Raw genomic sequence first — 60,948 nt, 5'->3', positions numbered from 1 at the left:
AAATATAATTTAAATATTTTATGAAATTATTAAATATTTAAAATATAAATTATTAATACAAATAATTTTTTATTTAGATTATTAATTAAAATATATAAAATTAAACGGATTCGAGTATTTTCTATTCGGATTTGGGATAAATTCAGATAGTTGAGAATAAATATTAGTCAGGTTCAGATTTGAATAAGATAATTTTTACGGGTATCCTATCTGTTGGCATTCTAATATTGCAAGAGCCGTTTTAGAGAGTAACTTTTATTTTATGTCAACATCTTATATATAACGACAATTCAATAAAAAAAATAACATACAAACAAAATATAGTTATTAATTTTTTTTTAAAAAAACTATTTTAATAAAAAGATAAAAGCGGATAATTATAATTTTGTAGGACTCACTTTTATCTACATGTCTTATTCTCATTGGATTTTGTCTACTTTACAGGGGGAAAATATTTTAATTATGTAAGAGATTTTATAGAATTTTTGGCAAAAATTCTAAGATTTCATTATAATCTTAAGAGTTATTGTCTTATTATTCCAAGTTTATTTTCTTGTTAATATTGCTAATAAAGGTTATAAACGATCATATGAGATCTTCAATTCCTTACTTCAAGTTTGACATTTGGGGCAGTCAGGATCTTTCTGGTCATCGGAGTTGTGAGTTGATATTGTGTTTGATTTTAGCCGTGATTTTTAGAATGATCTCCGACCATTTCTATCTCAAATCAAATGTGTTGATCTCTTTATTCCATTACCGTGACATTAAGAAAAGAAAATAGTTAATTAATTAATTAAATATAAAAATTTGGATGAAATAGAACATTTTATTTAAAAAATAAAATTAAAAGGACGCAATTGTTTAAATGAAAAATAGGATAAGAAAATTAACCGTAAATTTAGACATATGAGTCATTTTGTTAATAAAATAAAAATAAAATCGAGGATTAAATCATTTCTCATAACAAAAACGATTTGTATGGAGGATTTATAAAAATTATGTTGGATGTAGTAACTCATTACAGTCGCAACATCATTATAACGAATCACTTTTTATTACAAAATTTTAATATATTTCATCAACTTTTTTTCATTTTATTATTGTAATTAATTGATTCAATTTTTGTAAGGTACCATTTTAAGAGAAATTTTCATATGCTAGGATTCGGTCCACAATAAATTTAAAATAAAAATTATATTATGAAATTCACTTATTAAATATATAAGTTTCACATGTTTATATTTTGAATATATAATAAACTTGATACAAGTAAGAAAAATCTTTGAAGAATATTATCCTGTTAAAGTTTCCTTTCTTATTTCATTTTTACAATAATACTATTGTTTAATTTGGAAGCAAAAATCTAACACAAATGAATTCTTTTATTTACTAAGGTTTCGTTTGTTTTATAAAAAATATTTTTTGTATTTTTTAACGTTTGAGACATTAAAAAAAATTAGTCAATGAAAAATATTTTCTTAAACACAGAAAAAACTAAGTGATTTTTAAGGAAATGAGTTCTTTTTTTCAAAACAAGAAGTCGTTTTTAATTTTTTAGATTTTAATGATTTTGTTAAAATATGAGAACACTTATACATACATCAAATAAATATACACTATTAATTTAATATTATAACTAAACAATAAAATATATAAAAATATTTTTTTAGAAAATATGTTCTATGAAAATATTTTTTATATATAAGTTATTTTCTGTGAAACAAACAGAGTATAAGTTTAAATTTTTTTTAATGAAAAAATTTTTTTTCATTAAAGTGAATCAATAAAATTGTGTTAAAAAGCTATATTTTTTTACCTACAATATTCTTTCCTTATTTTTTTTATTTACATTCAAAATATTTTTGGATTAACTCTCATGTTCATAAACTTAATAAAAGAATTCAAATTTTTTTTAAAATTATTTTAAAAGAAAAAGAAATGAAGTCAAGCATAATCCTTATTTAAAAAATAGAATTGTATAATAATTTAATTTAATTAATTTTTTTTTATTAATTATCATATTTGAAAACTAATTACTAAAAGAATTTAATTCTTTTTAAATTAAAAAAATATATTTTTTATAAAAAAATATTTTAAAAGAAATAAAAATCATATTAAAAATAATATAATTATGTGAAAATTAAAATTAATTTTTTTTCTTATAAATAATTTTTTCTAAATAAAATCAATATGATAATATGATTATGTGAAAATTAAATTAATTTTTTTATAAATATATTTTTTTCAAATGGAGCTTAAATATTCTTCAAACAGAATTAATCTCATTAGGTAACATTCTCTCAGTTTTTTTTTAAGCTGATTTATGAAAGTGTTCATTAAAATAACAAAAAATTCAAATATAACTTATTTATATATAAAATCTACTTTTTGACTTAATTAATAAAATATGATGCTTATTTTATAAAGTGAAAATTTAATTATTTTTTTTTTAAAATAAGGTGCAAAGCCCTAGAAGAGACTAACGATTATAAGAAATTTCTACCCTATCATGAACAAGTTATGGAATCGGTTGATTTTTTCTATGTGTTATCAGAATTTATATTAAATTATAAATTTGAATTGCTCATAAAATTATATGATTAAGTTTATATTGAGTTAAAATATTAATTAATTGTTAAGTGATAATCATGTTATTATACTCAAAGGAAGAGTATTGAAAATTCTAATTAATATTTTTAACACCATTTATTAATTTAATAATTTTTTTATAAATTTTTTTTATTATATCCATTAAAAAAGGTAAATAAGTCAAAAAATCAATTTCGGTCTTGATTTTGATTTTGATTTGATATGGTCCAAATTTAATAGTCTATTTTTTTTTAAATGAAAAAAGGTGATACGGTTTAAAACTATCTGTTTCGTTTACGATTCGAGTTAAATATGAATTTGAATGATTTAGATTAGATAAATTGATTTGATTTTGATTTTGAACCAGCCTTGGACAAAGTCTAGATTCAATCAAAAGTATAGGAGTTAATAGACAAAAATGTGTCAAGTAAAAGGGGCATTAAGTGATTTTGGATTTGATTTGATCGCTCTTTAATACTAGATAAAGAAAAATAAGGTAAAATATTTAATTTTATCTTATTTAGAGGAAAGTATAATAAATGAGGATTTAATAATTTTATATTATTTAAATAAAATATATGAAAATTTAAAATTAAATATAAAAATTACCTAAATACTTTTATTTTGTAAAGAAATATTTTAATAGTTAAATAAAAATAAATCTAAAATTTTTAAAATATATTAAAGATAATATAAATAATAAAAAATTTAAAATTTTTAAATCTCTAAACTTAATCACTTTAGTGGCTGCAAAGTAAGGTATCTTCAAAATTTTTCTCTCAATCAGAATGTAAATAGAGCTAAAATATAGGCACTAATTCATGTATTTAAAAAATAAAAAGATTAAATAATTAATTTTATTAAAATAGGGATCAAATAATAACTTTACTTCATATAATTTATGCTTTGTGGAGACTCAATGATAAAAAAAAAAAAAAAGTTTGAGGGCAAAAAAATGAGTTTTTCCTGCTAATACAGAAAACCATAATTTATTACTTCCAGGAATAGAAGCTTGTCTGGAGAAAGATTGGATAAGAAGCTTCTTTCTTATCTAATGATTCGCTCAGGTACTTCCATTTCGTTGTAACCCAGAAACAATTACCTCTGTGATCAAGTGAATTTCTGTCTCTTACTTGGCCTCGCTTGAAGCTCCAAATGGAGATTAGATTGTGGTTATTCTCTGTGTTCCTGTTTATGGGTACTGCAATTTCATGGGTGGAATCCAAGTACTTGGTTTATAATACTTCACAAGGCATAGTTCCTGATAAGCTCAATGTTCACTTGGTTGCTCACACGCACGATGATGTTGGGTGGCTGAAGACTGTTGATCAGTATTATGTTGGCTCCAACAATTCAATCCAAGTAATCCCTTCTCTCTTTCTGTACATATATGTCCACGTTTAGGTATATATATTATTGTATATGGAGTTATGGATGTATGGAAATGAAGAGTCTTTTTTGATGGTTTTCAATGTGTAGGGTGCTTGTGTGAGAAATGTATTGGATTCTCTTATTCCTGCACTGTTGGCTGACAAGAATCGCAAATTCATTTATGTTGAGATGGTAAGTATTTTTCCCATTTTTCTAATTTTATTTAACTGTGGTTGGTTGCTGAGAAAACAATGGAAAAAGGAGGGGAAGAAACAAATTTGAATATTCTGACAGCTATGTTCAACAATTGGAAAATTAAGAATGTGAAATTGTTTGGATTATATTTATGGATCTCTAAAATCTCAGAAATGATTAGTCTATTCATGCATTGCCTGGCAACCAGGTGGAACTGTGGAGCATTAGGCTTTTGTAGACTGGAAGGACTCTGAAAGTAGTGGTCTAGAGGGTGGCAAGCAGGGCCACTGCCCCTCTTAGCCAAAACAAATTTTAAAGAGCTTGTGTGGGTTCATTCAGCCTTCCATCAAAATAACTAATCATAATTGCTTATACTTTTATATATACCCTATAAACTCAAGATTTCAAGACTCAAAACTCAACTTTCTTTTATATCTATTATTTAATACTATTCTCTATATTTTTTCTTTCTTCACCTTTTCATTCTATTTCATAACTAAAATTGATAATTTCATTTGTAAGATTTTTATTGACTTTGATATTTAGTATAGATGGAAGAAAAATTTGATAAAAATTTTTATTAACTTTTAATGACTTAAGTGGTTACTTTATAATTTAAATGGTGAACTAATAAAATTTTAAGTTAAAATCATGAGTGAAAAAAAAATAAAATTATTGATTTGTATTTTATGAAAAGAGATTTTTAAAATTTGGAAGATATTTTTTAACTTCGATTGAAAGTAATAGCAATTTTTTAAGAAGAGAAAAAAAATTATAAGATTTTCGCCCCCGATGTTAATTTCTGTTTCTGTTACTGTCTAGAACAATAATTGAATAGGTAGTTAAAATGGGATATTCAGTGGAAACCCTTTCTCTGTCACACCAAATTACCAATGATCCTTGTTTTACTGCCGCATTTAACCTGTTAGTTTCATACTCACCGTAGTACAGTGTCTTGAAATTGCAAGGTTCATGATATATTAAATGTCTATTTCTTCATTGCTTTGGGAAGGTCTCAAAGCATAAGCATTTCAAATTTTGGTGTCGTTACTCAATCAGTCATCTGCTGCGTAAGGACTGTGGAACCCCATAGTATAAGCATGAGATGTAGATTGCCAACTAGCACTCTATGGGGTGACATGTTATTCAGCCCTTGTAATCTCTAGATTTTTATCATATATGTGACTGTATTTCTTCCTTGATTACATAGGCATTTTTCCAACGGTGGTGGAGAGATCAGAGTGAGGCTATGCAGCAAATTGTCAAGCAACTTGTGAGCTCGGGTCAGCTAGAATTCATGTAGAACACCTATTGAACCCTGTAACAATATTCATATTTACAGCGTTGATTTCTGATTGTTACAATTGTTGCTCTCTCTCTCTCTCTCTCTCTCTCTCTCATTCTTTCAGAAATGGGGGTATGTGCATGCACGATGAGGCAGTGACTCATTATATTGACATGATTGATCAGACAACTCTTGGGCATCAATTTATCAAAAAGGAATTTGGTGTGACTCCAAGAATTGGTTGGCAGATAGACCCATTTGGCCATTCTGCAGTGCAGGCATACTTGTTGGGAACTGAAGTGCGTTTTCCTAACTTTAACTTCAACCACATCTACAAAGTTTAAGATTGTTTCACTATTTTCACCAGCTACAGTAGTGGACAACAGAATGATGTAATTAATCTGTTATAGGTTGGATTTGATTCTCTTTTCTTTGGCCGGATAGATTACCAAGACAGGGCTAAGCGTAAAAATGAGAAGAGTCTTGAAGTTGTCTGGCAGGGTTCTGACAGTCTTGGTTCATCTGCACAGGTGAACAGTATTAATTGTCTTAGCTTAAGCAGCCGTGCTAGGGGAATTATTATCCTTGCTAAGTTTGAATTTTTGTATTACATTGTGGAATATTTTTCTCTTCTGTTTCTTTATTGTGGTTGTATTGTTGTGGAGACAAATCTTTCATGTCACTCTTAGCTTCTTCATCGCTGTAGATTTTTGCCGGTGCATTCCCTGAAAACTATGAGCCTCCTCCTGGTGGTTTCTACTTTGAAGTCAATGATCCATCCCCTATTGTTCAAGTAAAGCACAGGAAAAAGTTGATACTTACTATGAGTCTCTCAAATGTTCATTAATATGCAACACTAATATTGTTCTTTTCCTTGCAAGGATGACATGAATTTGTTTGATTACAATGTCCCAGACCGGGTCAATGACTTTGTTGCTGCTGCAATTTCACAGGTAATCTTTTCGTGTAAGAACATTTCCTAGCTGCTTAATCTGAATATTTTCATTTCATGGTGTTTATATAATTCGTATTGTTGCTAAAACAATAATGATCTATACTACTATATTTCTGCTTAGTACGGCCCATAATTCTAAAATCAACTCAACTCAACTAAGCCTTTATTCCAAAAATTTGGGGATAATTCTAAAATCAAATGTTTGAATATTCTGTTTGTTATGTAGATAATGAAACTTTGTAGCATTTCTGTCATATACATTCAGGGTGAAGATCTTTTAGATGCTAGATTTGAGTTTGACCTAGTAGGGTATCGTACGGTGTGTGTCTGCCAAAGACCATCATGCCTATTTATGTGGCTTATCCTGAGACATTTCATCACTTGTTTTGTATATGTAAATTTTCGCTAAGTTGTATTTGTTCAAAATAGCAATGCAAGGAAGTTTTATCCATTTACAAAGGCCTTTCATAAGTTAAAGCTAACAGCATTCAATCCATTCTCAGGCTAATATAACTCGAACAAATCATATCATGTGGACCATGGGAACAGATTTTAAGTATCAGTATGCAGAGACTTGGTTTCGAGAGATGGACAAACTGATCCATTATGTTAACATGGTAAGCATTTTATTAAATCTTCTTGGTTGGTTGTTTAGTTGATTATATAAGTCATTATTATCATTATATAACACCTTTTGTCTTGTGTCCTCAAAATTGTGATCATTTGATAGTCAGTTAAATGAATGCCACTTGGATTATTGTTCTCATCTGTGCTATGTGACAAAATGAAATTAGCTCATTTCAACTAGTGAGCACTCAAATATTGATAATGATGGATGGCAGTTACATATGTCACTGGTGTTGGAATCTATTAAAAGGAACATGTCTCATCTCTTTGCGGTTGAACCTTATTGATTAAAAGTTGCAAATCATAACAGTTAGGGATTAGGTCAGCATCAATGAGTATGTAATATGAATTACATTGTTATCATGATGGATTAATCTCTAGAGATGGTGATAGCTCCTTGGAATTCTTGTATTATAATTTTCTCAATAAAAAAAAAAAAAAACATTCTAGCGATATAAATAATATATTTTTGCACTCATTTATGGTCTCACAATCCAATTCTGTCTCATCTTATTGTCTGAACTCTATTAGTACCAAATGGTCTGGTTTGACTACTTTCTAGGATGGACGGGTCAATGCTCTCTATTCTACCCCATCCATATATACTGATGCAAAACATGCTACAAATGAATCCTGGCCAGCAAAGACTGATGACTTCTTCCCGTGAGTTGAACATCTAATGTCATTATAATCTGTTTGTGAGTTACTTCCTCATTTTGAACAACTCTGAGAATTTGAAGCATTTATACCTCTAGGTATGCAGATCGTGCAAATGCTTACTGGACAGGATACTTTACAAGTAGACCAGCCTTGAAACGCTATGTTAGGATGATGAGTGGCTATTACTTGGTATCCATGCAATCCTTTTAATTTGTCTGAAGAAATATTCCATCATGATCCAATAAGAACTTCTCAGGCTGTGATCTTATACTTCTTTTTTAAATAGGCTGCAAGGCAACTAGAGTTTTTAAGTGGGAGAAGTAATACAGGGCCAAACACAGACTCATTGGCAGATGCTTTGGCAATTGCTCAACATCATGATGCAGTTGCTGGTACAGAAAAGCAACATGTGGCTAATGATTATGCTAAACGATTGTCAATAGGCTATTCAGAGGTGAATATTTGGTTTGAATACTTGTGTTGCTTCGTTTTGTTTTAAATGTTAATTGCTTATTTCATCATCTTCTGCAGGCTGAAAAATTAGTTGCATCTTCACTTGCTTGCTTGGCTGAGTCAACATCACATAATGGATGTCAGAGTCCAGCTACAAAATTTCAACAGGCAAAAATTATAAATCTGTGCTTGAATATCCTACATTTCCAGTGATTTCTAATAAGAATGATTAATTCTGCATACCTTATCATCATATGCTTCCTTTCCTATTTTTTCTTTCTTATTTATATATGGTACATTGGAAAAATATTTTATTTAACAATTATATCAATATTTTATGATTGAACTTAATGTGGTTACTGTGATAATAAATGAAATAGGTCAATCATTGACTTGAAAGTTGAAACTTTTGAAATGTGGACATTATAACTTTCTTCACCATAGCATTTTAAAGTCATATTTGCCATGAGAAGGGTTCTAACTTCTAATAATTTAAATATTGAACTTAGTATTACGCATTAATTGCATGGCAATTTTATTTTTCTTTGACATGGAAATTCAAGCTAAACTGGAGTTTCACATGTCAGTTTTCTTTCCCCACTTTCTTTCCTCCAGTGCCCTCTGCTGAATATAAGCTACTGTCCTGCATCAGAAATTAATCAGTCTCATGGGAAAAACTTGGTAAGAATAATATAGCATGCCAAGTATTGTTCTCCTTTACTCCATCGTAATTGACTTGGAGTTTCTCATTCCATGTTGAAAATTTTCATTTATGCATCTTCTCATATATAGGTGGTTGTGGTTTACAATTCTCTGGGATGGAAGAGAGATGATGTAATTCAAATTCCAGTGAGTACTTCATTTTGGCCATTGTGCTTAATATCTTGAACTTCAATTTGTATGCATGATAAGTCTGAACTGAGGCAATACATTTTTATGGAATATGTAAGAAGAGATGATTCTCCTTAATATCAATTAATCTGTACATGGGTATATATATACAATTGATTCCTATAATTGTGTTCTACTAATTAGGAAGAAATTCTAAATAGGAATACAAAATACAGAATATATAGAGAAATAATATAGTGATTGACTTTCCATAATACTCCCCCTCAAGTTAGAGCATAGATGTTAATTATGCCTAGCTTGTTACAAATGTAGTCAATCCTAGCTACATTCAGAGATTTTGTGAAAATATCTCCTAACTGCTCTCCAGTTTTGATATGTCCTGTTGAGATGATCTGTTGTTGAATCTTTTTACGAATAAAGTGATAATCAATCTCAATATGTTTGGTCCACTCATGAAACACCGGATTAGAAGCAATATGGAGAGTAGCTTGATTATCACACCATAATTTCACAGGCAGAGAGGTCTTAAAACCTGTCTCATTTAGTAATTGAAGTATCCACATTACCTCACATATTGATTGTGCCATGGCTCTGTATTCCGATTCAGCACTAGATCGAGAAACTACACTCTGCTTCTTCCTTCTCCAAGACACCAAATTTCCTCCAACAAAAACGCAATATCTAGTAGTTGACCTCCTGTCAACCTTAGATCCAGCCCAGTCGGCATCTGAAAAACATTCAACATTCAAATGCCCATGATTACCATATAACAAACTTCTTTCTAAAGCGCCCTTCAGATAACACAAGATTTATCCCAAGGCTTCCCAATGAGTAATAGTTGGGGAAGACATAAACTGACTTATCACACTAACGGCATAAGCAATGTCAGGACGAGTGACTATAAGATAGTTCAATTTTCCTACTAATCTCTTGTATCTCTCTGGATCTTCAAACAACTCACTATCCCCTGCTAACAGTTGTAAATTTGGAGTCATTGGTGCACTGCAAGGCTTAGCACCTAATTTTCCTGTCTCTGTCAATAGATCGATGACATATTTTCTTTGAGATAAGAAAATACCCTTCTTACTTCTCATAACTTCAATACTCAAGAAATACTTTAACAATCCTAAGTCTTTGGTCTGAAACTGGGTTTGGAAGAAGGTTTTAAGAGATGAAATACCTACAGAGTCACTCCCAGTAATGACAATGTCATCCACATAGACTACCAGGAGAATTAGACTAGCCTCAGATTGCCTATAAAATACTAAGTGATCACACTTACTCTTTTGCATATCAAATTCCTGTACTGCTTCATTGAATCTCTCAAACCAGGCCCTAGGACTTTGTTTCAAGCCATAAAGAGATTTCCGAAGCCTACAAACTTTACCCTACTCCCCCTGAGCAACAAACCTAGGTGGTTGCTCCATATACGCCTCCTCCTGAAGATCACCATGAAGGAAAGCATTCTTGATATCCAATTGGTGCAGGGGCCAATCATATGTAGCTGCTAAAGAGATAAACAGGCGAATAGAAGTAAGTTCAGCTACAGGAGAAAAAGTGTCAGAGTAACCAACCCCATATGTCTGAGCATATCCTTTTGCCACAAGGCGTGCTTTTAACCTAGCCACAGAACCATCAGGATTTACCTTTATTGTAAATACTTATTTGCAACCAATAGCTTTCTTACCAGTGGGCAAAGACAATAGTTCCCATGTACCATTAGTATCTAAAGCGTCCATTTCCTCTTTCATAGCACCACACCAGCCAAGATGAGACAGTGCCTCACCAACAGTATTGGGGATAGAAACAGAGTCTAAAGAAGTAACAAAACAACGAGAACAAGAAGACAATTGATTATAAGAAACAAAAGAAGAGATAGGATAAGTGCATGAATGCTTACCTTTACGAAGAGCAATGGGTAAGTCTATATCAGAATCATGATCAGTATGAGGTACAGGATCTCCCAACGAAGTAGCTGGTGGAGGATCTGAGTTAGGAATCTCTAATCTCCTGGAATAAACATGAACAACGGGTGGTCGAGTAGGTCTAGAGATAGAAGGAACAGGTTGTGGGAGAGGACTAGACATTGGTTGGACAGTATATATTAAGAGATCATCCTTCTCCCCCTGACTCTCATACACAGATGATTGAGGAAAGAATGGAGTGAACTCAAAAAATGTGATATCTGCAGAAACACGATAATGATTAAGAGTAGGAGAGAAACAGCAGTATCCTTTTTGGAGCCCGAAGTACCCAAGGAAGACATATTTGAGAGACTTCGGATCCAATTTAGTAACCTGTGGACGAACATTACGCAAAAAACAGGTACAACAAAAAATACGAGGTTCAACAAGGAATAAAGATTTTGTAGGAAACAAAACAGTATAAGGAATATCCCCATTAAGGACAGAAGATGGCATACGATTGATCAAAAAACGTGTCGTACAAACTGCATCCGCCCAAAAGTGTTTAGGAACTTTCATATGAAAAAGAAGAGCACTAGTTACCTTAAGAAGATGCCGATTTTTTCTTTCAGCTAAACCATTTTGGGATGGGGTATCAACACAGGAAGACTAATGAAGAATGTCATTTTGTGTCATATAAAACTGAAATTGTGCTGAAAAATATTCTTTGGCATTGTCACTTCTTAATATGCGCACAGAAATATTAAATTGAGTTTTGATTTCATTACAAAAGGCACAAAGAGATAGAAAATAACTCAGAACGCTTTTTCATTAAATATAATCAGGTAACACGAGGGTAATTATTAACAAAAGTTACAAAATAACGAAATCCAATTTTAGAAGTAACAGAACAAGGACCCCAAACATCAGAATGAACTAACTCAAAAGGGGATGAAGCCCATTTATTGACTCTAGACATAGAAGGCAAACGATGATGTTTTGCAAATTGACACGACTCACATTCTAGTACTGATAAAGACTGAAACTGAGGACACAACTTCTTCATGATAGAAGAAGAAGGATGGCCCAATCTACAATGAGCTTCAAGAGATATTAAGGTACTGGAGCAAATAAGCGACCACGGTTCATGATTTTCCAGAATGTAGAGACCACCTGACTCATGTCCTCTATCAATAATGTGCTTCGTCGTAAGATCCTGAAACAAACACTGGTTAGGAAAAAAGAAAACATAACAATTTAAGGTACGAGTAAGTTTACTAACAGAAAGTATATTAAAAGAGAATTTTGATAGACACAAAACAGATGACAAAGAAATTGACGAAGTCGGGTTCGCAGTTCCAGAACTCATGACACAAGAAGTAGAACCATCAGCTAAAGTAACAGTAGAGGAAGTGAGATTAGACTGAAAAGCAGATAGAAGACTAGAATTACCTGTCATGTGATCTGTCGCACCAGAATCGATAACCCATTTGGATGAGGAAGACACAAGGCATGTAGTGGATTTACCTGACTCAATGATCTCAGTGACAGGGGAACTGGTAGGCTTTAGAGATGCCTGATACTGGAAAAATTGTGCAAAATTCTCTGCAGATACAAAAATAGTTTTATCAGAGGAAGATACTGTAAAATCCTTTGCTGCCATATTTGCCATCTGTGATCGCCGATTTTTCCTCTGAAGTTGCGGACAATTATATTTTGTATGGCCAGGCTTATGGCAATAATAACAAATGACTCCTCTTGAGTCCTGATTAGAACTAACCTCCCCATTACGCTGATTACCTCTGTTGCTTGTAATTCCTCCTCTACTTCCTCTTCTATTACCCTGTTGTCCATTTGGATTATGGCTAATAAGAGCACTACTAGCAGGCTGTGAAGATTGAGTAATCTCTGTACGAAGGACCCGTGTGAATGTTTCATGCAAAGAGGAAATCTCAGAATTGTAGAGAATCTAAGATTTAGCAGTCTCTTATTCTGAAGGAAGGCCTGCAAGAAAGCTCATAACAGCCAGTTGCTCCCGTTGGGCCTGCTGAACTTTCACATCAGAACTAAAAGGCAACAATACATTAAGTTCCTCATATACCCATTTAAAATCCATAAAATAAGCCGTGAGAGACTTATCATCTTTCTTAGCACGGTAGAATGCCTTACAAACATCATAAATAAGGGAGATATTCCCTTTACCAGAATACAGAAAATTTAAGTAATCCATCAATTCCTTAACAAATTCACAGTGATTAATTAAACTAATTACTTCACTGTGAATCGAGTTCCGAAGCTGCAAAAATAACCGAGCATTCTCCCTTACCCAAGTTTGCCGTGTATCATCAGTAGGTGGTTCTTTAGTAAGGTGATCATCCTTATCAATGCTACGCAAATAGACCCTAACAGCCTTACTCCACTCCATGTAATTTGAACCATTAAGTTTGTGTTCCGTGATCTTAGTCATCACCGGAATCACATTAGAAATAACATTTTTATTATCTTCCATTTGTTGAGACAAAGAAAACTAACCGCAATGCTAATCCAAAGTCTTACGGCCGCAAAATAACCCAAAATCACAAATCAAGCAAATACCGAAATAGGATCTGAGAGCCAAACCTCAGATGTCTTTTAATGGTGTACTGGATCAGGCAACAGCACACAGTGGTGGAATGAGGGGGTTGAGGCAATGCCGGCAATGCTGATCGGAGTCGAAACGTCCTGCAGACGCGCCTCCACACGGCGGCGAGTGAAGAAATGGCGAGAACCTGAGTTGGGCGCGTGAGCCTCACTCGCTTGGATTCCGTTGACCGGATCAGAGGGGACGGCCGGTCGGCGGCCAAGGTCTCTCCTGAGCTGGGTGGTGAGAACAAATAGTCACCCTAGATAAATGACCTAGGGTAACAGTGGGTTTCAGTCCAGAAACAGACGGGAAAAAAAAAAATTTCAGATTTAGATTCCTTAATGAACCTGCTCTAATACCATGTAAGAAGAGATGATTCTCCTTAATATCAATTAATCTGTACATGGGTATATATATACAATTGATTCCTATAATTGTGTTCTATTAATTAGGAAGAAATCCTAAATAAGAAATCCTAAATAGAAATACAGAATATAGAATATACAGAGAAATAATATAGTGATTGACTTTCCATAACAGAATACATTTTTTTCATTGGCACATTACATTTAGCTGGGCATATGCAGATTTGCTTGTGGTTTGTGTTTCCTTTATCAGCTTACAAGATACTAATTTGCTGTAGGTTATCAATGATGAAGTTACAGTGCATGATTCTGAGGGAAGAGAAATTGAATCACAACTTCTTCCTCTAGCAGATGTTTATGTGGCCCTAAGGAACTCCTACGTTCAGGCATACATGGGTAAACCACCAATGGATACACCGAAGTATTGGCTTGCATTTACGGTCTCTGTTCCACCTTTTGGCTTCAGCACTTACACAATCTCAGGTTCCAAAAGTGCAGGTTCGTTAATATAGTTAATATCTTTTGGAACTAATCTTGCCAATAGAACAATCTTGGAGTCCAATTCTCTTAGTTTTCGATTTTCACTTGTCATTTCAATGGTTTCTTTTTCAATTACAGGCGCTTATTCAACCAAATCATCCACATACACATTTCAAACAAGAGATCAATCTACTATAGAAGTTGGTCAAGGAAATTTGAAGCTTACTTTTTTGGCAGATGAAAGCAAAAAAGCTAATTATATTAATAGCAGAAGCTCAGTAAGTAATGCACTAAATGTTGCTTTTTAATCTGTGTTTTTTCTGAACCATTTTGGAGATTGTTAGTATTGTTCTTGCATCTTGTTGTAGCAGTTCTTTGATGCATTTTCTTTGTGAAGTGGTACAGAATTTTTTGTGTAGCTAATACACGTGTTTCTGACTTGAGAAGGTTGAGGACTTGGTTGAACAGTCATTCAGTTTTTATACTGGATATAATGGAACTGGAAATGATAAAGATCCACAGGTATGCATACTGGACAGAAGTTCCACTCGCAATTTTATCTTTTTATGGGAATTTTTGTTTTTCATCAGTTTAATATTAGCATTAGACTATCCCTTTCCAAGTTCACATCTCATATTATTTGTCTTTTTCCTCTCAAGAATGCTGGTGCATATATCTTCCGTCCAAATGGGACATTTATCATAAAGCCTGAGAAACAGGTTTGCAATGCCTTCTAAAATGTTCTCCACATGAACAAGTAATCAAATGCTTACTAGTTAGAAACTTTTGTTCAACATTCCAGATTCCTTTGATTGTCATGCGTGGGCCTATAGTAGAAGAAGTACATCAACAGATCAATCAATGGATATATCAGGTACCTTTCATATAACAAGGTTGTGTGCATGTTTGTCGTTTTTCTTCATGGATATTTTGTCTTTTTGCTCTGCTATCAGAGACATATTAATCACATTGTACATGATAAAGATTAAAGAATATTAGTTTAAAAAAGAATAAATGATGAGCTCAGTTTTCAAGTCAAACTTAAGCCTAATAGGCCACAATTAGCTATAAAATTATTAAATTCACTTCTTTTGGTAAAGTTAGGAGGATTCTGAATATATGAGCCTGCAAAAATCAATAAATCATCTGTGCTAAAAATTTTCATAGTTAACTACAAGTCATGATTGGGAAGGAGTAGGCTATTTACTTGCAAGAACTCTGTCTGCTTGTGGTTTGGTTCTTTGGTTTTACATACAAAATTCTTCCTCAGAAGGATCCAGTTTTACGTTACCCTCAAATAATATTGCTTTGTTCATGTGTGCAGATCACCAGATTATACAAGGGGAAAGAGCATGTTGAAGTTGAATTTATTGTAAGCTTGATGGGCTGCTTTAGTCTTAATTCTATTTAAGCAATTTAACTTGTTTTCTTTGCTGAAAGGAAAAATTATATTCTTAGTGGTGGAATTTTGTCTGTTAATTTGGTTTAGATATTTTATTTTTTCACTGGATCTTGTTGCGCATTCCATTTGGTGCATTTATTGTACCTACCACACTAGGTTGGGCCTGTACCCATTGATGATGGAATTGGCAAAGAAGTTGCAACACAGATTACAACTACCATGGCTACCAACAAAACATTCTATACAGATTCCAATGGACGTGATTTTATCAAAAGAGTAAGTTGAAAATGTGCTATTCAGTTTTGTACTATACCTACTCTGCTGGATTTTCATTCAGATGATCAGAATGGCTATTGGCTTAGAGTTTTAATTTTTTTCTCAACAATGTTTACTTAAAATAGGTGGTACATATATGATGTTTTGGGCGATTGTTTATTTTCTAATTTCAAGCAGTTAATGAAGCAAAGAATTTTCTTGTTTGCAGATTCGTGATTATAGGAACGACTGGAACCTGCAAGTGAACCAACCAGCTGCTGGAAATTACTATCCGGTATGTTTCTCTAAAAGAAAATGTTTTGCGTAGGTGTATCAACATCAAGACTATCTTTTAAATCGTAAAGGGAAACTGTAAGTACTGAGGAAGAAAGTTGGCAGTTGTGTGTGAAATTTTGCTATTGTTTTTAACTTGTCTTGTATTGCTGTAAGAAATTTTCACTATTTCTATGTCCTAGCCAATGATAAGTCACTTAACTTTCAGTGAGCATTTAGATTTGCTCTCATTTAATATCCAATTTTCATCATATTTGTGCATTCAGATTAATCTTGGAATTTACACCAAAGATGATAAGAAAGAATTTTCAGTTCTGGTGGATCGGCCTCTTGGAGCGTCTAGCTTAGTGGATGGACAAGTAGAATTGATGCTTCATCGGTATGCTATGATTTTTCTAATTCTCGACCTGCCATGATTCTGAGCAGCTGTTATACTATCTGAAAAGTTTGCTCTTTGTAGTCAATGACTTGATGGATTTTTTTTTTCCGGTTTTGGGGTCTTGTTTTGTTTTTATTACTATTTTTTATAAGGAAAACATCACTATATGGCACCAGATGGATGCAGCCCATGTACAAATGTGAGATTATACCCTTGGAAGGCAATGTATAAATTCTACGTCAAAAAGTTTACATATAACTATCCGTTATGCTAAAGTTTTATACTTGAGCATTCACATATCAGTCCCAACTCCTAACTCCTAAGTCGTCAGTGAAAGGATTGAGAGATTTATCCTCTCCCTCATAGGCCCCTGTTTTACATTCTCTCCAAACTGTCCAAAAGTAGTTTGAAGATGATGGAGTAATGGAGGTTAAAATGCCATTTTTGTAAGGAGTTTTTTTTTTTTTTTAAGCATTTCTTCCACAAAAATTCCAGTTTGTAATATATGAAAATGGAGAAAATGCTACCAGTTAAGACATTACCTAAAAGTCATGTGCTTGTATATCAATGACTAAAAGTTTAAATGAGTGTAATTCTTGTCCTTTGTGCTTATCACACAAGATTATCAGAATTTGGTACTTCCCTTTTGATGCAGGAGACTGCTACTTGATGATTCCAGGGGTGTTGCAGAGGCTTTGAATGAAACAGTTTGTGTTCTTGATCAATGTAAAGGATTAATAGTAAGCACATTTCATTCTCTATCAAATACAAGTGCAGCCATTGGCTAATTCTTCAAAAGATGGTTTTGCAATTTGAGACCTTTGCTGCAGTTTGCTTGGTTGCTTTCTTTTTTGACAAATACTAAACTGTTAACCTCATCACATCCATGTTATTGGAAGGCAAATAGAAGCCTCAAGCTCTTGGATTATCAGATAATTGATAATTGCCCGATGCCACTAATGTATACACAAAGAAATAGGGAAAAAAAAAAAAAAACCTCCTTGACATGAAATATATGATCTTACATGTTTGAAAATTAACTTCTATCTTAACTTACTATTATTTTTGCAGATCCAAGGAAAATATTATTTCAGAATTGACCCGTTAGGAGAAGGTGCTAAGTGGCGTCGTTCTTTCGGCCAGGAGATATATTCACCTCTCTTGCTGGCCTTTGCTGAGGAGGTGAAATTAAAATTAAGTAAAACAACAGTCCTGTCAATTGGTTTCTTAAAAGTTATTTCTTCTTGCAGGATGGAGATAACTGGAGTAATTCTCATGTAACCACTTTCTCGGCCACTGGTTCCTCCTTTAGTTTACCTGATAATGTTGCACTTATAACTCTCCAGGTAGTTGGGGCTTCATTGTCTATTATTGCCTAATTTCCTTGCATAGTTGATTTAGTAAGACAAGGATAAGGAATGACAATTTTATCTGAATCTAGGACCTTAATGATCAGATCCATAATATGGCTGTACAAAGCAACCAAGCAATAACGAATTAGTTGCTTGGTGTTAGCCCTTTCTTTTCCGATTTGGTGTTGATGTAGAAGAAATAAAGAACAAAAAATAGAACAATGACCAGTCCTTGAAAAGAAGAGAACTAATTCTCAACAATTTCATTAATCTCAATAATAATCATAGAGTAAAGCTACTGAATAATAAAAAATTAGCACTCTTTTATAGAGCTTACAATCCTAATTAATTTAGAAATAGAAACTCTTATAAACTCTAATTAGAACTACTAAATAAAATAAACTAGGAAATAATAAATCTAATAATAATAAAATTCCTGCATAATAAGAACTCTTTAAATTTCTTAATTCTATAATAATTAAAATTCGTAATTAAAATTCGTAGCTTTCTATACTGCATCATTTTCTCCTATTTGGAGAAAACTCGACCTCGAGTTCTGAAGTGTTGAAGGATTAAGAATCAAGTAAGGAGAAAACACGATTTTCTTGGACGGTAGCAATAAGAATAACTTGAAAAAGTTTGCGCTCGCTTTTGTATTCTTGGAAACATTTGGACAGATAAAATTAATTAGAACAATAGTTGAATTGCCCTTTAACTTAATAGGATCTTCAATTTTCATTGATGTCTCCATAGAATCTTCTTCATTCCCCAATATATCTTCCTCAAGCTTGGGTTGTGCAATTTTATCAATTTCTTGTTCTGGAAAAGGCTATTCAACATGTGAATGCTCAACACTTGAATCGTTAGATTCTTCAATCTCATACTCTTCAACCTTTGTTCCTTTAGGTTGCTCTTTTTGTTCCTTGTTCTCATCTGCAAGCTACTCTTTGAATTTTTCTCCTTGTTTATCTTCAACGTCAAGCTTTTTTCCTTGATTTACAATTTGAATTTCTTCTTTAAGTTCTTGCAAAGCTACTAATAATTCATTAAGCTCTATTTTTGATAACTTATTAAGCTTTACTTTTGAGAACTTATCAAACTATGTATTCAATTCTTTCACACTTGAAAGCACAAGTTTTTTCCTGCATTCCGCAAGCTCTCTTTCCTTGACTTGTAAGAATCGTTGTAAATCTTCATATTCCCTTTCTTTATCTAGTAAAATCTGTTTGACCTCTCCATATTCACCACGTAAGAAAGAACACCTTTGACGATCACGTTTATAGCTATAATTTCTATCCCATGACAGAGATGGTAATTGACCCTTATGAAATCCAATGTCATAATTAATTTCTTCGAGAACATTTTTGTAGTAATTGATCTCGTCTTTTAATCTCTTAATATAAGTTTCCTTGGTATTCGAAGTAAGAAAACATACCTTACTTGAAGAAAAAAAAAACTCAAAATTCAGCTTTTAAGAGTTGTTTCTGCAGAAAACGAGCTTCAAATTTAGATGCAAGATGTCAACTTAGCAAAGTAGGGTACTATTGAAAATTGTTGACTGGCAAGGGTGATGATGTGCCAATGATGCGGCCAAAGAGAGCTAACGTGGCAATTGTTGATGCAGCAGAAATCTAATGCAAATTGGAGCACAGGATGACTTGGTGAGCACAACTTGGTTTTGGGTGGATCTAATCCGACGTCGGTTTTTAAAGCTGGAGGCATTGGAATGGGTTTCCGACTGTGGGAATGGGCAGATTGGAGACCAGAGAGCTGCTGGATTGATTATATGCTGGAAAAATCTGGAAAATTTGCGGGTCTAGATTCCGGTTAAGATCTGACCCGGTAGCATCTTCTTTCTGGGAAGTTGCAGGTGATTGGAACAGTGTCAGAAGCGTTGCCTGGTGCAGGTGAGTGCTGTGCCGGTGGTGGCGGGGCTGCCTGGTAGCCAGAGGATGGTCATATGTGAGAAGGGTGCTGTCAGTGATGGGTTTTCTATTTCTTGTGACTTTGTTTCCTTCTCTTTTTTTAAATGGTAAACTAAAGGTAGAAAATTTTGGATGAAAAGTAGAGGAAAATTTCGAGGGCACAAGACAAGGTCTGAAGTTTGTGGAAGCTTATGGAAATTTAGATTGAATTTAGGCTCTGATGCCAAAATTGATGTGGAATAAATAAAGAACAAAAAACAGATCAAGCACTAATCCTTGAAAAGAAGAGAACTAATTTTCAACAATTTTATTGATCTCAATAATAAGCATAGTGTAAAGCCATTGAATAATAAAAAATTAACTCTCTTTTATAAAGCTTATAACCCTAATTAATTTAGAAATAGAAACTCTAATAAACTCTAATTAGGAATACTAAATAAAATAAACGAGAAAATAATAAACCTAATAATAATAAAATTCCTAAATAATAAGAACTCTTTAAATTTACTAATTCTGTAATAATTAAAATTTCTAAATAAAACTCTAAGCTTCCTATACTGCATCAAGTATATCTTTCTTTGCTAATAATCCTCACTTTCCGTGAAATATACAGGAGCTTGATGATGGAAAAGTTCTTCTCCGGTTAGCACATTTATATCAGGTTTTAATTCTCTCCTCTAATCTTGGTTGTGTTTGGTGTACCTCATTTATCGATGAGATTTTAGGACTCAGTACATCATTTTTTCTGCAATATCTGTATTCGAATTACATGCTGTAGTCATGGGCAGTTTAATTTCTCTGATAGTCATCAAACTTATCATTGATTTCAACATGTTCACTAAGTTTCAAACTTCATCAATAAAATTGCTTAACTTTAATTTCTGTTTTAAGTCACTGTTGCTAGATCTTGGTAGAATTTCAGCCATATTTTTTACATGATAACCAAGTCAAGTTTTTTCAGTATAGTTTTATGGACTGTAGTGCTATCATACTTGGTAACAAGTTATTACATAGAAAAATTTGGCTAAATCTCTACAAAAACTAGCAATAGCGACCTTAATGAAACAAAACAAAGGGTGAGTAATTTTGCTAATATAAATTGAAATTCAGTTGCGATACTGAGATTTGGTGATAAGTTTAATGACTGGGTGAAATTATTTACTTCTCTGTCTTGTATGTGTCTGCTGCGCATACGTGATTTCAGTGACAATAGCAGCTAACATTTGACAGGATTGAATTTATCTGTCCATTGCTTGAATGTTTAAATTTCATGTGTTTGTATCAATTTTTAATTGTTATTTGCTCGGATTCATGACATCATGTGCAGATTGGAGAGGACAAGGATCTTTCTGTGATGACAAGCGTAGAACTGAAGAAGTTATTTCATGGCAAGAAGGTGGAAGCAATTGTCTCCTCACACCTAACCAGGCATCGTCTTTTACTAGCTCTACTAATGTTTTGTTTCCATTCTTTATTCAGATTCACAAAGTGGCAGAAATGAGCTTATCTGCCAATCAACAAAGAACAGAGATGGAAAAGAAGAGACTCGTCTGGAAAGCTGAAGGCTTAGAAAGACAAGAAGCAGTGGCAAGGGGCGGACCAGTTGATCCTGCAGAACTGGTGGTGGAACTTGCCCCGATGGAAATCCGCACCTTTGTTATTGATTTTGATCACACATCCCACCATGTATTTGATGTCTAATGACAATGACATATTCCTGAGGAAGTTCTTGCTAATTTGGGCGTGCATTGTGCTTCTGATCTCAGATATTATTTTGATATGATATCTATACTCTTGCGTGTTGGTCATAGAGACAAGTTGCTTATCATATGCAGTCTTTGTATCCTAAAGGTTAGGAAGATTTTAAAATACTCCGGAAGCATTAAAAAATAGTGCTCCTTACAGAAATAAAAGATAGTTTTTTCTTTAATTTTAGAAGGCTGACCCCATGTATTTAGGGGTGTGCAACTGGTCGGTTCGGTTTCGAACCGAACCAAACCGATAAAATCGAAAATAAAAAATTTTAAAAATCGAATCAAATTGATTAATAAGAGAAAATCAAATCGAATCGAATCGATATCAAATCGAAATTTATAAAATTTCATATTTTTAACATTAAATCTAAATAATAAAACATAAAAATAAAAAAAAAATTAGAAATCAAAACTCAAAATCTTAAGGTTCGGTTCGGTTTTCTTTGATTTTGGTTCGGTTCAATTCGATTTGATTTTCTTTGATTTCCTATATATATTAATAATTTCGGTTCGATTCAATTTTTTTTAATTTTTTATGAAAATAACCGAACCGAATCGATTAACTGAAATTATCAAAATTATAAATTGAAACGAATCGATTGAATTTTAAAATTGAACCGATTGAATCGAATTGAATCAGTTCGGTTTGATTTTTCGGTTTAAACCGAAAACTGCTCTCCCCTACATGTATTATGTGAGAGAGAGTGTATCGAGTGCATTCAATAGTTCCTCTAAAGATTTAGTATCAGTGTAACGCGATAACTCTGTAAATTCCATTTTCATGGAATGGAAATGTGAGAATAAATTTCGCAAAGGTCTGTTTATGCATTTTTCTTTTCAAAGTATAGATCAAATAATATGTGTTGAGGGTTATAAAGCTATAATAGAAAAAAAGAAAAAAAAAACTATTTTGAAAAACAATTTTTATTTTGGGTGCAGAAGTAGGGCAAAACAACAAACAATCTGGGTTGTGTTTGATCTACAATTGCAAGAAAAATAAAATATCTTGATTAGTCATAGATTTAAAATATAAATATGTAGGTATTATTATTTTATATATTAATCTCATTATACGTTTGGATCTAAGGTAGAATTAAAAAAAAAAAAAAAAAACCCTTAACTTTCATGGCTAAGAATATAATTGAGTTGAACTAAATCAATATAATAAAATATTTGAGTTGGATTTCATTTCAAAACAAGATTTAAAAATTAATTAGAGAAAATTTGAATAAAATTATTTATTATTATCAAATTAAAACTTGAATGAGCGTAAATTTAGTTTTACAAATTATTATTTTAACATTTTTAAATATAAAAGTTTAAGCATTTAGTTGGACTAATTTTTTCAACATATGCACTTTATTTATACCGTACTCGTGATTTAATTTATTTTTATATAAGTTTTCTATTAATTTTTTATATATAATAGTAAGATGAAAGATTATTACTTCAATCTAAATAATAATAATAAAATCAAACAAATAAAATAAAAATAGTAATAATTAAATTTAAATAATAATAAAATATTAAAATAATAATTACGTTTTGATAATAATTATGATATTTCTTTTGCTCTCACCTTTAGTTTTATATATTAATTTGACATGAATAACTATATATATAATTATTAAATCAATAAAATATAAGCTAATTTTATAATTTAGAAGGAAAAAATATAATTTTATTTTATTTAGCATAATTGTTTACATTATCAAAAATGTTAAAGTTGTATCTTAATATTTCTTAAAAAATTAGTATAATATGTTTTTTTGACCACCATAAATTGTGTGAGGTACATTTTAAACTTTTTATTAACGTTAAAATAAGTATGATCAATTTTCTTAATTGTACCATTAGTTATGGTGTAAGTTTTCCCTCTTTCAAAAGAATTTTTAAAAATATAAACCATATTATTAAATATAACAATTCCAATTTTAAATCTTTTAAAAAAATAAATTAGTTATATGGATTATAAGTGAAAAATCAAATATAAAATATAAAAATAGAGTTTATATTAAAAGATAATATTTATCTTAAAATAATCTATGTTAACATAAAATTTATTTATAAAATTAGAAATTAGAGATAACTATTAAAATATATTCAATGATTAAAATTTTTCATACTTATAATTTCTTATTTGATTGATATACTCATACTTTAGTTAGTTTACATTTCTAATAGTATATTCTTAATGCTCTATTTCTATATATATTAGTTTTTAGAGATAATTTCAAGAATTGTAAAATGTGATTTAGTATATTGTTCTAATAAAATGATAAAATTTTTATTTTTATCAAATTAATATTATGAGATTTTATGATGTTATATTATGTCTGTATCTATTTATGTAATGCTAATATGGTATTTTTTTTTTTATTTCAATTAGTGTTAATGTTAAGTTAATATTTTATTAAAAATTATTATAAGAATATATTTTTATATTTTTTTTTATAAATTAAGAATATATATATATATATATATACAAATATATATGTGTTAACAAAAGTGAATTGTATGGTAATTAATTATAAATAAATAAATAAATTTAACCATTTTATATTTTCTTATATATGTTATATTATTTTAACAATTCATTTTGTTCATCTTATTTATAATCCATTTTTAATTTTTTTTAAATATGTTTGCTTAATTATTTTTTGTAGCATTAAAAATTTCAATATTATAAATAATTTAAAAATTAAGAATATATCTATATTTTCACAATTTCACTTGTTTATTTGCTAATTAATTAATTAATTTTATTTTTTTTTAAAACAACTCATAACCTTCGAATTTTTTTTATCTCATTAAAATTTTAATTTAGTTATAATTTCTCATTAAAAATCTTAGCTTAATTATATTTGTTGCAATGTAATTTATAATATTTTAGGACTAACACAACATATTTTTTTGTTTATTTAAATTTAAATAATTAATATTTTGTAAATAGCAACTTTATAATTATATTAAAATTATATAAATAGATAGATTATAGACTATAATTTAATTGTATTTTTTATTTTTCACTTATTAGTTTTTTATTTTAATTAATTAATTCTTATAAAATTTTATATTTAATTAAAGTTAAATATAAGTAGGATTAAAAATTTTAAATTCATATAAATTTTAAAATTAAGAATTTTAAATTTATGCAAAATATATTAAAATTAATTTAAATAATAAAAATATAATTATAATTAATTTGAAAAATGAATGTCCTTTTTTTGACAAAACTAATGTTTCCCTCTCTCTTCTCACATTTATATATAATATGAATATAGATTTATGAGTCGCTAGCATTTTAGCCAGTAATATTTTTTTATTGTTTTAAAAGGAAAATATATTTCAATAATTAAAAATAAAATATTAATTTAAAGTATAAATTAGTTAAAAATATAAATTATCATATTACTAGCATTTTTGCACTAGCGAATAGATAAAGAAAGGGTAAAAAATAACAATCGTATCGGTCCCAACATGATCTACTTGTTTTGGGAGAGCTCCTACTTGTTTTGAGAGTGTTTTTTAGTTGTCAAATTATTTTATTTTGCTTTCCTATTTTAGTTAGGATTTATTTTTAGTTTTCCTATTTAATCTAAGTTTTCTAAAATATTTAGATTCAGTTAAACTTTCTATTTAGTAGAGATCTTTTCCTATTAGGTTTAGGCATGATTTTAATACTCAACCCGGTTTAAAATCAGTAAAGGCAGAGAATTAAGGGTTTAATGTTCAACTGGGTTAATCTGAGGCCGAACGGGACCACAACATAAAATCTTGCATGATAATGTTAACAAGCTAATACAAATCACTATATTCAATATAATGTCAACAAATCATATTTTGTATCATAGTTTATTAAATAAATGAATATAACATAATTATTCATATAAACTATGTTCAAAATAAGTCAATATAACATAATAACGGCTTAAAAATTAAAGAACAAAAAGGTTGAATACTTGATCTATATTTTTTTTGGTCTTTTGAAACCAAGGGTTTAACAAAATGACATTATTTTGATTAAATTTGCTTAATATAAAAATAATAATGAAGACCCATTAAACCTATAATAGGTTGCATGAGTCGACAGACACTCGGCTGGTCCTCTGAGTTTTTTTCGTTTTTAGTTATACACGGATTTTGAGAGTGAATCAAACCGTTTTATAAATCAGTTTATGATTTTTACAATTCGATCAATCAGATGGTTTGAATTTCAAAACCATGGGTTTAGGATTATTTTCTCTCCATTTTCATTCTTTGTGTGAGTGTTCTTTTGTGAGTTTCAATAAGCAAATTCAATATAAAAATTTATACAAAGGATAATAATTATATTGATTTAAAGAATCTAATCATATATAAATTCATTATAAACTACTTATATGAAAAATAATAATTATCTTTATTTAAAGAGTTTAATCCTGTTAATCAAGTATTTAATTTGATTAATTGGCAAGAAATAAGTTTTACTTGATGACAATTTACGGTCACTATTCAACTCCATGCTCTTTCTACAATTCTAATATGATAAATTTCAAAGTTTAACGTAAGATTTACATCCCGTACTACACTTTTATCTAAATAATAAAATAATACATTCAAATATATAATAACTAGAAGGAAAACTAAAAATAAAAATAATAAATCTTGACTAAAAGGAGAGTATGTAATGGAATTGAGTACATATATTCAAAATTCATTCTAAAAAGACGTAAAATATAAGATTTATTGAAAAAAAATACATATATTCAAAATTCATTATAAAAAGACATAAAATATAAGAATTATTAAAAAAATACAGAAAAAAAATAAGAAAAACACAAAAGGGAAGAAGAGAAGAGAGTGATAGGTGAAAACATTTACGAGTGATTACCCAAAAGAAATTAAAAGGAAAGAGGAGAAAAACTTTGGCTTGGCTTGATTTGCTAGAAAATTTCTGTTCCAGAATGTTGGGAAAATATAAAATTGCATTAAAAAAAAAATTGCAAGGGTATGATTAGCAAAGAGTGCAAAAGTAGGGGCAATACGGTAAAAGCAAGCAGCGAGACAACCGATATTCGGTGAATTGTATTAAAAAGACAGAAGCTGGTTACCAGTCCTCCCACGACGCGAACTCAAGCTGCTTGCTAGAACCTTCTTTTTGATTTTCATGTCCATCTTGCCCATCCAAGCCCAAGGTTCCACTTCGTCTTCTTCGCTTGATTTGAACTCTCCTAACACTAATTCTAATTATGGCACCTCCCTCTCTCCTCCTCAATCTCCCTCTTCTCTCTCCCGCCAATTCCAATCCATGCAATTCCCCGACGCTCAATCTCCGATCGCTGTATCAGGTACTTTGTTTTTCTTCTTTCTATTTTGCATGTCTAGGGTTTTCATGTCCTGGCTCTGGTTGATGTTTCTATTTTTTTTTATCCCTTTCTGTGTGTTGCTGACTTGTGTAGATGGTACCCTAGGGAGTTTTTGCACCGAAAATTTGTTTTTGGTTTGATATGGCTTGTTCGTGTGTATATTATGCAAAGTTGAGTGATTGCTGTTATGGTTTTCGATTGTTATGCTTTTGGTTGTCCGGGTTTAATTCTAAGCTTCAAGCTAGCACATATTATATCAATGGGTAGTTTCCTTATGTAATTATGGTATATTTATTTTGTATTGTGACGTTAGAGCATTTTCACTAGTTGGACTGATGATTGGACTTATTGTAGTTTTTTATTTGCCTGGTAATTGTTTTTACATGTGGATGGCTTAATCATGTTTATTACGTTCTATATGACAGGCCTATTGGCTCCAGCTGCTGAGGATTCTGGTGGATCTTCCAAAAAGGTATTATTTTGCTGATATTTAATTGTAGTTTAATTTTTGCTAAGTACCCACGTTTAAAACTGAACTTTGACAAAGTGATTCTAATCATTCTCACGGATGTCCTTAGAACCGAATATAGACTACAGAATTGAAATGATGTGACAAGTTTTTGGCTACTGACTGCGTCAATTTTTACTTTCATTATTCTCTTTAGGTGAATGAATTAAGGACATCAAATGGGAAGAGAAGTTTGCCTCAGCAAAATGGTGAGACACATGCCCAGTCTCACCTTCGTGGTCAAGGGGTTGGATCTGCTCAGCCCAAAGGGAAAATATCAGGGACTGTTGGCTCACCTCAAGTTCAACAAAGTAATAGTCCTATCAATAGTCAAGGAGGCAGTGCACATTCATCAGGAAGAAGAGCCCAGATGATGAACGCTAACCATTTATTGAATTTTCACTATGACCCCATTATTCGTCCTCACCCAAGAGCCCCCCCTCCAAGACGGCAGCAGAAGATAAAACCGTACAACAAGGATTTATTCCTTCAGGCTAATTACAAGTTTGTTGTGTTAGATACAGGGAATTATGCACCTGAATTGATGGATCCTGATAAAATGCTTAGGTGGGAGGATATAATCTGTGTGAGTTATGCAACCTCGTGTCCAGTGCAGTGTCCTATTTGTTTGGAATATCCTCTATGCCCACAGATAACTTCATGTGGACACATATTTTGTTTCCCCTGCATTCTTCAGTATTTGCTAATGGGCAAGGAGGATCACAAAGGTGATTGCTTTAAAAGATGCCCTTTATGTTTTGTGATGATATCTCAAAAGGATTTGTACACCCTTTATATTGAGAATGTTAAGCAGTACTGTGTTGGTGATACCATAGAGTTCATGCTTCTAACTCGGCAAAAGGATTCATTCACTCCATCTCAGAAAAATAAGCTGGAGATTGATACCATGCTGAGTTGCAATGATGGGGTTTCTGATCCCTTCTCAAAGTTTACATTTACTTCCGATGTAGAACTGTCAGTGAGACAAGCAATATCAGATTTGGATGGTTGGTTAGCTAGAGCTGATTCAGGACTTGTGGATGACTTGGAGAAGCTTCCATATGTTTGTGCAGCAATGGAACAATTAAAACAGAGGAAGAAGTATTGGAATGAGCAGCAAGTATGTGACTATAGTGGAAATGATAAATGTTCCAACAGTCAAAAACAATCTCAAGAGTTTTTGTTAACCACAAATGCTAATTGTGCTTATCATGAAGATGCTACTTCTAGATATTCAACACAATCTGTTGATATCAATGATGAAAATAAGCAGTATGACAATGTGAAATTGGATTTGGTTGCGTCACCAGAGGGCGAAGATGCAATTTTATCAGCGTCGTACGATGGAAGCAAGAATTTGCAGAAAAGAGATGTTAAGGACAATGCCTCATACAATTTCTACCAGGTTAGTGCTATGAGGATTGCATTTTTTTTTTTCCCCTTATTTAATGCTTAGTTACCAATTCATGCAGCTACCAAGATAGAAATATGGCATTTTTAGACAGTGCTATAGGTATCATTGTAGATCATTTTATAGTTGTTAAAGAGGCACCCCTTAGGCGCTGGCGCTTGAGGCCCAAACCAGCCCCGAAACCCTCCAGGTGGGCGATGTTGCAAAGGCGCACACAGGCATACCAAGGCACTAGGTTTGCCTCCGCGAGATTAGCTTCTTTGCAGTAGAGAGAAGAAGATAGGAAGAGGAAGAAGAAGCGATGTAGAACAAATAAAGAATAAAGAACAAGTCAAGGACCAAGCCTTGAAAAGAGAACTAATTCTCAATATTTTATTAATCTCAATAATAATGATTGTCTAAAACTTTTGAATAATAGAAATTTAATTCTATTTATAGAGTTTACAACTCTAATCAAATTAGGAATAAAAACACTAATTCAACTCTAATTAGGAATACTAAATAAGATAAATTAGGAAATAATAGACGTAATAGTAATAAAATTCCTAAATAATAAACTCTTTAATTTCCTAATTCTATAAAATTTGTAAATAAAATTCTAAACTTCCTATTTTGTATTATTGTCCCATGGTTGGAAAAAACTCGTCCTCGAGTCTTAAAGTGCAAGAGAATCAAAAACTGTATTAGGAGAACAATCAACTCTTCATTTTTGTATAGTGGCAATAAGCTTGAAATCAAGAATTTCATGCTTTCCTTTGCATCTCTAAAAAACTTTTGGACAAATAAAATCAAATGGGTTAATGGCTGAAAGGCTCTTTAAATCACTAGGGATAACTTGATTTTCTTCAATCTTCACTGAAATTTCCATGGCTCGAGTAGCTTCATCATTTTCTTGCTCTAGAATAGACTCTTCAACAGGTGTATGCTCAAGACTCAAATGTTTAGATTCTTCAGTCTTAGGTTCTTCAAGGTGCTCCTTTTCAATTTTATCTTCAACCTCAAGCTGCTATTCAAATTCAAGCTTCTCTTATTGTTCTTCTTGTTGTTGCCTTGCTTCTTTGCTTTTATATTTTCAATACTTTTTATTGTATCCATCTATTCACTCAATTGAAATAAATTTGTTTCTTTCCAGACTTCAAATTCTTCAACTTCTTTATCCTTAGCTTGTTGATGAGCTTGTTGACCATGGTACTCATTTTTACATTCTTCAAGTGCTTTCTCCCTATATTATAAGATTAGTTGCATATCTTGATACTCATCAAATAAATCACAAGGGGCATACTTAGGACCACCATGTAAATCTATCAAATAAGATATTTCATCAAGCTGTTTATAATATCCATCAATCTCAGTTTGTATTCCTTGAATCGTCTCCCATAACTCATCTAGTTGTACCAATAACTCATTAAAGTCATTCTGTTGTCCATTATTAAACCACGTTATGATTTCAAATTAAAGAAGCATACCTCATTGAAGAAAACTGAAGTTTTAGCAATTTAAAAGTAATTGTCATAAAAAATGGACATCAAAAATAGAACTAGCACGTCCAAATTAGCAAAGGACACCTTGAAAATTTTATTGATTGAGCAGTAATGACATGGTAGTGGATGTTAATGTGGCAATGATGTGTTGGCTGATGTGGTTCAGTGTGCCAAAGAGAATAGTGTAGATCTGGTGCATGCAGGCTGAGCTTAGCTGTGTGAGTTTTTATTCTAGCTTGGGTGTGAATGTGGATCTAAAGACTTGACCCGAAAGTAATTGTTGCTAGGGGTGCCGGACATTAGTTGCGACAAATGAGATGGCTAGATCGATGGCTAGAGAGTGTTTGAGAGGGTGCTTGTGCCAAAAAAAACTCGTGGGTCGTGTTTCAGTTCATCACTTGACCCATTCGGATTTTCAGTTTTGGGCGACGTCCGACGACTGGAGTTGCGTTAGGAGGGACACCTAATGCCGGCGAGTGTTGTGCCAATGGTGGCAAGGCTACTTGGTGGGTCGGTGGTGGATATGTGAGAAGTGTATTGTCGGTGATGGGTTTTCTATTTCTCACAACTTTTTTTTTTTTTTTTAAATTGTAAACTAAAGGCAGAAAATTTTGGATGAAAAGTATAGGAAAATTTTGAGGACACATTGCAAGGTCTGAAAGTTTGTGGAAGCTTATGGAAATTTGGATTGAATTTAGGCTTTGATAATAAAATTGATGTAGAACAAATAAAGAACAAAAAACAAACGAAGGACTAATCCTTGAAGAGAACTAATTCTCAATAATTTTATTAATCTCAATAATAATCATAGTCTAAAGTTTCTGAATAATAGAAAATTAGCTCTATTTATAAAGTTTACATCCCTAATCAAATTAGGAATAAAAACCCTAATTCAACTCTAATTAGGAATATTAAATAAGATAAATTAGGAAATAATAGACTTAATAATAATAAAATTCCTAAATAATAAAAACTCTTTAATTTCCTAATTCTATAGTAATTAAAATTCCTAAATAAAATTTTAAACTTCCTATTCTGCATTAGGAAGAGGAGAGGAGAGGAGAGGAGAGGAGAGGAGATGAGATGTACCTGGTTTCTCTTCTCCCAACAAAGTGGTGTTGGGGTATCTTTTTTGTAACTTAGTAATAATAAGTTAGATGGTAATGGGGCTGGTGGTTTTTAATGGGCTTATGGTTTAAATGGATTGATACTAGTTTAAAAGGGCTGGTGGTGGTTATTAGGTTTTTTTTATGTATTTTTAATTTTATTTTTCACAAATTAAATATTAAATATAAATTACTTTAACATTGAATGCATAATTATTCATAATGAATTTATAGAATTCAATTTAAATTAGTAAAAATAAAACTATAATGCAATAGAAAATTAAAATGATCATTTTAATATTATATTTAATTAAAAATAAATTATTTTAATGCATTTTAATGATAATTTTCGCTCATATATGTAATTTAATTGTGGTGTAATAAATTAAAATTAAATAATGAAATAAATGCTAATTACTTATGAAAAGATTATATAAATTAAATTTATAGTGCCTCTATAATTTATTTTTATGAATTTTTTATTTTTTGTGCCTCGCGTAGTTCAAGTGTTCACCTTGTGTCTTGCGTCTGGGCTTTAGAGCCCTTGGCACCTTCGTGCACCTTTAGCCTTTAATAACTATGTTTCATTTGTGTGGAGCAAGCGAGGAGTTCTTTATAAGATGTAGTGGCTGCCTTCTTAGTGGTGTTCATAACTTGATTCAGCTAGTGAGGTGTGCCCAGAAAATGTTATGATCCTAGTTGGGCAAGGTATATGACTTGGAGTCCCACATTGAAAGTATGGGATTTCAATGTGGGGTTCAAATGGACTTGGACTCTCCCACCTTTATAGCTTTTGCGGTGTGGTTCTCCTAATTCCATAACAGAAAGCATGCTCTTATTTGTAAATGTAGTATGGGTTTGCATGATGTCTTGATCATTTGCAGAATCAGTTATTTTCAGTTAAAGAAAATGGAAATGAATGGTAACAACTCATTGCATAACATGTATACTTGTAAGTGTGGAATCAATATGAAATAGAAAGGCTTCTGGTTAGTCAGCAAGTTGATTTAACTTACAGGTCAATACTCACCAGAATGTCAGTGATCTTGTCCTTTAGTTGCTTGAGCCTGTTTTCAGTGTGTTGTGCCCGGAGGACATGCTCCTTATTTCCAAGTGTAAAATGTCCTATGTGTAAATGGTGGAACTTTATTAATAAGAAAACAACTCATTGCATTTAGTGGATTATTTTTACTTATGAGTTGGTGTGAATATTGAAATCAGTTTTCTTCTAAGCATACTTTTAATAAGAAAAGACCGGGCTTCTTGTCAACTGACAATTTTATGTGGATTGTGAACTGCAATGGGTGGTATGGCAATCCTATGAGAGTGTAATGTACAATAAGGTGGTACCTAAAAGTAGTGAATGCCATAGGTGTTACATATACTCACTTTATTGTTGGTAATTTCACTGAGTTGAATGAGTTGTTTTCATCTTCTTATTGTATGTTTTCAACATGATAATAATCACCTCATTTTATGCCAATGCTGTTGTAACCAGTTTTTGATTTTGGCATCTGAAGTTGCTGGTGTCACTTATGCTTTGCTTGTGCATCTATTTCAGGCTGTTGATGGTCAGCACCTCATTCTTCACCCTCTAAACATGAAGTGTCTTCTACACCATTATGGGAGCTATGATATGCTTCCGCACAGGTTTGAGGAACTCTAAGTTTTAGTCTCCTCTAAATCTATGGATCTGCATAAAAGTACAGTATAATTCATATGAAAGTACCAAAAAAAAAGTGTGCTTTGAGAGAAAAGTTCTATTGCAATTGCAAGATTTTTTTTCTAAATTTTATTTTTATCAGTGACATTGTGATTGTGTCTCTCTCTCCTCCCCGTCCCCCGCAACCCCCTCCCCTCCCCCACCCTCCTCCTTCCCCTTTTTCTCCTCCCTCCACCACTTTCTCCTCTTTGGTACATTGGAAAATTTTTTAAAGTGCAGGGTTGTTAGGTATTGAACCTTGACCTCCTGCACTATGAGATAGCCAGGTAGGCATTAGACCGCTGAGTAATTGGCCCAATGACAGCACTGTGATTGTTATTCTTGTTGCTTCATTTCTGATAGCGATTCAAGCTCTGCCTAACAATTTGAGTTGCCTAATCTGCATTGTTTAAGTAATATTTTTTCTTTTCATGTTAGTCTTTGCTCTACTTTTGTTTCTCAACAAATGTTTGGAATAATTAATTAATAAGAAATAGAGAAACCCTTTGAAATTTGGACGGGTATAACATATCAATATGTTTTCTGACATGGCTGATTATTCTGAGAGCATTGTACTAGAAACGGATGGAATTCAAAGGATGACCATCTTCTTTTAATTTTCTTCTATCAAATGCTGATCTTTCAAATAACTTTGGTTTTGTTCATTGCAGAGTACGTGGAACAATCTTGCAGTTGGAGACATTGACTCAATCAGAGGCTATGAGAAGACGCTATCGTTATTTAAGTCATTTTTCTTTAACGACGACATTTCAAGTATCTCTTTTGCTGTTGACTTTGTCCATATTTGCATCTTCACTGCTTATTATTATACCGATCACTAATTCATATTTTCAGCTATGTGAAATTAATTTGAGTGAGATGCTACCTCCTGATGCCCTGTTTCCATTCATGGATGAGATCAAGAAGCGGGAGAAGCAGAGGAAGCAACTAGCCAAAAAGGTGCCTTTACTTTGCCCGATTTGTGTAAACAACATTTTAGGGAATGGATTAAGAATCTTTTGTGCAGCCACTAGTTCGTGTAATTAGTATATATATTACATACTGGTTAAAACTTTTGAATTTTATGTTCTCAATGTTGACTTTTTTTTTAGTGATTTCTTTCCCTCAGTTCTCTTGTGAAAATGTAACATGAATTTGCCATGCTTTTTAGAATTATGTGCTATTCTTATTTCTAGGAACGGAAGGAGCAGGTCAAGGCTGAAGTAGCAGCTGCTGCACATTCTGTGCCCATTTTATCTAATTTTGAGCACTCCTTTCGTGATGACTCCCCTAAATTTTCCATTGACGACTTTGAAGGTAATGTTTTGCTGTTTATGTGTTGATCATTTGGACATTTGCTTTCTTGCAGTGATAAGATACTTTAGGGTGATATCAATTTAGGTAACATCAAGCAAGTTTGTGACCTGTCTAAAAATAAAGATGGAAAAAAAAACCTCTTTTGGTGTATAATGATTGACCTTGAACAAGGAAGTTTGGTGCGTACTTCTTTAGCGTATGGGCTTCTCTAAGTAGACACTCCAGATTTTAGGGGGGTTGTTCCAACAGAAACAAGTCATTAGAAACTTCTTTGCAAAATTCTAAACGCAAATTATAGTTTAGTAACAAAACCATCACTTGGTTTTTTTTTTTTTTTCTTTCTTTTTTTTGAGAACATCTAAAAGTTTACTTTAGGAAACTTGCTTTGTTGTAGTGTAGGGCTTCCTTACGTCATGATTTTACTAGGATCCTTTCATCTTGGGTTGGCAATGAACTATGTTGTTGTCAGTTCACAAATTTAGATATAGTTATTTGTCTGAATGACCATTACTAGATCTATAGTTTGCAATCCTGATTACAATGTTGAACACTTTTTCGTTGTAGTTGTTATTGTTGTTTTTTTTTTCTTTTCTTTTCTTTTTTTTTTTCTTTCCTTGTAGCCTTTTATTGAAGGCTGCAAATGCATACATGTTTTTGGTGGTGGAACATTTTTTTATTAATGGTAAACTTACTTCACCTAGTTCCTTTTTATGTTTAAGCTCTTGGAAGTTCCACCACAATGTCATCGAGTCCTCCAACGTCATCAAGCCCTCCTCTTGTTGGGGAGAGGATACTGTTCTCGAATGTTGCAAGGCTTGGTTTTGCTGCTGGCCATGATTCTCCAGCCTTGAAAATTGAGGAAACTAGTGCTTCGCATAAGAACAACAAAGCAGCGAATGATTCACCTGGTGTATCTGGTATTTCTCTAGTTTACCGTTCCTCACCCGCCCTTGTGTTTCTTTTTATGGCATGCTTTAGATGTGAATGCCTATACATTCATATGGAATCGGAGTCATGGACATGATAAATAACAATGGCACATGCGAGTAGCACATCTGATGTCCCCTTCTACGGCCATTAGGCACTTGAATTTGTTCTGCTGATGGATCATTGATTTTTTTTTTTTTTTTGTTGGTTTCTGTAGGCACAAAAAATTCAGGCACGCCAACGTTTGCCAATGTAATATCCAGAGAGAAAACGGGAGAAAGTTTGGATGCGCCCAAGAATGAGGTTGGAAAGAAAGGAAAGAAACAGAGTCGAATCCTTCTGTCGACAGCAGGTGGTCGCCGCTACTGAATCATAAACCTCAAAACTCTTTCAGTCACACATAGCTTGTGTATTCTGAGACGTAAACCTTGTGAAAATAAAATTCTTTATGAACTAGCTTGACTACCAGTTGATGGCATTGAAATTATAATATTCTATAAGATGTTCCAAATTTGTATAGCTTAGTTCCATAGGATTAATTATGCCTGCCCTTTTCGTTCCACCGGAAATTGGATTAGTGGTCTGTTGACCGGTCGAATTCTTTTTTTTTTTTATATATATAATTTTTTTTAGTTTTTCTAATTATTCTTATTAAAAGCTATTTTAAAAAATATTTAAAATTATTTTTTATTGGTATCTAAGGGAGTCTATTCAATTCAATTGGTGGCACGTGCGAATCAGCAGATGATTCAAGTGAAAAAAAAACTTATTTCTGGTTTTTCTAAGTTTCAGTTGGATTTATTGTTAAAGTCCATTATAATGAATTTCAATTTTTAAGTTAAATAGATATGAGTATTGTATATAAATAATTATTTAAATTATATAATGAAATAGTCAGTTTAAGAGTTAATTGCTAATTAGATGATAAATTTATATTATATATATAATTAAGAAGAAAAATATGAAAGTTGACGAGAGTGCAGATTGTAGGCCTTGTTGCAGTTATTTTTTAATTGGATGTTTTAGTTCTAATAATATTTAAATATATATTTTACAATACCACCTAATCAAAAAAGAAATATTATTAATCCATCAATATATACTATATTATCCTTTTAAACATGTTAATAATACACATATAACAATAAACTGGATTGAGGCCACAACCGGAACCGGTGCAATTACTCTCAGCCGACAAGACGGTGTCGTTATTCAATACCCATAAGAGTTGGCTGATTTTGCAGTTCTCAGTTGCAGCGACTAGAGCGAATATGAGATCTCACAAGAATACGACATTGAGTAGAAGACCTCCCGTTCCCCACCTGCTCTTCGTTGCCGCTCTTTTCTCTCTCCTCGTTTTCGCTATCCAATCCTCTTTCTTCTCAGGTATTCTTTTCTTTCACTTCTAATTCCTAAAAAATTCTGGCATTTCAATTTCACTTTCTCTGACTTTTTGCAGCAGCTCGAAATTCGGATCTCAGCAATGAAGAAATCAGTGCTTTATCCGATTTCCAGTCATCTGTTCAGCAATGCGTGGTTAACATTTCAATTCCTTCCCAATTTTAAGTCTTAGATCATCTGCATCTCTGTTTCTTGTTTTTCAATTTTCCGATTGAAAATCCATATTTTGGTTTATGACATGGCTTTTCGATGAGTCTGATCTCTTGAATTTAGGTTATGTATGCTTATTAGATTGAATATTGAGAGATTTAAGCATCTAAATTCATATGTGCGGGTTGATAATGTAATAATGCATTCTTATGCGTGTCTCAATTATGTGCTAAAAGCTTGGAGCCAAATGTAGGCAAACAAAGGGCTCGGTCTGACGGCACAGATCGTTGACCTTTGCAAATTGACGCTTAAGTTCCCTGAAGGCACTAACAGCACCTGGGTCTACCTCTCTATCTGTCTCTTTCAATTATATCTGAAAATGACCCTTTTTTTCTTTAAAAAATTAAAGCTGCTACGTGCTGATTGTTCTCTTTTTAATCTCAGTTCAATGTGCAATTCAAAATTTATGAACCGTTAGAGTACCATTATGATGTTTGTGACGCAATTCTATTGTGGGAACAGGTTAGTGCTGGTGCCTGATTAATTCATTTCATTTGGTAGTTATCTTTGTGGAAATGATGCATTCTGATGTCTTTGGAAATGCAGTATCGTAACATGACTACAGTGCTGACAAGAGAATACCTTGATGCCCGGCCAGATGGGTGGTTGGAGTATGCAGCAAAAAGGATAGCTCATTTGTATGATATTTATTGCATCCTCTCTTGTGATTTCTTTTTGCAATTCTTTATGTTGCCTTCTTCAAATTCTGTGATTGGGATACTTTTAAATGAGAGGAAGCTTATATGCATTTATTTTGGTTGCAGGGGAGCTGATAAATGCTACGACAGGAGTCTTTGTGAGGAACACCTTAATTTGATTCTACCTGCTAAATCCCCTTTTCATCCCCGGCAATTTGGCACTTGTGCTGTTGTTGGTAACTCAGGAGATCTCCTAAAGACTGAGTTTGGAAAAGAGATTGACAGTCATGACGCTGTTATAAGAGACAATGAAGCTCCTGTTAATGAGGTAAATTGGCAAGACTAGTGCCAAAACATTCAAACGTGAAAGTAAATTATTGCTTTACCTTTTTCTCTCTCCTCACAGCTCCTGAACCCCTGCCCCCTTAGATACTCCTTTTTCCCCCACTTTTTTTCTACTTACTATTATTGGGGTGATGAACACTGGGGCTTAAGGATATAATATTTTCTTCAGTCTCATCTTTTAAAATTTTATTTTATTTTACCTTTTGTTAGATATTTGAATTGCAATTGTAATTTAGTGGAGTCATTTCATCATTTTCTTCTTTTAGATGTTGTTTTGTCAACTATATTGTGATCTTTTCTACTTCTTTCTTCTGGTAGGTGTAGTCAAGTAATTTTGTGCGAGTGCTTATCTTGCTTTTTCATTTTATTCTGTAGAAATATGCCAGGCATGTTGGACTAAAGAGGGATTTCCGCCTCGTAGTTCGTGGTGCTGCTCGTAACATGGTTAAGATTCTCAATGGATCTAGTACGTCTCTTGAAACTGCAATTGAAACTGTTACTGCAATTCTTTTAATAACAAATATCTTCCTGGCTTAGTTTAATTATGTTTCTTTACAAGTTTTGGAAACTAAAAGAAAAAAAAAAAAAAAGATCAAGAGCATTGATTTTGTAGCTCAATGTTGGTGCAGTAGATACTGTAGTCTCTGTCAATTGGTGTTTATTATTTATTTCCTTTATGTTGTGACGTTGTGGAATATTAAATGCCCTATAGCTTTTATGTTGAAGGAAATCAAATGTGAGCTGTGTCCATTGGCATGGTTAATTTCAAATGCAGTTTTAGAATGCTAATAGGCTTTTCTGCTGCAGCGGATGAAGTACTCATAATCAAAAGTGTGACCCATAGAGACTTTAATGAAATGATAAAGGTAAGTGTTGCATCTCAAAAGCAGATTGTCTTTTCTATACAAGTAGATGGTTAAATGAAGGAAACTGTTTAATACTAAGTCATCTATAATGCCAGATTGTCTAAATAATGGTTGGTAATTTGTCATCTATTAGATCACATTTATGGCCAACAGAAGCTTTAGAGTGGTTAAGTCCACTCCATCCAATAGATATCACCTTTGCTACCTTTTACAATGTCATTTCTTCATCTTGCGTAGTAGGTAACCTGACCAAGGAAATTATTAACTATTTGTATTTTGATTAATCACCCAAAGCTTCCTTGGATGCATTGATCTTGTCACATTTGTATTGCAGAGTATTCCAAATCCTGTTTATCTCTTCCAAGGAATTGTGCTACGCAGAGGTGCCAAGGGAACTGGAATGAAATCTATTGAACTGGCGCTTTCAATGTGTGACACTGTTGACATATATGGATTCACAGTTGATCCTGGCTATACTGAGTGGTAAGTCAATTCTGAAGTCATTGGTTTAGTATTGTTGCTTAGTTCTTAAATCATTATTCTACATAGGTTCTTGTGGTTTTTCCTAAATATCATGTTCATAATTAAGGCTTGTATATATGGCCACTTGTCATCTATGATATTTCCAAATGTGGGTGAGAAGATGAGAACTAGAATATGTTTATTTGAAATTTTTATTAGAAATGTTCAGTATTTTTTTTTTCTTTCCTCACTGTATACATGTTAAACAAATGGGCGTCTCTTCATCTCCAATGTTACATAATTTTTGTAGTTGTCATAGCTTCATTTTCTCTTTTATGCATACATGGGATATTTGATGCTGCCTTTTGTCCTCTTCTTTCGCTAACTAATGTTGTGATATTTTTTGTAGGACGCGGTACTTCTCTACTCCAAGGAAAGGGCACAATCCACTTCAAGGACGTGCATATTATCAGCTCCTAGAGTGCCTTGGTGTATGACTATATTTCCTCTTACAACAAAAGGTTATGCAATATTTGTACCTACTGCTAAGCTATATATCTTGATTGCTTTTTATGGTTTATACTTTTCAGGTCATTAGGATTCATTCTCCCACGAGAGCCCAAAGGAAACAAGACTGGTCAGATGTTCCCAGTCGAGAAATGATAAGCAGAGCTCATGCTGCTGCCTTGCACTTAAAGAGGGGTCGTGGGCCAGGACAGTTCGGAAGTTGTAAGGTGTGGGGCAATGTGGACCCTGACAGCAATGGGCCCATCTCAGGATCTTCAGACATGAGTGATGTCAGGAAACACTCAAATTACAATAAGTGGGAGGTCATGCCATTTGAAAGTCTAAGAAAGGAGGCACGTGATCACTATGTCCAAATGGAAAGTGTCTCTTTCTACAAAATGGATGGCAATAAATTGGATGATCTGGTATGCGTCAGGCATTCCTTGAAATCCGAAGCATAAGCATAAGCATAAGCGCAGCTGTGTTTTTGTGCTTCAGTTGGTTGCAAGGAGGCAGATCTCTGTTGGTTATTATCAATATGGCATGAAACTAACTTCCTTTGAGATGAGCCTCTTGGATGATGAAACACAGGGCGGTCCTAGCACCCCAATCCCCCACACCAACACCCGCAAACCAAACCAACCCCACCCCCCTCAACGCCCCAACCCCCTCTCCAACAACCCAACAAAGAAGAAAAAAATAGTTTTGAAAATTAAAAGTTTTACCCATAATTTTTTTTTAAACTTACTGTTTGCCCAACAAAAAAAAATTAAAATTAAAATTTTACTTTCAAATTTGAGTGTATTTTTTTCAAAAAAAATTATTTGGTCCTCCAATATTTTTATTTTTATTTTTGTTTTGACCTTTGCACTTTTATGTAAAATTCATTCATATTTTTTTTATTTTCTTTTCAATTTTTTTTTTGGCCCCCCAAATATAAACTTCTAGTTCTGCCCCTGCCACAATAATTTAATGACTCAAGTGAAGTGATTAAATATTTATCAGCTGTTCCCAATGAAATTCTTGAAATTTACCCATTGTAGCAACATATCCATGTGCAAGGGGTGTAACATGAAATACAAACTACTACTGTATTTCTCATCGGAGAAAGTGGCATTATAGGATTTTTCAACTTCTACACACGCAAAGGAGACAGTGTTTGCCAATTCACTGGTCAAAACCCTCCTGCTTTTTGAGAATTCTTCTGAGGGATTATCGATTGGCAATAGTTCGTTGTTCATTGAAACTGCAATGTGAGTATTTGTTGAGCATTCTTTATATAGTGGTTCACCAGGTTTGACATGTGTACTGCTTCAATGCATTTTAGCATTTTAAGGATTTTCGAGAGAGCATCAGATTCAGTGGTTTGAGGGTTTGCTGGTTCATTTTGAGCTATATCATTTTACTTTTTGAAACTATTTAACTTGCTGTCATCATATAATGAAATTTTGTCGTGTTGCAAAACTGTTATAGCCCACTGCCCAAGTTCGCGATGTTGAACTATTATGTGTGCATTTATTCACGAGGAAATTGTGATTGAATATATATCTTAGAGCAAGAAATATTTCCCTGCAACTATGTTGGTGACAGAGAAACAATGGTAGGATCTTAACCTCACAGCTACCTTGCTATTATTTACTTCGTGAAGAATTAAGAGTTGTGGGAAACAGGACTTCAGATGAAATATTATATCTAGTGGCAAATGAGACTCGATTGCATTTACATATGTAGTCAAATTACTGGATTGGAATAATCTGAATCTTGATTTTCTCCATCATCTTAGTATCCAAGAATGGCCTTAAAGTCATCTTTGACCATTCTCAAAGACTGCAACATGGAGGTGACGGTGCAAGGCAAACAGTTTGGGTTCTGGAATCAAAGAGGTCGATGCTATTTAAATTGCCAAGCCTATCGAAGGTGATGTCAAATCTTGTTTTCTTTTGAACCCGGACGATTAGCATAAGGTTCTTACAGGTAATAACATGTTCCCAAAGGCCAAGACCATGGCCCAGTTGTTTTGGTCAAGGGTAATATTTTCTCCTGCTAATCCAGTACAGTTCGTTGACTAAAACTGATAATGAAACGGTAACGGGTCTTCAAGCACCATAGACACAGACAAAGCAATCCCTCCAGCCAATGGCAAGGCAAATTTAGATATTATTTTGAGCATGATTATTGGTAATTATCCGGAAGATATGAAAATCTCTCTCCTAGATGATGGAACCCGCAAAAGTTTATCCATCTCTTGCAGAGCCTCTAGAACAAAATGTAACCCTTGTCCATGAAAAAAACAAATACGTTGATCTTATTCTATTTCTATTTATTGGAATCCACTTTGCAGTTGCGGGCACCAGTGAATCACCCAACGCCATATTTCACACCATTATCAAGATGCAGGCAGCTTTGAGCATCGCACCTCCTGTTCTCCTTCTCCCTCTAAAACTCTCCAAGAACTTTCTCAGGTGACCCTTTCTCCTCCAAAATTTGGTGCTTCATCTCGTGCTCCCCGTGGCTCTGCAATCTGTGAAGCATGGAAACGTGCGTTTTCTCATTTCGAAAGCATTTCCGAGACGAAAATAACAAGACGTGCTATGACACGTTTTGGAGCCATGTCCGAAAAATTCAAAAGATGGAAACACGTTTCCACGTCAAAAAAGCGTTTTTGAAGGCTGGAGATGGCTCTAGCTTACAATTGGTGTTTGCTAATCCTCCTTGCAAAATCCATCGTGAAGCTGCCCAAAACCACGATTAATCTCATATTCTCTCGTGCTTGGGCTTGCTGGATCAATTAGTTGCTTCGCCGATGTCAGAAAGTAGTTTGAGTCTCGTCGGTGATATTCATAGTGGGTAAAGGAGTTGACGAGTAGAGGAAGACGTGAAAGAGAGAAGGGCAGTACCATGTACTTTCTTAATTTTTGATTGGTTCTTAGCATGTTTCCTTTTTAATTTCTTTTCTTTTTTATTTTTTTATTTTCAAAACTTAATGAAATATAATAATTATAATAAAATAACAAGTTCTAAAATAATTTTCTTATCTATTTATACTATACTCATTTTAAATTTTTTTCTTAATAATTGAGCAAATTAAATTAAACACTATTAATATTAACAATCAAGATAAATGAAAATACTAACAATGATAAGTTAAGCATAATTAAATTATTAATATTATAGCTTTATTATTTCTAAATTAATTTCATATATTTATTTTATTTGTGTTATTTTACTCAATATTTATAAATATATCCTTATTTGTTTTATATTTAAGCATTTCTCCACATTTTGTTTTTCATATTTTTTAAATTGTTATTTTCCACATCCATTTTTGCATTTTCTCGTGTTTATATTTTCGTTTCCGTGCTACACAGTCTACAATCAAAGTAACTGCTACTGTGGCCTACGACACTGACGCATCCACAGTTGATTACAATTCTATGATCTTGTAAGCCATTCCCTTCCTCTCATTCAATCTTCTTAATTGTTTGTAGGAACCATTGGATTATTTAAAGATGGAGGAAAAAAAAATTCATTACATGAAATAAGCATAAAACAAAGATGCTTTCTTTCTTTCTTTTTCTTCTTCATTTCTTGGAAACTCTCTCTCAACTCTCCTCTTTTTTCAGGCTAATTTTGCCTACCATCCTTGAGCTTTAGGGGTTGTTTCAACAAAGTCCTTGAACTTCAATTTATGCCACAAAAATCATTTAATTCTAATTTTATATCAACTAAAATCCTTTTGGTCAGATTTCATTAGGAACTCCGGTCAAAAGCTGACTGTAGATGCCTTGTTGGCTTTAACACAATAATAAAAAAAATTCTTTCTGACAATTGACATTTTAATAAAAATAAATAAATAAATAAATAAATAAATATATATATATATATATATATATATATATATATATATATATATATATATATATATATATAAATATCTCCTCTCTCTCCTCTCAATTCCATTCTTATTGAAAATTCTCCGCCTCCTTCCACCTTGAGCTCTCTCTCACCATGTGGATGTAAGCCCTAAATTTCTTAAGTTCATTCACTAAAGTTGGTCCATACATCTTGGGTGGGAGCCGAATCTGTGATCAAAAATATCTGGAACTACACTTCGGTGATAGTGAACAAATATAAATTAATGAAATAAATAAAAAGAAAATACAAGAGAAATTAGGAAAAAATAAAAGAGAGGAAATGAAACTAAGTTAAAAGAGCCATCAGAATGATGGGTGACCAGACTTAAGTTACTGGCGGAGGCAATTGCCGACTCCAGGACCGCGGAGAACCTTTGGAAATAATTTTCGAGACATAATTAAAGGCCTATAGAGGTGTAATTGACATTAAAATATCAAAGAAAATTAATGAATTAGTACAAAGAAAAACAAAAAATCCAAAAACTAACAAAAATCGGTGTTACCGAAAAATAGGGAATACAACCCGAAGAAGGGCATTTTGGTCATTTGACACCTAGAGTTGCATTTTGACCTCAATGTCCATTAAAAATAAGTGGTATTAAATTTGAAAATACCATGAAAATAAGAAATTGGGTATATAAAATAAAAAGTAAAAGATTGGTAGCAAAATTGCAAATTAAGGGACTTGGATTAATTAAATCTTTAATCCACCTTAGTGGAGCACTATGGGATTAGATAAACCTAAGTGGACAAGTGGACAGCCAAAACACCTTCTTCTTCCTCTCAATTCCATTCTTGGCCGATTGAAAATTCTCCCAAAAGGAACCACCATGGACGTCCACCTTGAGCTTTCTCTCTCCATGATTTAAGCCCTAAATTTCTTAAGTTCATTCACTAAAGTTGGTCTATACATCTAGGGCAGCACACTGGGAGCAAAAAGAAGGAAGTTAGTGAAGGTTTGAGCCAGCTCCAAAAGAGGTAAGTGTCCAAACTCCTTCCTTTCTTAAGTAAAGTTTATGTTTAACTTGAGATGAGTAATTTGGTGAAGAAAATTTGAGGTTTTGATGAGTTGTTGTTATGTGCTATTTTCGGCAGCCATGGAAAGGGAAGGCAAGTGAAATTTTCTTCATGTAATTGATGATGTTTAATGGGAATTAAGTTTGATTAAAGAAATTTGATGTATTGGTTAGTTAATTCTATGTGTTTATGTATTTGAGCAATTGATTTTGGGAGCTTGAAAGCAATCGAGGGAGACATGTGCAATTGGACAATTCGGCAGCCTTATGGTGCAATTAGGAGCGTTTAATTTCATGGAATGGTTTTATGAATTGTGGTGTTAAGGATTGATGAATGTGTATTTAATTTAGTAGTGGAAGTTATATGTAATATTTAGGAGTATTTATGTGTACACATTGTTAGAATTGGACATTGTGAATTGGGATTATAATTGGTGTATTAAAGGTAATTGTAATCTGCCCAAATTGATTATAATGTGAAGTGATGAATGGATTTGGTATGGTTCCAAATCAGAATTTAGTATGAGAGGTTTAAATTTAGCAAGTAAATGTGTATGTGATTGGTGTTTGAGGAAAGTGTAAAAGGGCAGTATGCAAATGAGCCTATAACCCTAAATGTGTGAGCCCAATTGGTATGAGGCCAATTAGAGGTGAAACTAGGCACAAAATGTGCCAACTTTCATGTTGAAAGCATACCTAAATTCTGTCCGGAAAGTGACACAAAAACTGACCTAATTCGGATTTGCAACCTTGCAAACCTGAAAATTGACCATTTGAACAGTAATTACGTTATTGGTCATAACTCCTTGTACACATGTCCAAATGACCTGGAATTTATATCGTTGGAAAGCTTAGACATAGGGCTACAACTTTAGTTAAGACACCAAGCCCAGAAATGACTAGAACCAAGTCAAATTGCTTGCCCAAGTTAAGGTACTAAATCTGCCAGAATTGAATTTGACCTAAAAATGACCTAAAATTGCATTAAAAATGCAATCTCTCCAGCTTTAGTAAATTGATCATATCTTGGTCTATACAACTCAGAATGACCTGAAATCAGTGCCAAAAGTTCAATAAGACATAGAGCTATAAATTTGCTTCTTTGACCAGAAGCTAAAAACCAACAAAAATAGGACATTTAGCTAAATCAATCTAGCATACTAAAACTGAAAAATTGACAATACTATAAATTGGCAAAAAATGCCAACTTATGAGAATTGTAAATTGGACTATATTGGCATCATATTGAAATACAAATTGTGACATGTTGATACTAGAATCAACCTATCTATGATGTATAAAAAGGGTCAACATTTTTGTTGACCAGTGAAAGGCATAATGACTTATAAACCCTAAGAATAAAGAATTAAATATTTAAGCTTGTAAATGCCCTAATATTGCCTAGTTGACTAGTTTGGATAGGTTGGCATGCCAATAGGGTTTTGACAGCTGTACTGTAAATGACTTCACGCCATACTGTGTTTTATGGCTTATTATGCCACACTGTGATTTTAATAACCTATGGCTATACGGATTTTAATAGCCTATGGCTATACGGATTGTGTTATTATACTCGTCTTATTGCCTAATTGATTATATGGCTTCTTAGCCACACTTTTTGCACACCGGGAAATACTTTGTGATCGATAGTGTGACAGCTCGAGGTACTAGGTACCCAGTGCTATTTTATCCGTTTATCCAGTCTGGTCAGTGTATAGGCTACACGGGCAGTTAATTTAAGTATTACTAAATGTATTGACATACAGTACAACTAAATTAAGTATAAAAGAAATATGCTCAATAAAAACATGAAAAGCAATAGAAGAACTATCTTATTAAAGATTACTGAAGAATTGGTCTGCAAAGACTATTGGCGTCAAAAATCATAAATAATTAATTTATTTTATTTTAGTTTATTTCTCTTTATAATTGGCACCACTAAGCAGAATTGCTTAGTGCGTTACTTTTGTAATGCGTAGTTATTGGAGACACAGCTGGGGAGCCCAGCTGATCTACGACCGGGTGAGAGATCAGATCTGCATAGGAGTCAAGAGTAATCTGCACTGCATTGCATACATGGTAGGACTTAGGGATTTTTGTGTTTTGTCTTTTTGTTGTATTTTAAAATTTGGCCCTGTATTTTGTAATATTATAAAAGTTTTAAAGTTTGTAATAATTTATACATATGAAATAACATGGAGATTTTTTGGATGTATTTGAATTATTATGGAACTGTATGACTGTGAAAGTCTATTGACTTTACTGAGAAAATGAGACTGTGAATGAAATTGTGATGTTGAGAATACTATATTGAGACTGTTTTTCACAGGTGCACAAGGACTGTTTGTCCAATTTATAGACGGCACTTTGCCGGATTTTTGTTAAAAATCTTACAACACTCAGTTTTATCAAAACATAAAATAATAAACAATCATGATGTAAATTTCACACAACGGTTTTCTAAACCAAATTGAGTATTCAGAAAATAAGATAATCACAGACTAGGTGCTCTGGCACGCCTTGCTCGGTTATACTATAGACGGGTAAGGGGTGTTACATTTAGTGGTATCTGAGCACGGTTTAGGCGTTTCTGGACCTAGATAGATTGCATATCATGCATTGCATTTGTAAGTGTTAAGATGACTCTAATGCAGATCTTTTGATTGGTTATTTTGATCAGAATATGGACTCCTGATACACTTGAATTATATAGATATTTTTAAGCACATTTGTATACTATTTCATCGCACTTAGGCAAGTATTTTCATGCATAGTAGTTGATTTCCTTAGTTTTTATAATTTCTATTGTCAAGCCCTTAATTTCATATTTTCTGCATCATTTCAGGTGTTTGAATGAAGCCCCAGAGTATGGGAGTACAAAGAAAAGCTTGGAGAAGTCAAAAGATAGAGAATTGCTGCTGATACAAAGTACACGGGTCGTGCAAACCAAGCCCCAGACCCGTGTAACTCTCTGCCAGAAGAATGCCAAGAGAATCAATGGAGAAACACAAGTACACAAGTCGTGTAAGTAGACCCGTGTAAACTGCAGGGACCTGTGTAAGTCTTTGTTGGGGGCAAGCTTGAAGCACCTTATGGGAACAATAGTACGCAGACCCGTGTAACTTTCTGTGCCAATGCAAGATTTCACAATTCTCCTCCAGCAAGCTACACGGCCCTACATTACGGGACCCATGTAGTGGCACACGAGCCATGTACTATGCTGCAGCCAGTTTTATAACTCGAATTCCCCTCCTGTTTTCGGATAAAAATGAGACTCCTAAGGCCCTTTGGACTCAAAATGACCTAACCCTAGAGCAACCAATATAAATAGAAAAGAAAACATTAGAAGAAGGGTCGGTCAGGGGACTGCTGCTGAAGGCTGCTGCTGTCGGGCTCTATGTCAGTACCAAAAGAAGTTTTCCAGTTGAAGCTCCACAAGATCAAAGCTGCAAACTCTCTTCGGTTCCTTCGTTTCATCTCCCTAGACAGATCTTTATTATTTTTATTTCTTCTGCATGATTTGTTTTTACTGTTTTTATCTTTTATTATGATGTTTGCTGGACTCAACATGAGTGAGTAGTTTTCTTATTCTGGATTTGGGAGAGTAGCGCTTGTAATTATTATTATGGATGAACACTAAGTTTTATTTATTGGATTTGAGATTCGTTTCTTGATTTAATTTTTTGTGATCTTAATGCATGTTATGTGCTAGTACCCACTTAGCCATGACTTCAAACTCTATTCGGTTCCTTCGTTTCATCTCCCTAGACAGATCTTTATTGTTTTTATTTCTTCTGCATGATTTGTTTTTACTGTTTTTATCTTTTATCATAATGTTTGCTGGACTCACCATGAGTGAGTAGTTTTCTTATTCTGGATTTGGGAGAGTAGCGCTTGTAATTATTATTATGGATGAACACTAAGTTTTATTTATTGGATTTGAGATTCGTTTCTTGATTTAATTTCTTGTGATCTTAATGCATGCTATGTGCTGGTACCCACTTAGCCATGATTGTAGATGTTAATCGAAGGACTGAAAGGTGAAGATTAACATTAGAAAATCAAGATCTTGAACCTAGGAATTCTGACCTAGACATAGGCTGATACCTTTATGGAACTTCAAAATTGGTCAAAAATCTTAAAGGATTTTAATTAATTTAATCGCCACGAAAGTAGGGTTTGAGTTAATTAGAATACACCCTAGGTGCCTTGAGAGAGGATTTAGGATAACTTAGGACTGATTTCCTTCAAGGAAAATGATTCCTCTATTCAGTAAATAAACTAGATAACATCCCTAGTAAGATTCAAGTGTGAAATCTTAATTTCAGAATTGTTTCAAATAAATCACTTCGTTTTAAGATTACCATTTTTAGTGTTTTAAGTTAACAAACTTCATTCCATAACTATTTTATAGCCTAGACAGTCAAAATTACTGTGTAGATTGGTATTTGCTAAAAAAAAAAATTCTCGTGGAAACGATACTCTGCTCATTACTTTATTACTTGTTAGTGATCCGTGCACTTGCGGTGGTTACAAAATAGCAAAACAAGTTTTTTGGCGCCGTAGCCGGGGATTATTTGGTTTTAGTAATATCAAGCGATAGACAATTTAGCTGCTTTAGGCAATTATATTGATTACTTAATTTTATTTTACTGGTTATATTTCTCTTCTTTTCTCTCAGGTGCCCGATCTGGTACATGACCAGAACAAAGCCAGAAGAAATTTTGGACTGTGATCCGGAGATAGACAGAACTCTGAAAGCCATCAGGAGGGAAAGACAACATCAAGAGCACGATCAAGGAGATCCTGAAATCCCAACCATGGCCAATAATAATGACAGACCAAGACTCTTGAGAGATTACGGAGCTTCATCTGTCCAAGGATTTCAGCCCAGTGTCACTAGACTCACAGTGGAAGCCAATAACTTTGAATTAAAACCAGCATGGCTCCAAATGATTCAACAAACCCAGTTTGCAGGTTCACCCACAGAAGACTCACACTATCACTTCCAGTGCTTTCTTGCCCTATGTGATACATTCAAGATAAATGGAGTGTCTGATCAAGCAATAAGACTCAGAGCATTCCCATTCTCCCTTTGGGACAGAGCAAGAAAGTGGTTACTTTCTCAACCAGCTGGAACGTTCACTACTTGGGAAAACCTCTCTCATGCTTTTCCAGTAAGGTATTTTCCACCTGTAAAGACTGCAAAACTGAGGCTAGAGCTTAACACCTTCAGACAAAAGGAAGGAGAATCACTCTATGACGCATGGAAAAGATATAAAGACCTGCAAAGGGAATGTCCACACCATGGCATAGAAGATTGGCTATTAGTGCAAAATTTTTATAATGGATTACTACCCTCTACAAGGAGCACAGTTGATTCAATTGCAGAGGGTGATCTAATGGAGAAAACAGTGCCACAAGCACTTGAACTTCTAGAAAGGGTTGCATACCATAATTATGAGTGGTCAAATGAAAGAGGAAATGTAACGAGAACTGCAGGGGTCCTAGAAGTAGACGCCCTAAGCATGATAAATGCTCAGTTTGATCAGCTCACAAAGAAACTCGAAAGAATGCAAGCCAACGCAGTTGGTATAAACAGTCAACATGAGGACAACTATGGAGGATATATGAGTTCAGAAGACAGCAATTTTAATGAACCCTCCACAGAATAGATGAACTATGTGAATAATGGAGGAAACTTCATCCAGAGGCAGCCCAACAATCCATATTCAAATACTTACAACCCTGGATGGAGGAACCACCCAAATTTCTCATGATCCAATCAACAGAACTAGCCAATAAGCAACAAGGGTACAAATCACTAGCACCCCTGGATTTCAGAACAGAGGTCAAAACTTTGCACAGCCATCACTACCTCTCCAATCTCAACAACCTGAACTGAAAATGACCATGGAAACCATGATGGAAGGATTCCTAGCAGCTCAATAACAACAAACTGAATTGATTAAACAGCTGACTTCTAGAATGGACCAGCTGGCTACTCATAACAAGATGCTAGAGAATCAAATCGCTCAACAAGCAAGTTCTTCAAGTAAGGCTGCTGGAAAACTACCTAGCCAACCAGAAATGAACCCAAGGGAGCATTGTAAGGCAGTTACACTGAGGAGTGGAAGAACTTTAGTACAACCAGAGGTAGAACCGACAGAGGAAACCATAGAAAAATCTAAAGACCAAGCAGAGAAAAAGGAGGAAGAAGCTAAGAAAGATCAGGAAGAGGAAGCAAGAAAGACAAAGAAATTACCAGAGCCATACCAGCCTCCCCTACCTTTTTCTCAGAGATTTTAGAAAGCCAAATTGGACAAGTAGTTGGGGAAGTTTTTGAAAGTTTTATAGAAACTTTACATCAACATCCCCTTCACTGAAGCACTTTCTCAGATGCCATCCTATGCCAAATTTCTTAACGAAATTCTGTCAAAGAAAAGAAAGCTAGAAGACTATGGAACAGTAGCTCTAACAGAGGAATATAGTGCCATTCTGCAAAACAAACTACCTCCAAAGTTGAAGGATCCAGGAAGCTTCTCCATACCCTGTCTCATTGGTAACAAGAAAATAGATAAGGCCCTCTGCGATCTTGGGGCAAGCGTCAGTTTAATGCCTCTATCAATATGCAAAAAGCTAGAGATTGGAGAACTGAAGCCCACAACAATCTCGTTGCAATTGGCTGATCGATCTATTAAATATCCTATAGGAATACTTGAGAACATTCCTATCAAAGTGGGCAAATTCTTCATTCCAATGGACTTTGTTGTCCTTGAGATGGAAGAAGATGTTCAAAATCCTATCATCCTGGGAATACCATTCTTGGCAACCGCAGGAGCCATCATAGACTTCAAAAATGGGCGATTAACCCTCAAGGTAGGAGAAGAAGAAGTGGAGTTCAACTTATTCGACACAATGAAACACAAATTTGAACTTGATGAATGCTTCAAGGTTGATATAATTAACGAACAAGTTGAAGAGGAATTTCATAAGACACATCCTAAAGATCCTCTTGAACCATGTATTGTGCACAGCCACTCAGTGAATGATGAAAATATAGAAATAGCAGCCTGTGCACAATAGTTAGCAGCTCATCCACCCCTACCCTTAGCTGAGGCTTCCGAGATGGAGAAGTTGAAGGAGGAACAAACCAAAGGTAAGCTCCAAGAAAATGCCAAACAGGTAGAGCTTAAACCTTTCCCATCCTCACTAAGGTACACATTTCTAGACTCAAATTTTAATTATCCTGTTATAATCAATGCTAGCCTGTCTAAGTTAGAAGCGTAAAAATTGCTAAGAGAACTTAGGATCCATAGCAAAGCCATAGGGTATAAAATAGAAGACCTGAAGGGAATAAACCCTTCAATTTGCATGCATAGGATACCCATGGAAGAAAACAGTAAACCCACAATCGAACACTAAAGAAAACTTAACCCAAACATGAAAGAAGTATTCAAGAAAGAAATTTTAAAACTATTAGATGCAGGTATCATATACCCAATTTCTGATAGTAAATGGGTTAGTCCAGTACATATAGTTCCTAAGAAAGGTGGGACAGCTGTTATCCAAAACGCAAGCAATGAACTAATCCCTACTAGAGTAGTCACTGGATGGAGAATGTGCATAGATTATAGAAAATTGAACAAAGCTACCAAAAAAGACCATTTCCCTCTCCCCTTTATCGACCAAATATTAGAAAGGTTAGCAAAAAACTCTTATTTCTGTTATCTAGATGGGTATTCGGGATTCTTTTAAATTCCTATTCACCCAGAAGACCAAGAAAAGACAACATTCACTTGTCCGTATAGAACATTTGCATATAGGAGAATGCCTTTTGGTGTTTGTAATACCCCGGCTACCTTTCAAAGATGTATAATGGCTATCTTTTCTGATTATATTGAAGATATCATGAAAGTTTTTATGGATGATTTTTCTGTCTATGAAACTACTTTTGATGATTGCCTAGCTAATTTATCTAAGGTGTTGCATAGATGTGAAGAATCAAACCTGGTCCTAAATTAAAAAAAAATGCCACTTAATGGTAAGGGAAGGCATAGTTCTAAGACATTTGATATCAGGAAGAGGAATTGAAGTTGATAAGGCAAAAATTGAGATCATTGAAAACATGCCACCCCCAATATCAGTCAAGGGAGTGCAAAGCTTTTTGGGATATGCAGGATTCTACAGGAGATTCATCAAGGACTTTTCCAAAATAGCTAAGCCACTTACTAACTTGTTAAGTCAAGATGTTCCCTTTGATTTTGATGAAAATTGCCTTGTCTCCTTTAACAGAATCAAAGAGGTCCTGATATCAGCACCAATAATGCAGCCACCAAATTGGGAGCTACCATTCGAGGTGATATGCGACGCGAGTGACTTTGCAGTCAAAGCAGTGCTCGGGCAAAGAAAAGATAAAAAGCTCCATGCTATTTATTATGCTAGTAAGACACTCGATGATGCGCAAATCAATTATGCCACTACAGAGAAGGAATTCTTAGCAGTGGTGTTTGCAATGGACAAATTCAGATCTTACCTCATTGGGTCAAAAGTCATTATATTCACAGATCATGCTGCAATCCGATACCTTATGAATAAGAGGGAAGCAAAACCAAGGCTGATTCGATGGATTCTACTCCTACAAGAATTTGACCTTGAATCAAGGACAAAAAAGGATCTGAAAATGTAGTAGCTGACCATCTTTTCAGACTAAAATTAGAGTACACAGAGGACTTCGAAGATTTACCAATTGATGATTCATTTCCTGATGAGCAATTACTTGCATTCTCCAAAGCTCCATGGTACACTGATTTTGTTAATTTTCTTGTTTGCAGGGTACTGCCTCCAAACATGACTTATCTGCAAAGGAAGAAATTCCTACATGATGTGAGATATTACTTATGGGAGGAACCTCTACTGTACAAGAGATGTAATGATGGGCTGATAAGAAGGTGCATACCAGAGGAAGATATGGAAAGTATCATTTATCACTGCCATTCATCACTATAAGGAGGACATTTCTGCACATCAAAACCCGCAGTAAAGATTTTACAAGCAGGGTTTTACTGGCCACATTTATTTAAGGATGTAAGATCCTTTGTGCTAGGCTGTGATTAATGCCAAAGAGCAGGTAACAGTTCAAGAAGGAATGAAATGCCACTGCATGGTATACTCGAGATAGAATTGTTTGATGTATGGGGAATAGACTTCATGGGCTCATTTCCCTCTTCCCGTGGAAACAAGTATATTCTGGTTGGAGTTGATTATGTGTCAAAATGGGTAGAAGCAATTGCGACACCAACCAACGATGCTAGAGTGGTCACAAGGTTCCTTAAGAAGAACATCTTCATAAGATTTGGCTCACCACGAGCAATAATCAGCGATGGAGGAAGTTACTTCTGCAACCAACAATTTGAAACACTACTGAAAAAGTATGGAATGACTTACAAGGTGGCCACACCTTATCATCCTCAAACCAGCGGTCAAGTAGAAATCTCAAACAGGGAACTGAAGCAAATTCTAGAGAAAACTGTAAACAGATCCAAGAAGGACTGATGCATGAAGTTAGATGATGTACTATGGGCATACCGCACTGCATATAAAATCCCAATTGGCACAACACCCTTCCGATTGGTTTATGAAAAATCATGCTATCTCCCTGTTAAACTTGAGCATAAAGCTTACTGGGCAATTCAAGTACTAAATTTTGACCTCAAAGCTGCTAGTGAGAAAAGACTCCTACAACTGAATGAGTTGGAAGAAATCCAATAAGATGCATATGAAAACGCCAAAATTTTCAAGGATAAAACCAAGAGATGGCATGATAGGCGCATAGCAAGGAAATAAATAAAAAAAGGAGATCTTGTCCTCTTATTCAACTCTAGATTGAAGCTCTTTCCAGGGAAGCTTAAATCAAGATGGTCCGGACCTTTCAAGGTCACCTAAGTCTTCCCACATAGAGCAGTAGAAGTGTGGAGCAAAATTTCAGGTGCATTTAAGGTCAATGGATAGAGACTGAAGCCTTACTTTTAGGGAGAACCCATAGAAATGGGAGTCAATTGCACTCTCGACCATCCTACCGACAAACTATAAACAAGCAAAGTCTAGCTAAAGACTATAAACAAGCGCTTTTTGGGAGGCAACCCAAAAATTTATCTGAACTTTTCTTTTTCTCTCCTTTTTCATATTGATTTTTGTTTCATACTCATTAGCATTTCATTTTGTAGGATTTTTTTGGAAAGGGGAGTAGAGATCAAGAAAAGAAAGGAATCACTAAGTCAAAACCACGAAAGGGAAAATTGAACAAAACCAGGGAAGTAGCACTATTACTAAATCTTACATCCATTTCATGTGTTGTGTTGATAAACATTTTTCATTTGACAAAAATTTGAAAAAATCAGAATATTACACGGGTCGTGTACTGGTTTTACACGCCCCGTGTAACTGCCTGAAAGTCTGTAGATTTCTTGCATTTTAATTCTGAGAGAAACAGAAAGTTACACGGGTCCATAGCTCAATTTACATTGACCGTGTAATGTCCCTAGCGGAAAAACTAAAAGCCAAAAATTTACACGGGCCTCCTTGTATTTGACACGGGCCGTGTAACATATCCAGTGAAGCAACTCGAGAAACAGAAAGTTACATGGGTCCCAGAGCTCATTTACAAGGGCCGTGTACTACGACATAATTTCAATTTTTTTGGGCAGAAATTTATATAGCCCTACATGTCGAGACCTGTGTAGTGATACACGACCCATGTACTTCGTCACAGATGCAACTCCTGGGGCGCAAGACGTGCAAAACGAAGAGTCCTAACGGCTCTTTAAACACACCCCTAGCATTAAAACCCTTCATAAACACAAAACCTTTCATCTCCTCCCTTCCTAGCCTATAAAAACCTCTAAAATCTCATCTCCCTTCACCAAACCCTACTATTTTCCTTCCCAAAAACTCATCCATGGCTCCTACAAAGAGCTCTGTATGAAGGATCGGCTCTTCTTCGAGGCACAGAGGAGAATCCTCACCTTCTCCACCTCAGCCTCCACCCCAATGCCCAAGAACATGGGTAGCCACTCCCTAACCATCTCAACAAGCCCATCCTCCACCACAACCACAACCACAGCCACAACTCGCTCCACAACCTGAAATCTCCATTCCTTGGGGATTTTCGTGATGATGCCCACAAAGCAATGTGCACCTGCCTTCACGCCCAAAAAATAAGTTCCACCAAATACATGGATTTTCCACTTTTGGAGAAAATCGGGCTACAGGATGAAATCAATGGGCTACTGGATAGCATCGGGTGGACAAGGTTCGCCCAACTCTAATTTTTGGCATACAAGGACACCACGTTGGAATTTTTGGGCAACTTTAAGGCCACATTATGGCCTACCGACAGGGAGGACAAAGGCAGGATCGAATTTCGCCTCCTTGGTATCGACCGGGTAATGAACATAGACGAGTTCAGCGCCATCTTTAGCTTTGACAGCGCTGGCCACCAGGAGATTCCTAGGAACTGTATGCTCTATAACAATATCAACTTCTGGAATTCCATTGCCCCGAACACAGAGCCCTATAACTCAGTAAATCCAAATCCATAGGCATCACAAGTCCATCATTGCGATATATGCATCGATTCGCCGCCCACACCATAATGGGCCGTGGCGATAGCCTTGGCGTTGTCAACGCTAGCGAGCTCTTCTTCTTGTGGTGTATGGTCACCGGACAACGATGCAGCACCGGCTTCTTTTTATGCAACCATTTCCAATGCCTCTGTCAACAGTCTACCGGGCACATCGTGCTTGGTGGCCTTGTCACAACCATTGCCCTCCACTTCGGCTTCATTCCAGGACATCACAGGCTGCGCTTTGTCACTGGAACGTCAAGAATAGATTAGACTATCTGCATATCCATGGGGATATGTAAGAAGGTGGGTAACACATGCTACCTACTAGATGCTGAAGGGAACGCCATCCCTCGGAGAGACGAAGCAAGAGAAGGACCCGGTAAGACTTTGCAACCTCAAGAAGAAGGCCAAGAGCCAATGTTTCAGGAGTCCCCCGCTCGAGTCCCTCCATACACACCACCACATACAGACCCGGTACTCTCATACCTACAACGCATGGAGACCACAATCAACAACAGGATGCGAGCTATTGAGGACAACCTCCAGGAAGCACACAACAAGCTGGACATGCTAACGGACAAGCTAGATGAGGAGGAAGCATCACCAGCATCATCATCAGAGACCTTTTAGACCTAGGACTATAGGATATGATCTTTATTGTAATATCTTACATGCTTTAGTCCTAAACTGCAATCATAGGTCTCTTTTATTTGCTTTATGTCCAAAAATTTTCCATGCTTAATAAATAATATGCTTCCTTATAATCTTCGTACATTTTCTCTACTTTTGCATATTATTTTAACATTGAGGACAATGTCTTATTTGAGTTTGGGGGGGATACAAGTACATTGCATATCATTACATTTGCCTATCATTACATTTTTTAAATTCAGCTACATTATTCTTGTGTATCAAAATTTTTGAAAATTTTTGAAAAATTATGAAACTTAGCACTATAACCAAATTCTAGTAAGCTAATAATTGGACTCCACGGGATAGAGGAATGAACGTATCTAGATAGGCAAAAAGGGATTCTAACATGTTGTTTGTGAAGAAACTAATCTCTTTAATAGAACTAGACTAGTTAAACCTCTTCATAACTATTAATTTATCACATTGAACTTATAAAATTAGAATAATAATTTTTGAAATACAAGCAAACCTAAAAATGCCTCACTAGCTCTAGAACATATCTCTTGAACCTATCAAGGCGAAATCCTAGCATATGCTTGATGAAGAAATGATTAAGTCATTCTTTGATATAGCCTCACTAAGCCTTAGCCATCCCTAATTAAAATGTGTATCCCTTGTAGCCAACTTGAAGTCTATGTTTATCCCTTAGAATTTATTAATTACCCATGTTATTTACCTAGCCCCTAGCCTAAACACCTACCATACCCTTTTGAGGAAGCAATATGCATAAGGAAAATGAAGAGAGGATGTAGAACTCAAGAAAGAGTGCAAGTGTGCAATTGAAATCAAAGAAAAACTTGCCTTTCCAAACCAGCAAAAGCAATGAGTTTGGGGGAGAAGACAAAAGGGACATAAAAAGAAAGAAAAAAAAAAAGAGAAAAAAAAAAAGAAGTCCCAAGATAAAGCATGTTTGACACTGTAAAAAGCCAAAAACCCTTCCTCTCCATACAAAGTCATTATTTTATGCATACATGCTATCCTCATATTTGCATTCCCTAAAAACCTTTCATTGGCAACCGAGTCATTATCCCTTTAGCCCCATTACAACTCTTTTAAAAGACCTTTTAATCTTTTGAAAAGTGCATGCTATATTAGTGGAGATAGAAAATTAAGATATGCCTATGGAGTTGGAATTGAATTATTTCTCCACAATTACTCACAAAAGAGGCAAATTTGGGGGAGTTAGTGTTTCTCAAATCTATCCTGATAGAACAGGTTATTTGTGGCTTATTAATGGTCTTGTATAGAGAAATAATTAGTCGAAATACTATGAAATGAGGTGAAGTTCTAAATAGGCAGCTATTAGAACCCTTATGCCTTAAAAGAGGGAAATTGGAATTAAAGTTAGAGGAGTTCAATTCTATGCTTATTAAATTGTTGGTTATATTTCTAAGTATCCCCTGAAATGTGTTTTAAAATAGAATTTTGCTTTGCTTGAGGACAAGCAAAAGTTTGAGTTTAGGGGTATTTGATACACTTGAATTGTATAGATATTTCTAAGCACATTTGTATACTATTTCATAGCACTTAGGCAAGTATTTTCATGCATAGTAGTTGATTTTATTAGTTTTTGTAATTTCTATTGTCAAGCCCTTAATTCCATGTTTTCTGCATCATTTCAGGTGTTTGAGTGAAGCCCCAGAGTATGGGAGTACAAAGGAAAGCTTGGAGAAGTCAAGAGACAGAGAATTGCTGCTGATACAAAGTATTTGGGTCGTGTAAACCAAGCCCCAGACCCATGTAACTCTCTGCCAGAAGAAAGCCAAGACAATCAATGGAGAAACACAAGTACACGAGTCATGTAAGTAGACTCGTGTAAACTGTAGGGACCCATGTAAGTCTCTGTCGGGGGCAAGCTTAAAGCACCTTATGGGAACAATAGTACACGACCCGTGTAGTTAGCGCAGACCCGTGTAACTTTCTGTGCTAATGCAAGATTTCTTAATTCTCCTCCAGCAAGTTACACAGCCCTACATTACGGGACCCGTGTAGTGACACACGAGGCGTGTACTATGCTGCAACCAGTTTTATAACTCGAATTCCCCTCCTGTTTTCGGATAAAAACGAGACTCCTAAGGCCCTTTAGACTCAAAATGACCTAACCCTATAGCAACCAATATAAATATAAAAGAAAACATCAGAAGAAGGGTTGATCAAGGGACTGCTGCTGAAGGCTGCTGCTGTCGGGCTCTACGTCAGTACCAAAAGAAGTTTTCCAATTGAAGCTCCACAAGATCAAAACTGCAAACTTTCTTTGGTTCTTTCGTTTCATCTCCCTAGACAGATCTTTATTGTTTTTATTTCTTTTGCATGATTTGTTTTTACTATTTTTATCTTTTATCATGATGTTTGCTGGACTCACCATGAGTGAGTAGTTTTCTTATTCTGGATTTGGGAGAGTAGCGCTTGTAATTATTATTATGGATGAACACTAAGTTTTATTTATTGGATTTGAGATTCGTTTCTTGATTTAATTTCTTGTGATCTTAATGCATGCTATGTGCTGGTACCCACTTAGCCATGATTGTAGATGTTAATCGAAGGACTGAAAGGTGAAGATTAACATTAGAAAATCAAGATCTTGAACCTAGGAATTCTGACCTAGACATAGGTTGATACCTTTGTGGAACTTCAAAATTGGTCAAAAATCTTAAAGGATTTTAATTAATTTAATCGCCATGAAAGTAGGGTTTGAGTTAATTAGAATACACCCTAGGTGCCTTGAGAGAGGATTTAGGATAACTTAAGACTGATTTCCATCAAGGAAAATGATTCCTCTATTCAGTAAATAAACTAGATAACATCCCTAGTAAGATTCAAGTGTGAAATCCTAATTCTAGAATTGTTTCAAATAAATCACTTTGTTTTAAGATTACCATTTTTAGTGTTTTAAGTTAACAAACTTCATTCCATAACTATTCTATAGCCTAGACAGTCAAAATTACTGTGTAGATTGGTACTTGCTAAACAAAAATCATCGTGAGAACGATACTCTACTCATCACTTTATTACTTGTTAGCGATCCGTACACTTACGGTGGTTGCAAAATAGCGAAACAACTCCACATCGCAGAGAGCAGTCGATGAGGAGGTGGAGAGTCATGCTCCATCCATGACTGAGCCTGCAGATAGGAGGGAACCTGCTCCACCAGTATCAGAGGCACCAGCCATATTTTAGCAAATGGCTGAGTTCTTTAGACAAATGGCAGGAGTTATGCCACCACCACTACCTCCACATCAAAAATCTCATTTGGAGAAACTCAGGAAGTTCGGAGTAGTGAATTTTCTGGGCAAAAGAAAAGATGATTCTGTCGCAGCTGAAAACTGGTTGGACAGAACAGGAAGAGTTTTGAAACAACTTCACTATACTCCAGAACAGAATTTGGAAGCTATTGTATCACTACTACAAGATGATGCATATCAATGGTGGGATACAGTGTCTAGTGAGGTGCCACCAGAGCAAATAACTTGGGATTTCTTTCTCTCCGAGTTCAGAAAGAAGTATGTGGGTAGTGTATACCTGAAAGAGAGGAGAAAGGAATTTATCACCCTATGCCAGAGACAGCTGACAGTGGCTGAATATGAAAGAGAATTTGTCAGACTGAGCCACTATGGGCAAAAAATAGTTCCTATTAAGACTGAGAGGTGTAGGAGATTTGAGGAAGGGCTCAATGATAATATTAAAATAATGATTACAGCATTGGAGATTACTGACTTTGCCAAGTTAGTTGAAGCTGCACTGAAAGTAGAG

The 60,948-nt window shown here is 34.0% G+C and overlaps 3 protein-coding genes and 1 non-coding gene across 10 annotated transcripts; 3 read left to right on the top strand and 1 right to left on the bottom strand.

Annotated features, from left to right (window-relative positions):
• Positions 1 to 3,546: 3,546 nt before the first annotated feature.
• LOC110651897 (probable alpha-mannosidase At5g13980) lies at positions 3,547 to 21,896 on the top strand. Of its 2 annotated transcripts, XM_021807368.2 has the most exons (29): positions 3,547 to 3,951; positions 4,069 to 4,152; positions 5,366 to 5,454; positions 5,565 to 5,739; positions 5,851 to 5,970; positions 6,147 to 6,233; positions 6,322 to 6,393; positions 6,899 to 7,012; positions 7,585 to 7,685; positions 7,778 to 7,871; positions 7,969 to 8,136; positions 8,214 to 8,303; positions 8,751 to 8,816; positions 8,928 to 8,984; positions 14,158 to 14,377; positions 14,498 to 14,637; positions 14,807 to 14,881; positions 15,019 to 15,078; positions 15,162 to 15,233; positions 15,684 to 15,731; positions 15,918 to 16,037; positions 16,246 to 16,311; positions 16,577 to 16,689; positions 17,345 to 17,429; positions 17,761 to 17,871; positions 17,940 to 18,035; positions 20,580 to 20,627; positions 21,294 to 21,362; positions 21,446 to 21,896. In XM_021807368.2, the coding sequence occupies exons 1-29, from the start codon at positions 3,745 to 3,747 to the stop codon at positions 21,665 to 21,667; spliced, it is 3,069 nt and encodes a 1,022-aa protein (XP_021663060.2). In that variant the 5' UTR covers positions 3,547 to 3,744; the 3' UTR covers positions 21,668 to 21,896. The 2 variants fall into 2 exon arrangements, with proteins under 2 accessions (XP_021663060.2, XP_021663062.2); XM_021807370.2 differs by lacking the exon at positions 17,940 to 18,035.
• Positions 21,897 to 26,801: 4,905 nt separating this feature from the next.
• LOC110651743 (uncharacterized) lies at positions 26,802 to 36,039 on the top strand. Of its 2 annotated transcripts, XM_058141390.1 has the most exons (9): positions 26,803 to 27,050; positions 27,494 to 27,540; positions 27,734 to 28,981; positions 33,136 to 33,224; positions 33,948 to 34,050; positions 34,132 to 34,236; positions 34,473 to 34,593; positions 35,313 to 35,510; positions 35,738 to 36,039. In XM_058141390.1, exons 1-9 carry the CDS (start codon positions 26,870 to 26,872, stop codon positions 35,887 to 35,889), a joined length of 2,244 nt encoding a protein of 747 aa, XP_057997373.1. In that variant the 5' UTR covers positions 26,803 to 26,869; the 3' UTR covers positions 35,890 to 36,039. The 2 variants fall into 2 exon arrangements, with proteins under 2 accessions (XP_057997372.1, XP_057997373.1); XM_058141389.1 differs by having other exon boundaries at positions 26,802 to 27,050; positions 33,948 to 34,236.
• A 336-nt stretch (positions 36,040 to 36,375) lies between these two features.
• Positions 36,376 to 41,419, top strand: LOC110651744 (sialyltransferase-like protein 1). 5 transcript variants are annotated; one of them, XM_058141391.1, is made up of 11 exons: positions 36,652 to 36,906; positions 36,980 to 37,056; positions 37,325 to 37,411; positions 37,516 to 37,593; positions 37,678 to 37,769; positions 37,896 to 38,097; positions 38,490 to 38,580; positions 38,922 to 38,980; positions 39,315 to 39,463; positions 39,852 to 39,933; positions 40,033 to 41,419. In XM_058141391.1, exons 1-11 carry the CDS (start codon positions 36,792 to 36,794, stop codon positions 40,408 to 40,410), a joined length of 1,410 nt encoding a protein of 469 aa, XP_057997374.1. In that variant the 5' UTR covers positions 36,652 to 36,791; the 3' UTR covers positions 40,411 to 41,419. The 5 variants fall into 5 exon arrangements, with proteins under 5 accessions (XP_021662825.2, XP_057997375.1, XP_057997376.1 ...); XM_021807132.2 differs by having other exon boundaries at positions 36,653 to 36,906; positions 36,983 to 37,056; XM_021807133.2 differs by lacking the exon at positions 40,033 to 41,419 and having other exon boundaries at positions 36,376 to 36,906; positions 39,852 to 39,939.
• Positions 41,420 to 50,086: 8,667 nt separating this feature from the next.
• Positions 50,087 to 50,193, bottom strand: LOC131176404 (small nucleolar RNA R71). The gene has a single exon (XR_009146496.1). It is a non-coding gene; the product is annotated as a small nucleolar RNA R71 (small nucleolar RNA).
• Between the last annotated feature and the right edge of the window lie 10,755 nt (positions 50,194 to 60,948).

Source organism: Hevea brasiliensis, unplaced genomic scaffold, assembly GCF_030052815.1.
Source record: "Hevea brasiliensis isolate MT/VB/25A 57/8 unplaced genomic scaffold, ASM3005281v1 Scaf1, whole genome shotgun sequence".
NCBI classification, from domain to species: domain Eukaryota; kingdom Viridiplantae; phylum Streptophyta; class Magnoliopsida; order Malpighiales; family Euphorbiaceae; genus Hevea; species Hevea brasiliensis.
Note: the sequence above shows the minus strand (reverse complement) of the source record. Positions and strands in the feature narration are given on the sequence as shown.

What these genes read in the sequence shown, in the direction of transcription:
- LOC110651897 (XM_021807368.2), top strand. Translation starts at nt 3,745, where the DNA reads ATGGAGATTAGATTGTGGTTATTCTCTGTGTTCCTGTTTATGGGTACT. An exon ending in GCTCCAACAATTCAATCCAA is followed by an intron (nt 3,952 to 4,068) that starts GTAATCCCTTCT and finishes TTCAATGTGTAG; the next exon opens with GGTGCTTGTGTGAGAAATGT. An exon ending in ATGATGTAATTCAAATTCCA is followed by an intron (nt 8,985 to 14,157) that starts GTGAGTACTTCA and finishes AATTTGCTGTAG; the next exon opens with GTTATCAATGATGAAGTTAC.
- LOC110651743 (XM_058141389.1), top strand. Translation starts at nt 26,870, where the DNA reads ATGTCCATCTTGCCCATCCAAGCCCAAGGTTCCACTTCGTCTTCTTCG. An exon ending in CCTCATACAATTTCTACCAG is followed by an intron (nt 28,982 to 33,135) that starts GTTAGTGCTATG and finishes CATCTATTTCAG; the next exon opens with GCTGTTGATGGTCAGCACCT. An exon ending in TTCCATTGACGACTTTGAAG is followed by an intron (nt 34,594 to 35,312) that starts GTAATGTTTTGC and finishes TTTATGTTTAAG; the next exon opens with CTCTTGGAAGTTCCACCACA.
- LOC110651744 (XM_058141391.1), top strand. Translation starts at nt 36,792, where the DNA reads ATGAGATCTCACAAGAATACGACATTGAGTAGAAGACCTCCCGTTCCC. An exon ending in CCAATCCTCTTTCTTCTCAG is followed by an intron (nt 36,907 to 36,979) that starts GTATTCTTTTCT and finishes GACTTTTTGCAG; the next exon opens with CAGCTCGAAATTCGGATCTC. An exon ending in ACTTTAATGAAATGATAAAG is followed by an intron (nt 38,981 to 39,314) that starts GTAAGTGTTGCA and finishes TTTGTATTGCAG; the next exon opens with AGTATTCCAAATCCTGTTTA.